The 66,992-nt window shown below is 35.4% G+C and overlaps 2 protein-coding genes, 1 non-coding gene and 3 pseudogenes across 5 annotated transcripts; 1 reads left to right on the top strand and 5 right to left on the bottom strand.

Moving 5' to 3' along the window:
- Positions 1 to 14,887: 14,887 nt before the first annotated feature.
- On the bottom strand, positions 14,888 to 16,294 carry LOC143572738 (protein CAJ1-like). The gene is made up of 5 exons (XM_077057814.1): positions 16,169 to 16,294; positions 16,015 to 16,107; positions 15,888 to 15,918; positions 15,182 to 15,332; positions 14,888 to 15,078 (listed from the first exon to the last, which is right to left on the bottom strand). The coding sequence occupies exons 1-5, from the start codon at positions 16,232 to 16,234 to the stop codon at positions 15,024 to 15,026; spliced, it is 396 nt and encodes a 131-aa protein (XP_076913929.1). The 5' UTR covers positions 16,235 to 16,294; the 3' UTR covers positions 14,888 to 15,023.
- Positions 16,295 to 30,750: 14,456 nt separating this feature from the next.
- On the bottom strand, positions 30,751 to 30,823 carry TRNAF-GAA (transfer RNA phenylalanine (anticodon GAA)). Its single transcript has one exon. It is a non-coding gene; the product is annotated as a tRNA-Phe (tRNA).
- A 227-nt stretch (positions 30,824 to 31,050) lies between these two features.
- Positions 31,051 to 33,844, bottom strand: LOC143572739 (uncharacterized; annotated as a pseudogene). Its single transcript, XR_013142313.1, has 8 exons — positions 33,771 to 33,844; positions 33,611 to 33,676; positions 33,195 to 33,494; positions 32,059 to 32,299; positions 31,914 to 31,971; positions 31,753 to 31,839; positions 31,547 to 31,654; positions 31,051 to 31,463 (listed from the first exon to the last, which is right to left on the bottom strand). The product of XR_013142313.1 is annotated as an uncharacterized LOC143572739 (transcript).
- Positions 33,845 to 38,247: 4,403 nt separating this feature from the next.
- On the bottom strand, positions 38,248 to 39,274 carry LOC143572747 (cyclin-dependent kinase F-4 pseudogene; annotated as a pseudogene).
- A 10,217-nt stretch (positions 39,275 to 49,491) lies between these two features.
- Positions 49,492 to 51,390, top strand: LOC143572748 (pectinesterase pseudogene; annotated as a pseudogene).
- A 2,180-nt stretch (positions 51,391 to 53,570) lies between these two features.
- LOC143572741 (uncharacterized) lies at positions 53,571 to 56,087 on the bottom strand. Of its 2 annotated transcripts, XM_077057816.1 has the most exons (9): positions 55,748 to 56,087; positions 55,635 to 55,668; positions 54,566 to 54,778; positions 54,393 to 54,482; positions 54,237 to 54,302; positions 54,051 to 54,142; positions 53,929 to 53,976; positions 53,746 to 53,841; positions 53,571 to 53,616 (listed from the first exon to the last, which is right to left on the bottom strand). In XM_077057816.1, the coding sequence occupies exons 1-9, from the start codon at positions 56,029 to 56,031 to the stop codon at positions 53,589 to 53,591; spliced, it is 951 nt and encodes a 316-aa protein (XP_076913931.1). In that variant the 5' UTR covers positions 56,032 to 56,087; the 3' UTR covers positions 53,571 to 53,588. The 2 variants fall into 2 exon arrangements, with proteins under 2 accessions (XP_076913931.1, XP_076913930.1); XM_077057815.1 differs by lacking the exons at positions 53,571 to 53,616; positions 55,635 to 55,668 and having other exon boundaries at positions 53,671 to 53,841; positions 55,714 to 56,087.
- Positions 56,088 to 66,992: the final 10,905 nt, after the last annotated feature.

Below are 66,992 nucleotides of genomic sequence, written 5' to 3' on the forward strand. Positions count from 1 at the left end.
TTAGATGTTCTTTCAATCATTCTCCTGTTCATGTATGCTGTTAATATAAAAATATAATTAAGTTTTTTTTATAGAATGCAATTTAGCTTATTCTATTTATTTATTAAATTACTAGCTTTTGAACCCGTGTATTACACGGGATTTGTCAAATAATAAAAATAAAAAGATCCATTATTTGAAAGAAATGAACAAAATTAAAGGTAAAAATAAAATATATAATACAAACAATAAAAAGTCTAGAATCTCAAATTTACAAAATCGATTTTATATATACAATACTTGCATAAATTGTTTTGACCAATTACCTGTGGATAACTATGATGAATGAGATGAAAGATTAGAAAATTAGAATGAAAATTATAACTCATTTATCAAAATTGTTTTGTCCCATGACCTATGGATTGTTAGAATAAATAAGATGAGAAATTAGATAATTAGAAATGAAATTATAACTGATTTGCCAAAATTATCTTGACCAATGACCCATGGATTGTTAGGTAGAATTAAATGAGAGATTAGAGAATTAGAAAGGAAATTATAACATATTTGTCAATATGGTTTTGCTCCATAACCCATGGATAAGTCAAATGAATGAGAAGAAAGATTAGACCAAAAATGAATGTAGGATTACCACATCATCTTCATTATTTTCTTTTATTAGTATACTTAGATTAGTAAGTTAAATCATAGCTATTTCCATTTCATGACAAGTTGAAAACAATAGTAACATGTTTATTTCTATTATATTAAAAGTAATTTCATTTATTATAGTTATTGTATCACATCATATTATATTATGTTAAAGATCCTTGATTAGCAAAACAAATAGTTTATTTACAAAATATTAGTGTAAAACATTTTATTCATTAGAAAAACAGAAAGAAGTACTCGGATAGTTGTGACACATTTCTTTATTGGGGTGTACGTTTTCTTTTATATGGTTTAATTATTTAACAGATGCGTGCACCTATTTCTACTAATACATAAAAGAATTGACATGCAGACAAATACTTAGCGGTTGGAATAAAAAATGAGTGTGATTAAAATTTAAATAGACGATAATGATTAAAATCAATACTTCATGGTTTCATTACTTACTTCAATGCTTGTTAGTCACAGGTTATTAAATTTTAAAAATCCCAACTTTTATCCATTGGCAATGGCCGGGATTAATCACTCGTTAACTTTTATTTTGTTAGTATAAGATTGTCGGAGGAAAATAGGTTGAAAAATGCGACTGTCAAAAAAACATTTATTTAGTTAGCCGACCAATAACTCAAAGTTCAGATGATTAAAACCCAAAAACCCTTGATTTTTAATGCGGTGGGATATGACAAGTAAGAAGCGATGCATTAAGCCCTACCGTTTTCTTTTTTTAATTGAACTTTCTTTTTTCTTTTTTTTTTTTTTTTTAACTAAGAGAACCATGATATATCGCTACATCATAACTATTCTGTATATGTCATCATCAAAAAAATCACAAGATCATGATAGAAATCCGAGTGGATGTTATAGAAATTTAAAGTTTGTTGATGATTTCTATAATAAACACAAAAATAATTCAACCTATTTATGCCCTACCATCATTTCTCTTTTGAAAATCACCAAGCTGCATTATAGTTAATGGCATTGGAAAACTTAGATAACATGACTATACGAGTGTTGACTTAAATTGCCACACGAAATTGTAAATGGCACAAGGAAAGTCATCTTTGATGGCTTTTTATTCCTTTAAGCGGACAAAGTGATTAAAATCATTTACTCCAATTATAGATGTTTTAACTTTTGCTTGTTGGTTAAGAGCACATCTAACTAACGGAATATTTACCATCACTTCAGTTTTTCCCTTTTTTTATTATGGCACTCCAAAATAATTGAAAACTAACTCCGTTATTTTTTCTTACTGAGGTAACATTTTTTTAATGGTGTAGCATTTTTTTTAAACCTATGGGTCACACTCACACATCACCGCCTTCATCTTGCTTCTCCATAAAACCCTAAGATACATACAAAACCAACACCACCACCCACCTAGTCACCTCCACCAATTATCCACCACATGTTCACGAATTGCCAAGAACCATCAGCGGATCTTTTTACGCGTGTGGAGTTGATGAAGCGAAATCGTGGCTTGCTTCTCAGTTCGACGCGACTGGGAAATATCACGTCCCATTAAGGGTGACAATCTTGACCCATGAGTTGAATGAGTTGTATCAAAATGTATAAGATTGGACAGAATGGGTCAAACTAAAAAAAGAAAATGATTGAAATGGGTCAAAACGGGTTGACATTTCTCGAGGTTTTTTTAATGGAACGAGAAAAACGAAGGAAATTTTTTGATATTTTTGCTTTTTAAGTTTTTGATTTATATTTCGAGTTATAATTTTTTAATTATTTTTGTTGAATTTTTTGATGAGAGGTTTTGAAATGGGTTTTGAAATCTCAACCCATTTCAAACCCCTCACCAAAAAATTCAAAAATTAATAAGTAAAAAATTATAACTCGAAATATAAATCAAAAACTTAAAAAAGTAAAAATATCAAAAAGTTTCCTTCGTTTTTCTCGTTCCATTAAAAAAACCCGAGAAATGTCAACCCGTTTTGACCCGTTTCAATCATTTTCTTTTTTTAGTTTGACACATTCTGACCCATCTTATACATTTTGATACAACTCATTCAACCCATGGGTCAAGATGGCCACCCCTATGTCCCATATGTCGAAAACACCTCTCTTAGAATTCCGCATTTGCACAATTTGGCCACAAAATCTGTGTTTAATTTGACATTAGTTACTTAATCATGCTTGTTCCATGCTTTCCATTTCATATATTAAGCTTGACATGAATTTTGCTCTAATTTATGATAATTGGTTTGATTAATTTGGGGAAGATGGAATTAGTCAATTTTAACATGCAACAGGGTGGCATCGACAGTAAGTGTGGTGGTCGGTGGTGGCAGATGGTGGTGCGACGATGCTGGGTTCGATCTGTTGAGGTGGAGGTGGGTGGGCGGGCGGTGGTTATGGGTAAGGGTTTTATGGGGGAAAATATGAACTAATGGTATAGACCCACAATTTAAAAAATAAATGTCACATAAACATGTCTCATCATTGGGTCCTACTAAGGATACCTCACACCCCCCTATACGTCTTGCCCCGTGTAGGGCTATACGGGGCATATATGGGGGAACATATACCCGTATAACCATATACTATACGTATTGATGGGTGTTTTAGCTAAATTGGGTGGTGTCTCTAGAAAACCCCTTAGAAAATGCACATCAGCAAGAAAACTAACAGAGTTAATGTCCCTCCCGTTAATTTAAGAGTGATAGAAGAAAATAAAGTGAAAGTTGAGAATGATGGTAAACATATCGTTAGTTGGGACAAAAAAATGAAAGTTGAGGGTATTTAAATCCAATACTCCTAAATATTTAGGGTAATAAATTATATAAAAATTTAATAGATTTTAATATTTTAAAATAATCGATGTTCCTATGTCGGATTGGTTCCTTTGTTCTTTTTATGTTGAATTGTACCAATGAACCGAATTTTAACAAGATGAGTGTTTATTAGTTTAAGTTTTGAGTTCTTCGATTTGTTTTCCTCGATTTTGTAATGGGTATGTGTCTTGCTTGCCATTTCCACGTTTCTATGAAGCTTCACAACGTGGGGCATTGCCTTAAAAAAAGTAATTGATTTGAAAATGAAATATGAGAAAATTGCTCCTAAGTTATATATTGTCTCCAAATTTCTAATACCCAAAAAGGGTACCTATCACAAATTTGACTACATTCTTTTCTATGCATGTGATGGTTAGGTTACTTTTTTTTATTTTCCTTTAATTTTGTACCATGGTAGTGATTTGGATGAAATTATCTAACCTAAGATAATAATAATAATAATAATAATAATAATAATAATAATAATAATAATAACGACAACGATAATAGCATTAATAGTAATGTCATGTTATATCGTTAGCTAATTTTAAGTTTTGCATCATATTCTCGAGGCATTGCTATGTTCATATTACACGATTGTCATCTTTTCTTGGCATCATGTTATACTATTTTATTTGTTATAATGGTGTCATGTTATATTGTTAGCTACTTTTAAACCACAGATATGCATTACTAAGTGTTGGCATTTCATCTAAGACGCAATGCTTTATAAGACTTTATAGAACGTCTACCGATCACCCCTGTAACTGGAAATTTTCAGAAAGAATTTATATATCTATATTATAAAATATATATTCTTAATGTTAAGACCCAATTACACAATTCATTCAAGCCCACTTTTATACCAAAAAATTTTGCACAACCCAAATCATTTCTCAATAAGCCCATTTAAAAGTTTAATTATTTAAACGTAATACAAAAATCTTGTTACTTAAGGCCCAAATTTTTTCTTGTCTTCGGCCCAAAATTTGTAACCATTCTCAGAGATGACCCTGAGTGAAGAACGTGCATTCTAGAAGAATACGAAGGCAATGTTAGTGATTATAACTCATAGCGTATACTCAATTAGATAGATTGATATATGTTTTAAGTCTACAATATTTGTATTATTAGTTTTGTTTTTTCTAATGTGATGTCATACGTTCGTTGAGACTTGAGAGTGATTGAAGGAAGATAACATGCTAGAAAAGATGGTTAGGAAAGATGTGGGAGAAAAGGAAGTGCAACAAACATGTTTTACCTAGGGATGAGTGAGTACTGGTATCGAAACGAGTATTTCGTAACTGTTACCATGATACCATTATCAAAGTTCTTTTAGAAAATTGAGATCGATACCAGTATTTACTGAACTTTTGCCTACGATACTGGGAAGCATTTTCGATACCAGTAAGTTTTTTAGAAATTCGAGATCGGTAACCATCGGTATCAAGTTGATCCCTAGTTTTAGTTGATAATATTAAAAAGGGGGAAAATTATCGACAGCCTTTATTACAAGTCTTCTTTTACATCAAACTGTAACAAACTAAACATAAAAAGTATTGTTATTACAAATCATGTGAACCCCACATTTAGTTCTATACAACATTCCTTAAAAGAAAACAAATTAGAAATTATAAACTAGTTGTTTCGAATTAATTTGCTTTATTTAATTATTTACACGTTTATTAAAAAAAATTGATCTAAAACATTGTTTTTGAAGTTAGTCATTTTAAGACACCTCCTAACATTGAAAATATAGACGTCTAGATAAAATAATATATGTTAATTAAAAATATCTTTTATGAAAAATAGTTCTTTAAGAAAATTATCATTTATAACATTCAGTAAAAAGATTTATAACAATTATCCATTTCTCGTTAAGTTAATGAAAAGACGATATGATGACAACTGCACGGTTGTTGTTCCACAACCCGTCTTTGGTGTTGTTCATCTGCCGCACCCAACTGTTGCCACTAGCCATTATTCATACCACTGTCTTATTTCTATCACACTATCAAGTTCGAACTTCTATACAAATTTACATATAAAAAATTATTATTTTGTTAATCAAATGTACGGAGTTCTAAATCAATTAACACATTTACATTCCTAACAAAACTTGTGAACCAAATCATCAATCGCCATAATCCTCCGATTGCTTTCTTAACCCCCGTCACCTTTGAAAGAGAAAAAAGAAAAAAAATGTTTTTCTCTTTATTTGATTGTTTTAATTTGTTTTATTTTAATACCAATTTGAGATTAAAATGTAAAATAAAAAAATATGCACAAATAATAGATGTTAACTATATAAAATACATATAGTTAACAAATAATAAGTAAAACAAGTTAAGAATAACGTTGCGTACGTGAAATAACTTCTTTATAATTAAATATATGTATACACTAACGTACCAACAATATGTTGGCATGACTTTAAAAAAATAAATATGAGGATATTATAAGATTGTTTTTACAAATAATATATGTATGAAACAAAAAATATAAGAGAGTGTTAACTGAACGGAGTGTTGACCTCGGATCTAAAAATGGATGAAGAGAAAGATTACAAATAAAAGTTTGGTACACATCAACATACAATACAAATAAAAATTTGGTAGAACAACCAACACTTTGTCTCCTAGCAAAGGTAGTTGTAGCCTAAACACTACAGAAAATATTGCAGGTGATAATGGTACACCAAATTATATCTTGAGTTTTGAATGTCCAATACAAGTACAAATCATGACCGTTATATATATTTTTAAATTGATGATAGATGTGATAACATTAAACAAAATCAAGTTATAGTAATAATAAGTAAACGGGTTTGGATCAAATACAAGTTAAATTAGCTTGTTAACTGTGAGAATCAAGTAGTGTAATTATATATACATGGTTAGCACATTAATTTAATTTGTACGTTAACTTTTCCACTGACTAAACATATAATGATCATACTTCAAGTTCGATCACCCAGCCTATGTACCCAGTTTTCTAACTTCTCGGTTACCAATCAATTATCCAAAATCCTCTTGTGGCTTAAGTTAATTCAGACTTTGAATTATGAATACGCGTATATGTTATGAAACAATTTGGATTAAGTTACTTCAATTTAAAAAAAGACCTCTTATTAATTGGAGCTGTATTTATAGTTATAAAAAATGGACTTAAGTTATCTTTTATTATAAAAACTGTCAAGAATAAACCATAGACAACGGCCGAGCCTTGTATCTCTTCACAGCCGGACGCAAAACACCACAAACAAAATTTCCACACTAACAACATATAATATGAGTGGTACCGAACAATATAGGTTATGTTGTGTGACGTAAGTGATGTCTAATATACATGCTATATACAACACAATATGAGTTATATGCTTTTTAAAAAAAATAATAATAAGTACATTTTATAACTTTTTTCCGTTAAAGGGAAAAAAACAATCGAAAGTTTTTTTTTAATAAAACCAAACCACGTTATTTACAAAATATTTTTTATAGTAATCAAACTTTATCTTTTTATTAAGTACCTTTTTTGATAAAACCAACAAACAGTATGATACTTTTTCATATAAATAATCAAATTTTATAACACTTTATTACTACAATTTAAATAATCCAAACAACTGTATGATACTATTTTATAACAGTAATAAAATTTTGTAACTTTCTAAACACAACTAAGCGTATTGCATGATATCTCGAGGAAAACAAATTGGTTCCTTTGTTTGCCTCGGAAAATAAATATTTACGGATGGAGGGTTATGGGAAATCATTTGCCAACTAGGAGAAATTTGGTTACTAAGGGGATAGATGTCCCTTCTACTATTTGCCCCTTGGGTAGCGATGGGTTAGATTACGTTATTCATGTTTTTGGAGAGTGCGTCTTGGTTAAGAAGATTTAGGATTTGGTTGAAATGTGGCTTGATGTGAAGTTGCTAGCTTTAAGATTCCCAACTGATCTCATGGAGTGGGTTGAGAACTCATCTTTAAGCGTGCTCTAGAAAGAAATTGTGGATGCGATTATATATGTAGTCTGGTGGGCAATTTGGAAGCTTCGAAATGATACCGTTTTTTTTTGAAAATACGTGTGAAGTATGTGGTTTTGTTTGATGATGTTACTTACTTCTCCTTCCTTTGGTATTCGAGTAGAAAGAGTAAGTGTAAAATTAATTGTTAGAGTGCTTGAAGAACCCTCTATTATTTATGTAATTTTCCTTTTTTGTTTGTGCCCGGCTAGTTTCTTGCTAGTCGATGCATTATATAATACATCCATTGTTCACAAAAATATATAAGAATAATCAAATTTTATCGTATTTTCTAATTACCTTTTTATATAGAACCATACGGACCATATTGTAATTTCTTTTAGATATTTTAACAAATATAATAAAGTTTTAATTAAAAATTGAAGATTAATTTTTATTTGGAGTTTGTATGTCAAAATATCAAAAAGTACAAATTTCATATTTCGTGGGTTCTTCTTTTAGTTGTTATACTGATTATCGAATGCCAGAACTGTAATGAATCGAATTAATACCGATCTAACTCTCACTACGTAACAAACCAATTATATGTAATCCCAAATTACATATATGTAGACTAGTAATCGGTATGATTACATATTCGTAATATGTGATTACATAGTTAATCATAACAATCACATCTATGTAATAATCATTTACAATACACATAAGTTTTTTTTTTTTCAAAAACAATAATATACTCAAATAATATACTCAAATTAAAAATAAAAGATGTTTTAATTTTTTCAAAAAATAGTAACATGTTTAAAATGTTATTAATAATGTTTATAAAAGCGAACTTCATAAAAGTAGGAAAAAAAAGTGACACTTCTCACTCTACCCCTATAAATAATAAAAATAAATAAATTATGTAGTTGGTGTATGAGGTATTTTTTTCAATTTTCTCGTTTAAGTGGAGTTTTCTCTGTGTTAGTTTTTTTTAACTAAATTATGTAGTTGGTTTATGAGGCATTTTTCAATTTTCTCGTTTAAGTGAAGTTTTCTCTGTATTAGTTTTTCTTTTAACGACTAATCCGTAACGCCCTTAAAGCATTCGCTATCCAAGAAGGTTAAAGGAAAAAAAAAGCCACCTCAGTGGACTATACATGTGCAAGAGAAAAAAAAAGGTAGAAATGATTGGCAAAGACAGAATAAAAAAGAAAACAAAAGGCAACTAATTCGCTAATATCGTTTTGTTCCGCTCAATCCCATTGATTTTTGGAAAAAAAATATAAAGGAAGTGATAGAGATTTGGCACTTCAAATATGACTATATCAAGCCAAACATATAAGCATAACTGTTTTAAGGCTTTTATTTACCGACTCATGCAATTTAGTGTCCATTTTAATTTAGTAATAGAAAATGAGTCTTAGCACAACTGATATAAGATTAGTGATGATTTGAGTTGAAGACTACAAGGTTTTAAGTTTGAATTGAATCTTAATCGGGTTTTACTGCAGTGTCTTTGGGCGGCGGGTTTTTCATGTAGCAGGTGATGAGTTGTGTAGATTTGGGCTGGAGACAACAATGTCTCAAGTTCGAATCTGATCTCAAGCGGGTTTACAGCAGTGGGCTTTCGGGCAACGGATTTTCCCTGGAACAAGTGATCAAAAGTGAAGATTTGGGATGTAAAGAACAAGGTTTCAAGTTTGAATCTGATCTCAACCAGGTTTTACTGTATTGGACCTTTGGGTTGTGGATTTTCCCCGAAACAGGTGGTAAGTGCTTTATGCATACGCGAGCGTATCGGATCGCCTTTTGCCATTGGGTTATCCTTGATAGTCAGGCTTTAATCGTCGGTCGTTCAAAAAAAATTTTATGACATGTTTTGTGTATACACAAATTCAGATAAAACATCATTGAAGATTTAAATTGTGTTTGGTTCATTAAAAAGATAACTCTTAAGGTTCATGAGTGGCCACGAGCGTATCGGGTCACCTTTTGCCATTGGGTTACCCTTGATAGTCGGGCTTTAATCGTTTGTCGTTCAAAAATAAATAAATTTACTGACATATTTTATGTAGTATTTATACACAAATTTATATAAAATGTCATTGAAGATTTAAATTATGTTTGGTTCATTAAAAAGATAACTCTTAATGATTCATGGAGCCTCTTATATGCTGAATGTTTCAGATACTACCTCTCAATTAGTCAGATATTTTACTAATTCATCACAAGATTGCCAAATAGCCACTTAGTATCCTTATTTGTGAAAGTCGCAACTCAAAAGTAAACATTACTACCAATTTACGGTATTTTGCCTATCTATTAGGCTATGTGTAGTGGAGGGCTACAAAATGGGACGCTTTGCGCAATGTGACGCTCAGTCAGCAAAGAGTGTGTTTTTGTTTTTTGGGTGTAATGATGTTGTAGCCCAATATATATATATATATATATATATATATATAGGGTGAGTATCAATTAAGAACCTATAATTTCATAAAGAACTCTAAGAACTAATCTAGACCCTAGATCAATTGATCAATGGTTCTAATTAATATGGAAAATTGGATTTTAATAATCCCAACTTAATGCAGTTGCCTGATAATAATCGCAACTTTGAAAGTAGCTGTCACTGGTCCCAACTTTCACACTATTTATTTTCATTGGACCCCCGTTAAAAAAAACTTAACGACGTTATGTTTTTTTTCCAAATTTCAAACTGATATTTTAGGGCTTTTGATCGGAATGAGAATACGAGTCGATTGATGTAAAACTTAACTCGAAACGACGCTTCAAACAGCTTGATTTTTGTTAATTAAAAGTTTAAACACCGAAATTGAAGCTTCCTTTAGTCGTTTGGACCACCGTTTGGAAGTAAGTTTTACATCAATCGACTCGTATTATCATTCCGATCAAAAGCCCTAAAATATCAGTTTGAAATTTGGAAAAAAAACATAATGTCATTAAGTTTTTTTTAACGGAGGTCCAATGAAAATAAATAGTGTGAAAGTTGGGACCAGTGACAGCTACTTTCAAAGTTGGGATTATTATCAGCCAACTGCATTAAGTTGAGATTATTAAAATCCAATTTTCCAATTAATAATGGCATTTGGGTAATTAATTAAAAGACTATGGATTATTGCTAAATAAGAAAAGGGCATTATGGAGATGAAAATTATTTTCTTTGTTAACTTTTCCTATAATCTCTCATGCATCTCTCTCATCTAATTAGAGTTATTTTCTCTCCCTAATTAAATCATCGAGATGAACAACAAAGTATTGAACTTTTAATTAATGTACGCTGTATTAGTAATAAATATTTTCCTTCATAAGGTAGATGACAATTCTCCATTATAGGTTTGTGTTCAATGATGATGTTAATATATTTATTAGAAAATAGCAGTTATTATGAAAAGTCAGAACGCAGATTACTTATTAGCATTTTTTTGACTTTTTTTCCATATTATTTCATATTAATTGGTTACTCAAAACGCATGTTAGTGTAATTATGCTTGGACACTTGGACGTCACAATTTCAATTTATGCAATTTTTAATTTTCTGCAATTAAATACACATGCTTTAGGAAATTTGTATTTGTTTCATATTGAAAAATGACAAAAAATAAAAAAATCTCACCTCCTTAATTATTAACCAACAGTTTTACTTACCATTGAAAAATTGAGTAATTCACAACACACCTTCGTCGAACCAACGATTTGAAGATTTATATATATGTAGATAGTATAGTTACGTATATGTAAAGCAACAAAATATGTGTAAATAAACCATCGTTGAAGATTTACGTATATGTAAACGAACTATTAGTTTGAAAAATGGATTATGTGTATGGATATTTACATATACGTAAACAGTACACTTACATTTATGTAAATATATGTAAACGAACTATTAGTTTGAAAAATGGATGATGTGTATGAATATCTACATATACGTAAATAGTACACTTACATTACGTAAATAGTACACTTACATTTATGTAAATACACACAAATATGTTTTTACTTACAGAAATGTGAAGATCTACACATTATGTTGATGATCACTTTTAAAAAACATATGATTAATTTGAAGATTTACGTTTATGTAAAAAAAATGATTAATATGAAGCCCTATATTTATGTAAAGAGGCGTAAATTTTAAAAATATTGGTGTGCATGAGTATTTTTATTTGTACGTAAATATATGATAGAAAGTGAAATAAATATAGTATGAAGATAAGGTGAAGAATTAAATTATTAGTATGAGATTGTTGTAAATAGGATCCGTAATAATTAGAAAAACAAGAGAGAAAATAGGAGATAAAATAATTATAGTTAATTAACAAGAGAGATAAAACTATTGGTAAGTTACAATTATACCCTTATATTTTATTATTAAAATTTAAAGCCTAAATAAAAGTGAGTGGTTGATATTGGTTTTTAGAGTTCTTAATCAAATTAGAGTTCTTAAAGGAAGCCAACCATATATATATATACCACACACAATCCATTGTAATAATAATAAAATCAAAACGGGAAGAGGCGATAAATAGATGCCTCCCCCTTTATCGCCCCACAATTCGCCGGGTGGGGGGGGGGGGGGGGGGTTGTTCTCGCCGGACTTCGCACAAAATCGCCCCAAGACCACGCCCACTACGGGTGGCCATAAGGTTGAACATGCCATTCATACATAGATAGAGGTATAACAAAAAGTTATTATCATCACCATCATCATTAACACAAATATAGGTGAATTTTATAAATATAACAAGAGTAGATCTGCTTTCAAAGCACGAATTGGGTCAGGTTTAAATGAACCTAAGGGGCTATTTGTTTACATCTGAATAGAACCATTTAGATGTAAACATCTGATTCATTCAGACTTCAAAATGTTTGGTTCCAAACAGAAAAACATCTGAATGGTTAAAATTAGGTCTGAATCATTCAGACTTATTGTTATTGCTGAATGGGACAGAGACTCATTCAAATCTGACTTATTCATATCTGAATGAACCAAATAGCCCCTAAGCCTAAATGAAAACCATTTGATAAAATAAGTGCAAGCTCCACAAAAAGAAGCCAACCAAACTCCACCCACACCCGAGTTACCCGAACACGAAACCGTTCCCTAAACAAACGGTTACCAGTTTACCACAAAAAGAAAACATAATAGGAAACAAGCAATGACTGTCCCGATTTGACCATACGCAATAATAACAACCAGTAGAAACATAGAAAGAAGCTGCACTTCCATGCATTTGGGTCGACGTGTCCAGGGACCCAAAGATTCAGTGGCGAAGATTACTCAGGGCCCGAGTTGGCCCCGATCCCCCCTGTGTTTTTACGCAGTAGTGTAAATTTACACGTTTTCGTCCGGAATTTTTTATACGTAGTGTAAATTTAGCCATTTTCGGCCCAAATTTTTATACGTAGTGTAAAATTTAGCCGTTTCGACCGAAATTTCGTATACGTAGTGTAAAATTTAGACATTTTTGGCAGAAATTTCTTGTACGTGGTGTAAAATTTAGCCGTTTTCGGCCAATGTCTTATATGTAATGTAAAATTTAGCCGTTTTCGGCCGAAAATTTTTATACGTAATGTAATTTAGCCCTTTTTGGCCGAAAATTTGAGCCCGGCCACCTTCGTTTGTGAAATTTTGTATACATTTTGCATCCGCCCCCCCGGTGTCTTATCGCAAGCTTCGCCACTGCAAAGATTGATAACAATTTTTGTTTTTGTTAATTTTTTATGTTTTATTCATCATTGCTATATTATTTTTGCGTAATGTTTGTTTTTTGTTGCAATTTTCATTATTGTTTACATAGTAGAGATGTTGGTCTATTAACCTTTATTTTATTTTTTTTAAACCATCCATAGTCGATGGCGTTTTGAAGATTTTTGAGGCCAAATCACCGGGCCACACCCCCTCCCCCCTTCGTTTTGGGTTTGGCGTTTTGAAGAAAGCGTTTCCAACAAAACGATAAGAAGACATGGATTTTGAGGGTTTTGTGAGATAGGCGTTTTGGAGTCTTTTTTCCCACTACACCCAAAATGCTCAAAAGCTGACTTTGCGTCACATGGCGTAAAATGTCCGGGGTATACCTAGTTTTGAATACGCATGGTCTTATTATCTACTAACGTTTATTTGGTATGGGGCCTAATCAAATAGGCTCAATATTTTGGAAATGGAAAGACAATAAGGTTGGAATATTTAATGCAATACATAGTAAATATTTGAACAACATACGAGACGAAGTGATAAAAGACTATGCATAGTGGGAGAGTTTTGGTAGGCGTTTTGGGGCCAAAATGCCACCACACTGCCCCCCCCCCCCCCCTCCTAATATTTGCTGGCATTTTGGGTGTCGAAGTTATATACATAACTTTGAAGATGAGGCGTTTTGTGAGAGAGGGAGAGAGAGAAGGGTTATGATTATAAGATAGTTGTGAACATTTTCACACGACTCCATCTCAATTTAGTTTGGATCCCGTTAAAATATCTCAACAATACTTATGGCAAGCTTGAAACAAGAGGAAGCCAGCCCAGTATGTATATCAAAGGGATACAAACATCTTGTAGCGAACCTAAATGCAAATAAAGTCGGATAATATATTGTCGTCTCGGCTGTTTTGGAGGCATAAAGCAAAATAAAAATTTGGAGCCTTTATCCAAACTTAATTAGCTTAAATCTTCCTTTATTCTGCTTGTTTATAAGACTTTAAATTTCCGACTAAAGCATTCGGTTTATATCTTCCTCAATTGAACAATTTTCTTCTCTAGTTTCGTAATTCTTGATCTCAAATAAGCAAATGCTTGAGAAACGATATATGTTTGAAACTCTGAAACTATTTAATCACTACCGGCTGACCTTTGGGGGCTTTTAGAAACAATCTGCTTTCGTTTTGTTGAAACGTTTACGGTATATAGGTTCAGAAACGATTTTCATTTAAAAGTAGGCATGATTTCTGATTCTTTGCAAGACTTGATTCTCCAATCGACATTTCGATTCTCTATTCTCCAACCGGCCATTTGATTTCTGCATTCAGCCCTAAGCCCCTAACTAACACTCAATGGAAACCAGATAACATAGATCACACCCTTCACAAGACAACTCGAGACGCCAACATGCCCAAACTAATATTAAAAAAATGGGGCCTAAAAGTCATGCTTTAGTTGACCGACCCTTCAACTGCACTTTTGAACCACCTTTCACGTGACCATAACACGTAGTCTAATATAGCTTACATAAAATAATGTCTAAAAGTTGAACTTCATTTGATCTTAATGAGCGGACAAATCCCACATTGAAGTTCAATTTAGTGATGAATGGATAGGAAGATTAACTAACCGCCTGGCATATTAACCAGTCGATTTTAACCTTTTCTACCATAATAAGCATTCGTGTTATCCATTCAACAAAGTTGTCACTGTAGGGTTGGGATAAATTTACAACTGTAAAGTATAAACAGAATATGATCCAACACATATATCACTGATGATCACTGAACCCAATCTAGACAGGGGCACCAGCCTGTTGCAGCCATGGCAACAAAGAACATACAACAAAATGAATGTGACTTGCATGATCAATAGCGCGCAAATGTTTGTAACCTCAAGGAAGAAAAGGATTATGTGACGGGCATGCCTCTCTCTGCTTCCTGTAAGCCCTGATTAAACATATTATCATATCATTATTAATATTAGTATTTGCTTCTAGCAAGCCAAGTATTGGATCAAACACTAGCATAGATAATGAATCATTCTATTCACCTAGTGGCACTAGATCCGCCGAGTGCAACCATTCCTAAAACAATGAAGAGGAATGGAATTCGAATCAATGCTTTGCTCTTAGTTCCTCCTTGACTCCTTGGGACCCCGGTTCTCACCACTCTTGAATATGTACCTCTTGTTGAATATTTGCCTGTTGTCGCGTATAATCAATATTATTTATGGAATGAGCAATATCAGAAACCAATAACCTAAACCGAACCAAAAACCAATGTTGCAAAAGTTGCTAGGCGGTCCCTAGGCGGCCGACCCACTTGGAGGGAGTACTCGGGGAGTACTTGGACATGATAAATATAAAGAAAATTAATTTTTGGGTAATATATTAATACCCCAAGTTTGGTTTTGGCTATTAACCGAATCGAAAACTGACAAACTAACCGAATAAACCTAACTGAATAACCGAATAAACCTAACTGATTAACCGAATAAATCGAACAAATTAACCGGAAACGGATTGGTTAATAAAATAAATTAACAATGACTTCGGTTTCAGTTTAGCCTAATAACCGAACGAAACTAAACCGTGCACTTAAAACAACTTATTCCACCCTAATCATAAGATATGAGTCCACTAATTATAATCAGTTTGACCATAACTTCTCTTATAGTTCCTAATTGCTTGATGTTTGACCACAATTCCATATCAACATATTAATAATTTAATTTAATATGATCGATGTAAACCTACCGGACTGTAAGCATGCGTAAGCTTCAGAAATCTGTACAAAATGATAACATTAACATTAACATTAACATTAACATTAACATAAATATAATAATAAATTGAAAGCAGTGAATGAATAAATTAAAAGTACTAGTTTGAAATTGGATTCAGCGATGGGTTTTTGGGAAACGGGGACCCGATCCGGATGAGTTTCCCATGCCTTTTGCTTGTAAGCTGCTTTCAGCTGAATATGGTAGTGAAATTAGGGTTTAGTGTGTGTAATAATAATAATAATAAGATTGTACCTGTGATGATGAAGGTGATGAATTGGGAGGAAAGCCTAATAATACTCTGGCTTCGTCTCCAAGCATCTTCTTCTTCTACGGTTACGGTTGGTTGTTTCTAGCGCTCTGTAATTTAACTGTCGTGTCGTCATAACCACCAAATTTTCAAACATAGGGGGTGTTTGGGATTCTAACGCCATGTTGTTTTTTTTAAGGGTAGAAAGGAAATAAACCTGATTATAGTTTATGAAGTGATTAAATTGATGTTTTTTCTTAATAAATTATCTTTTAAAAAATGGGCTAATTACTAAGAATAAAAAGCCAAATTACAATATTACTCACTTAAGAACATAGTTATCATTTTCTTTCCTCTAATTTCCTTTCAACTTAAAAACACACCTAATTAAAAAAAATTGCATTTCCTTCCCTTCCCTTTCTTATCCTTCCGTCTCATTTCCTATTCTTTCCTTGGTTAAAAAACTCAAGAACAAGGCATTATTTTCCTCTCCATATAACTTATGAAGACGAATAAGTCATTTTTTCTCCATTTTAGTGTTTGAGAACTAATAAGTTCTTATAAGTTTCTCCTTATTAATAAGACTAAAAAAATATGTTTTGAATAAGTTTGGATATCATAACTTATCTTCTTATAGTTTTAAAATATTATTTCCACCCTTATTCCACCATCTCCTTAACACATCCAAACACCTTTTTTTAAAACTTATTGACTTATGTTAATCCAAACATTTTTTTAAAACTCCTTATCAAATAGTCACAAGAACTTTTCAACTTATCACAAAAGTTCTTTTCACCTTAAATAAGGAATCCCAAACACACCCATAAATGTGAGTCGGTATTTAATTTATATTGGATTTTTTATATTCAAATCGATATAATTTAACTTTCTTTGTGTTTTTTTTTTTCAGCCACAAGTAAAAAATTTTATTAACTACCAAACGGTATTGCAAGAAACTAATCATCCGGGATCGTATAACCACCCGATGGTATTTACAAACAACACTAGTTACACTACATACAATCGAAAATGTGTTCATCATAACACTTACAAAATAAAATATTTGTCACTTCAAGCATCGTCTCCTTTCAATTTAAGGTTTACAACAAATTTAACACTGATCTAATTCGTAAAGTATGGACTAGCACTACGGACTAATACTCATGTCTCGTTCAAATATACATGAATTAACTTTGTATATTGAAGAGGTATGTACCCGCCTCAACACCGAGCGAGGCGGGTCAACCCACAAGATATGGACAAGAGGCTTGAAATCAAGACATTATGAAGGCACAAAGCCAAAACCTACGTGCATGGCGCATATCACATATGCTCACGCATATCACATATGCTCACGCATATCACATATGCTCAGGCATCATATGCTCAGGCACCACAGATGCTCAGGCATCACACATGCTCAGGCATCACATGCTCAGGCATCATATGCTCAGGCACCACAGATGCTCAGACATCACATATGCTCACGCATCACATATGCTCAAGCATATCACATATGCGTATGTCGCATCCGCGCGTGGCGCATACCACATGCTCGTGCATATCACATCTGCGCATAAAACATCTGCGCGTGAGAATAAAGAGAAGACCTCGCGCATCCTCAGGATAGGCGCGTATCACACATGCACATGATCAACCTCGTCCTTATCCGAATCAGGATTAGGGCAACCTTGATTGTACACGTCAGACAACCTTCCAGAAGGTATCTTTTTAAGGAATAAGAATATGCTGATGTTGACAGCTGCCAATGAAAGGTGGACAACTCAGCAAAACCCATGTGCTACCACGTGGTTATAACCAATGAAAAAGCACCAGGTGTCCCAAAGGACACGTGGCGCAAAGCAACTGGAAGAGGCCAACAAAGCCCTAATTGGGTCTGAGCCCAATCATTGGAAACCCTAGCACTATAAATACCATATCAACTCCACAAGGAGGGGACACACAATACCATCCAATTACAGACAATTACACAGTATTCAGCTATTAAGCAATACATTCCAAATTCCTTACTCTCATATTATTATCTTCTCCTACAAACACTTATTCTCACACCGGAGGGTTACCCCAAAGAGGACCCCTCTGTCCCTTTCTGAGGGGTAAGTTTACGGTGCTGTTCATTTTGTAGGTGGAAGAACCCAGATCCAAGAGAACCATCGGTGAAATAGCATAATCACACCCGAGGAAAGTAGATCGTCTACCAGTGAGTCGATTCACGTTTCTTCATTGGCGCCATCCACTGTTACAACGGCTACAAGATCTCATCAGATCTCTACAAAAACAAATTTTCACCATGGTTTCTGGCGTTCGTAACGTTGATCAAGTTCTGGAGGATATTGAACGTGAGGATGTTAATGAGGGACAGCAGTTTCTGAGGGTGTCGCGTGATTCTACGCGCGCCACCAGTAACCGTCCCTTCATCACAACTCCTCATGACCAGACTGAAACTCCTCCAGACGATCTCACGTTACAAAATCTTGCCGGCGCGAAACAAAAAGGGCCAATGGGTCCAGAAGATGAAACCAATGATCCCAAAGAATGGCTCATAAACGAGCAACGACGTCTAATGGACAAGTACAATGAGATGGTCAAACACAAAAAGACAGCCGACTTAACACAAAGGCTAGCGTTTGACAAGCAAAACGTTCATGGAACAAAAAGGGCGCGCGCGCCGGAAGATGGTCATTCTGTTCACACTGCACACACTGAGTTCAGTGATGAAGAAGTGCACAGCATGAGGAAGACGCGAGATACTCATGCAGGAGGCTCACAGCTCCGCGCGCACGTAAACATGGCGCCTGGAGCCAAAGCCGATCTGGATCTGCACATACCATACAGTCCACCAGTTAGAGGGCAGGTGGACGTAACCACACCGTACAGACCAGCCATCTTGGTGAAACATTCAAAGTTCACCGAGCGCATCGCGAAGGCCCCTATTCAGCACAAAACCAAGATGCCAAGTGGTTTGGGCAAATATGACGGCACAACAGATCCAGAAGATTTCTTACAAGGGTTTTACAACACTGGAAACCTAGAAAGCTGGACGATGCCAACATGGTGTCACATGTTTGCTCGCTGCCTCACGGGCGCGGCGCGTGTCTGGTTCGAGAGCTTGCCGACCGGGCATATTGATGGGTTCGAGGAACTATTGGAAAAGTTCCAAGCCCACTTCGTACAGCAGCGCAGACACACGCGCGACCCTGATGACATCATGCACTGCGTGCGCAAGAATGATGAAACGATTGAAGACTACATAACTCGTTTCAATCAGGAGTCTCTGGCAATCGGAGGTATCACTGAGCAACTCTTGCGCGTGGCCTTTATACAAGGCGCGCGCAGTGATCAACTCCGCCGAGCTCTCGTAAGCAGAGATGGCATGCCAACCACTTGGGCCAAACTAATGGAAGCATCGCGAGTCTTCGCGAGAAATGAAAAACAAATTGCCCAAGATAGGGCAAGAGAAAGAGCGCATCAAGCTGAGACACCGCGCAGCAACGAAAGAAGGGGCAAACAGAACTCTGTATGGTCCAGGTTGCAACCAACCATTTTTTCTTCCGCAGAAAAGCAGGCGCAACCAAGCTCACCCCAGCCCCAAAAAGACGTTCGTAATCGCGGGGAGGGTGACAAGAGGGAAGGCGGCAGAGATCCTAACAGACCTCTGCCAAGAATATGGACTCCCCTCACTAAAACGCCTTCACAGGTGTTAAGCACTGAGAATGTCCAATTCAAAAGCCCCAAGCCACTACACTATAAGGGACCATCAGACAGTGGCAAGTACTGTGAGTTTCACAAGTCCACAGGACACAACATTGATGCATGCCACCATTTAAAGGATGCAATTGAAAAAGATGTGAAATCAGGCAAGCTGGCTCACCTGGTAAAAAACTCAAGACCAGAAAATGAACAACCAGGAGCCTCAGCCAGCAAAAAGTACAAAAGAATCTGTTTAGCCGAGGGAGGAAGGCAAGGGAAAATATCAAGAAAGAGAAGCGCGCAAATCCAAGGAGATTGGCGCGAGCAACAAGTCATCTTCCCAAGAATCAGGGGAGGCCCTTCCATCAGCAGCCCTCTTGTCATCACTACACACATTGCTCATTATGAAGTGTCAAAAGTCCTGGTGGACACTGGCAGCGAATCAGACATAATGTATGAGCAGTGTTTCAGGAAACTGGATCCGGCAGACCAAGCAAGGCTTGAAATTGTGAATGCACCGATCTCTGGTGTTTCAAATGAAATCATTCATCCCCTAGGTCAAATACAATTTGAACTAACCATGGGGGATGAGAAACACAAGCGAGCCGAAGTTGTCAACTTCTTGGTCTTGCCCACCACTTCTTGCCACAATATGATCTTGGGTAGGGGAACGATTGCCCAATTCAACGCCATACCGTCGCCAGCGCACGGCGCGTTGGGGTTCCCAACACCAATAGGTGTAACTTTTGTATACCGAGATCATTTGTGTGCAGTGACAAGTACTCCGCGGGAAGGGAGAATGAAACTTCCAATGGCAGACAACGCGCCAGAGGAATGGATTCTCAACCCAAAATTCCCGGAGCAGACAATCACAATTGGCGCTACTATATCAGACGACACGAGGTTGAGAATGAAAAGATTGCTCACAGCATATATGTCGGTCTTCGCGTGGCAACACTCTGATATGACTGGGGTTCCGCTAGACCTGGCGCAACATTCTCTCAACACGTTCAAGTCTGTAGAGCCAATTGTTCAGAAGAAGAGAGTCATGGGGGATGAGAAGGCGAGGGCCATGAATGAGCAGGTTGAGGATCTATTGCGCGCAAACATCATCCGCCCGATACGATACCAGACATGGGTAGCCAATCCTGTGATGGTAAAGAAAAGTAACGGGTCATGGAGGATGTGCATTGACTTCAAGGACCTCAACAAAGCATGCCCAAAAGATTGTTACCCCCCTCCCAAACATCGACGCAAAGGTGGACTCTGTGGCTCCATTCAAGCTCAAATGTTTCCTGGATGCCTACAAGGGCTATCACCAGATTCAAATGGCACCACAAGACGAGGACAAGACCGCATTCAGAACCGACAAGGGTGTTTTTTGTTACACAAAAATACCCTTTGGTTTGAAGAATGCGGGAGCCACCTATCAAAGACTTATGGATGCCGTTTTCAGCGAGCAAATTGGAAGAAACCTAGAAGTCTATGTGGATGATTTGGTGATCAAAAGTAGGGAGGAAAAGCAAATGCTCAAAGACATCGAAGAAACCCTTGGGCGCCTAAAGGAAGTTAACATGAAGCTCAATCCGAGCAAATGCACTTTCGGCGTACTAGAGGGAAAATTTGTAGGTGTAATGGTCACCAAGGATGGTTTCAAGGTGAACCCTGAGAAGGTGGAGGCCATCCTTGACATGCCCTCGCCATCCACCATGAAAGAAGTCCAGAAGCTGAATGGTAGATTGGTTTCAATCAACAGGTTCCTAGCGAACCATGCAAGCAAATCTACCCCATTTGTCAACACATTGAGGAATTGCTTAAAGAAAAGCCAATTCAAATGGACTCCTGAGGCCGAGCAAGCTTTCAGTGAGATAAAAGAATGTTTGATAAATCTGCCCGCGCTCACAGCTCCACTTCCTGGTGAAACTTTGACATTGTACTTATCAGCAGGAGAGCGCGCCATCGGCGCAGGATTGTTGGTGGATCGCAAGGGAATCCAAACGCCAATATACTATGTGAGTCGGGTGCTGACAGATCCTGAGACGCGCTACTCCATCATGGAAAAGTTAGTTTTGTCACTAACACACGCGTCGCGCAAGCTTCATAGATATTTCAATGGTCATCCCATTGAAGTTCTGACTGGCTACAACATCCAGCAAGCTTGCGGCGTCCCGCGCTCTCAGGAAGGCTGACAAAATGGGCGCTGGAATTAGGAGAGCACACGATCGCCTATAAGCCCCGTCCAGCAATAAAGGGACAAGTCTTGGCTGATTTCGTTGCCGAAGTCCCCGAAGGAAAATTTGAAGAGGCTCAGCGCGAGGTAGACCCTCCGCGAGCCAATGATGAAGAAAATGTGTGGAGATTATTCACCGACGGAGCTTCAAACAACGAAGGATCCGGCGCAGGCCTCAAGCTGGTGGATCCAGAGAATCAGGAATATACTTACGCCATCAGGTTGGACTTCAAGAGCACCAACAATGAAGCTGAGTATGAAGCCCTGCTGGCTGGCCTGCGCATCGCGCACAAATTCGGAGTTAAAAAGCTAGAGGCCCATGTTGATTCATACTTGGTAGCAGCACAGGTCAATGGCCTTTATGATGCCAAGGAGAACACAATGCCTCTGTATCTAGAGCAGGCGAAAAAGCTCATCGAGCAATTTGACTGCTTCAGAATCATTCATATTCCGCGCAGTGAAAACAAATCTGCTGACGCGCTGAGCAAGATGGCATCAACCAGCTTCGATCACTTTGGCAAAGATGCCAGGGTAGAAGTAATGAGCAACCCGTCGGTGGGAGCGAAGTCTGTCCTTGTAACTCATACAACCCCTTCATCATGGATAACTCCAGTAATGGAATTCTTGAGGGAGGGAAAAGTACCGGACGATCGCGCACAGGCGAGGAAGATAAGACACAAGTCGCAGAACTATGAACTGCTTGATGGTACATTATATCGACGCTCTTATCTTGGACCACTCATGAAATGCCTAGATGCTGAGGAAGCAAGCTATGTGATCAGAGAGATACACGAAGGAATCTGTGGAATACATGCTGGCCCGCGCATGGTGGTTGCCAAGGCAATGAGCGCAGGTTACTATTGGCCAGGCATGTACTTGGACGCTTTAAAAGAGATCCAAAAATGCAAAGCATGTCAGAGCTATGCGCCAAACACCATGCGGCCAAAGAACAACTTGATTCCGGTGACCTCCGCATGGCCTTTCCACAAATGGGCAATCGATATTGTGGGTCCCCTACCGCAAGCGCAAGGGCGAGTAAAATTTTTGGTAGTGGCAGTAGACTATTTTACAAAATGGGTTGAAGCCAAGCCACTAGCAAAAATAACAGCCGAAGCGATGAAGCAGTTTATTTGGAGCCACATCATATGCCGTTTTGGCTTGCCCATGGAAATTGTGAGCGATAATGGCAAACAATTCACTGACAAGAAGATATCAAACTGGCTCAAGGAATTGCGTATCAACCAAATCTTCACTTCGGTATACCACCCTCAGGGGAATGGCCAAGTGGAGCGCGCGAATCAAAGCTTGTTAAATGGGCTGAAGAAAAGGTTGGAGGGAGAATCCCATTCTTGGGTCGAAGAGCTACCTAATGTCCTGTGGGCACACAGGAAATTAAGCAAAACCAGCAACGGCGAATCCCCGTTCAGCTTAACCTATGGAACGGAGGCAATGATTCCAGCAGAAATTGGATGCCCATCCCATAGAGTGCTCATGATGAGCAAGATTGATAACGAGCGCGAAAGAAGGTTGAATCTAAACTTACTTGAAGGGCGCAGAGAGGCGGCTATCATCAGTGAAGCCAAATACAAGAAAAAACTGGAAAAATATTACAACCAGCGTGTGAAAGAATGCCACTTCAAGAAAAATGATTTTGTCCTTCGAAACAATGAAGCTAGCCGCGCGATACCCCCGGGAAAAATGTCCCCCAATTGGGAGGGACCTTATCAAGTTGCGGAAGAATTGGGAAAAGGCGCATACGCTTTAAAAGATTTGAATGGAAAGAAGATCCCGCGCGCATGGAACGCGGCACAGCTTAGAAAATGTTTCATGTAAAAAATGTCAAGTTTGTAATCAAGGCTTTTTAAGCCATTATGAATAATGATAAGCGCTATCTTCTCTTAATGTGGATTCTATTACCTTTTGCATATATGTTTCACACTTCCCTTTATTAATTTTGAGCAATATGACAACATTGTATTGACATCAAAACGAAATAAAAACGAAGTAAAACATACATGCGCGAGCTTCAAGCTCAAACGCGTTAACGAGTCTTAACTCTAAAACGTCAGGGCCTTAGCCCAATTCTATTACCTTTTACATACATGTTTCACACTTCCCTTTATTAATTTTGAGCAATATGACAACATTGTATTGACATCAAAACGAAATAAAACGAAGTAAAACATACATGCGCGAGCTTCAAGCTCAAACGCATTAACGAGTCTTAACTCTAAAACGTCAGGGCCTTAGCCCAATAATGTGAGCCTTAGCTCAAATCACTCACAACATCCATCCTACATACTGCGCAGCCTGACCATAAAAATACCTAAACACGACTAAGGCAAAACAAATGCCAAAACATAGTTGTTAAGGTCTCAGGTCGAGGTCGCGCTTGCAATTGTAATGGATATCTGAGCAACACATATTGATACGTAAAGGCTAAAAAAATCATAATTCCATATAATAAATGCGCGATAACGTCGCGCAAAAGAGGAATAATGAAAACGCCTAGGCACGTGTCAACATAAACAAGATATGGCAAAATCACTTACAATATGACAAGGATTAAGTATAATAATTTCCTTACAACCTTGTTCTTATTTCAACGTGCAAGCATATCTTATATTCAACAAGCAAACATGCAATATAAAGAGATGAATGGGGAATGCGCAAGATGCGAAGAAGGGAAAAACAAAATTTCATTCCAAAGCATTGAAATTTACAAGTTTACAAGATGATAAGATACAAACTACAAATAAAAATAAAAAACATGAAGGGCTTCTCAAGTCTCCACGTCGACGTCAGCCTCTTCATAGTCATCATCATCGCCCTCAGCACCTGGCGCAGCCCGCTCCTCGTCATCTCCAAACTGACCATAGTCAAGTTCTTCGTCTTGAATGGATTCTTCTATCACAATAGTGTCAGGAGCGGATCCTTTGGCCACGCCAGAGCCGCTAGCAACGCCAGCATTCCCCGCGCCATCATCGCCGCCACCAGCCCCTTCGCACTCGTCAAGTAATTTCTTTAGCGCGCCGAGATCGGGCTGGTCAGCAAGCGCGGATATCTGCAAATCATAAGGAAAAATATGAGTACAAAAAGACTTGGAAAATAAGTCAAGGTAATCTCATTAAGGTTAAAATACCTGCGCAAGGATAGGAATGGGAGTATTCATATACTTCTCCCCCATCGCGGCCATGTCCGCGCAGGCAACGTCGCTCTGATAAGGGTACTCGGATGGGTTCTTCTTTAACATTCCATATTCATAGCCTTCCGTAAACCCTTCAGCTCGACCCACCAAGCGCGCGGCAGCATTGCAGTCCATCACAAGCGCCTGAAACTCGTCTGAGTATTTCATCGCGTAAGCGCAACGAGTCATGCCCTGTGAGATTAGCCATTGGCGATCCTGCGCGAGGGAAGCAACAGACGTCTCGAGAGCAGGAATCTGAGAGTTTAATAACTCAACAGTTTCCTTAGTCTGTTTCAGCTCCTCTTTGTCGGACGCTGCTGCCGCCAGGACTTCTTCTTTTTCCGCTCGCGCAAGATCGAGTGCTTCCTGGCTAGACGCTGCCGTCGCCAAGGCTTCGTCTTTCTCGGCCTGCGCGGCCGCCAGCTCCTTCTTCAGGCGCGCAACCTCACTCTCCAGCGATGATTTGTCAGTTATAGACTGGACAAGAGCTTGGTCACGCGCCTCCGCGTCCAGCTCCAAGTCGCGCACTCTACGCGCGTACTTGGCAGCGTCCGCCTCGGCCGCCTGCAGCTTCTCCCGCGCAGCCTGTAGCTCATGCCCGCGCTTAACGAACGCGGTGTTGGCACTTGCTCTGTTCTCACTGAGCTCTGCTTGGAGCTTCTCAGCTCTCTCTCGAGCATCAGAAAGATGCCAAGCAGATACTTTAGCCTCTTGCTTGGCTTCCACAAGAGCATCACGTACCTTTACGTAATCATAGCGAAGCTCTTGGGAGGCAGCAAAGAAAGCCGACCCAGCAAACAGATGGTCTTTGAGCAAGTCATCGCGAGCGCGGGCCTCCTAAAACCTCCTTTCAGCTGGAGGCACAGAATGAGCCCAGAAGTCCTCACACACACCCATGGACTGAAATGAGCTGTCCTCAGTAATGTTCCATCTCGGGCGGTAGATGTGATCGGCTTCCTGCAAACACAAAGTAATGATCTAAGTCATCAAAACACTAATATGAAAGTCCGCGCAGCGGAGCAAAAACGAACTTATACCTGCGGGGACGAATCAGAAAAGTTAGCGGCAGGCCCACGAGAAGACGGCACCGCGAAATCTTGTGGAGCTGCAGGGCTGGCGCGGCCGCTGTCGGAGCCTTCAGCTTGAACCTCCTCATCCTCCTCTGAAACAGGCCTTTTCTCCTGCGACCTAGAATCAAAATCAGTCTCGCGAGGAGAGCTGTGCGCAGGAGGAGGTGAGGGAGGTCTCGACGCCGCCAGATCGGCGCGTAAAACGGCCTCCTGCTCCTTAGTAATCCCGATGAGGGGAGATTCATCGCTTGCAGGAGCAGGAGCAGAGCCAACGGCGCTGGCACCAGCGCCAGGAGTGCCGCCAGCAGCTTGTACGCCAGCTACGACTTCTATGAAAAATCAACAAAAAGAAATGGTTCATGACTTGATCTCAAAGAAAAAAGTCAGAAAATAAAAGCACAATACGTACCTTGGCGCAACTCCGTTCGCGAGGCAAACATCGCCATGAAGTCCATTCTACCCTTTTTCGAGGGTAAAACAGGGGACTTCGAAGCGACCTCCGGCGCAGCCTCGTCATCTTGTTGCGCTTGAGGTTGATCCACCAAGGTCGCCGGCTCTACAAACATTTGAGTGAGCGAAGATTCATCAATAATTCTATCAGAATCGCGCTCAAAGAACAGTAAAAGATAAGCAAAGGATAAGCAAAGTATACCTGTCGAAGGCGCAACGCCGCTTCCCTTTTCCACCGCGCGAAGGGAGGAGGTAGTAGCACCATACCTCGTGTGGACAGGAGGTCTGCCCACTTTTTGAGGCAAGGAAGACAAGGAAAACTTGGGGGGAAATTCCTGGGTTTTCTCAAATCCCCTCGCCTGAGTAGGAGGATCCTGAGCAACAGGGGCAACATCTTTCTTCTGTTTCTTACTGGCCCCTGCGCCAGTTTTCCCCTTAGCTTTACGCTTTAGTTGGGGCGCCTCCTCCTCCTCCTCCTCTTCCGCGAGCTCCAGCTCGTAGTTTTCGAGCGCATCTACAATACACGCAACAGAAGTGTTAGCAAAATTTGGTATTATAAAGGCAAATGCATAAGTACAAAGGCTTACCAGGCGCATCGCTGTCAAAGAGAAATCCCAGATCAACAGGGATGAACATGTCATCGAAGCGATCGGGGAAGCCAACCTCCCCAGCGCCCAGCGCGACGGAGCCACCCTCCATATGCTCATCATAGGCGGCGTGGACATACTCCTTGCTGACTGCACAAAACAAGTCAAATGATATCAGCAAAAAGAATTATATTCGCGCAGAAGTAATGCAACGAGATTAACATACACAGGCCGTCAACTTGGATAACGGGCTCAGTCGCGCTGTCAGCCCACCTCCTGCTCATACCGACCCCCACCAGCGCCTCCTCACAAATTTTCTTGGCGGGGGATGGTTCGGCAGTCAACTTTTTAACCCAGGCGCCAGTTGGGTTCTTGAAGACACCCACATCCGCAGGAGCAGAAGAGATCGCGCGCATGGTCATGCGGATGGGGATTACACCAGCCCTGATGTAAAAAAACCTCTCAGACCAGTCATGAAGGCTCTTGAATGAAACAGTGGAGCACTTGACCTTCTGACTGCGAGGAATAAATGAGAACCAAGAATCTTGGATCTTGGGCTTATAAAAAAACTGAAAGCGCCGAGGGGTGGGCTCCTCGCGCTGAGATTTGCACATGAACTCAAAATGAGTCATGCGCACGAGTCCAAACGGATGGACTTGGGATATATGAATCCCATAAAACCTAAGCACCGCACCCACAAACCTTGTCATCGGGAGACGAAGGTTGCAGTGGGTGAAAAAATGGCAGTAAAGGGATATATAGCCGGTAGGCGGGTCCGCCGCCGTTTGCCCGGCCCCAGGCAACATGCAGCCAAACTCAGGGAGAAAACCCTGAGAGGCGATAAGGCTGTCAAAATCGGACTGCCTAAGTTTGCAGGGGATCTCATCCCACTTCTTCACGGCCTTGGTCCTCCCTACCTCCTCCGATGAGGCCTCAGCAACCCTCTTCCCCTTGCCGGTCTTCTTCAATGTAGACATCACTAACGATTTAACACGGCGATTGATGGGGGAGATTATGTTGTCTGAGCTATCAGACATACAACTGTGACAACGAACAAAGGATGCTTCTGAAGAACAGGTATCTGGAAGCAGAACAAAGGTAATCGGAATACAAGGAAAGAAAGGAAAGCTTTGAATAAAACAGCAAAGAAGATGAAGAAATAAAACTCTAAGGGCTGGCTTTTATAGGCCCAGGAGAGAGAAAAATTGGTGCTGATCGGACTTCACGCGCCCCCACTCGCAGGTGTAAACCAACGCGAGCGCGACACGTGTCCCTGACACTGTGCGAGGGGACACGAAAAGAAACGATACAGCTGCTGCCAGAGTTCACGCGCCACCACTCGCAGGAACGGACCAACGCGAGCGCGACACGTGTCCCTGACACTATGTGAGGGGACACGAAAGGCAACTGTAGCACCTCGAGCACACGAAAGGTCTGACACGTCTCCATCACTGACGCATGTCAGCAACAACCAACCACGTACAGGGACGATTCATTTTCAAACAAAAGGATAGAAGTTCGCGCAACGAGGAATAATAAGAAGAAAAAGACAAACCCCTACTAAAAGAGCAAACTATTAAGTCTAATATCTATCTTACCTCGCTCGCGCGAGACAAGACACACATTAGACTGGGGGGCTTGAAGAGGTATGTACCCGCCTCAACACCGAGCGAGGCGGGTCAACCCACAAGATATGGACAAGAGGCTTGAAATCAAGACATTATGAATGCACAAAGCCAAAACCTACGCGCATGGCGCATATCACATATGCTCACGCATATCACATATGCTCATGCTCACATGCTCAGGCATCATATGCTCAGGCACCACAGATGCTCAGGCATCACACATGCTCAGGCATCACATGCTCAGGCATCATATGCTCAGGCACCACAGATGCTCAGACATCACATATGCTCACGCATCACATATGCTCAAGCATATCACATATGCGTATGTCGCATCCGCGCGTGGCGCATACCACATGCTCGTGCATATCACATCTGCGCATAAAACATCTGCGCGTGAGAATAAAGAGAAGACCTCGCGCATCCTCAGGATAGGCGCGTATCACACATGCACATGATCAACCTCGTCCTTATCCGAATCAGGATTAGGGCAACCTTGATTGTACACGTCAGACAACCTTCCAGAAGGTATCTTTTTAAGGAATAAGAATATGCTGATGTTGACAGCTGCCAATGAAAGGTGGACAACTCAGCAAAACCCATGTGCTACCACGTGGTTATAACCAATGAAAAAGCACCAGGTGTCCCAAAGGACACGTGGCGCAAAGCAACTGGAAGAGGCCAACAAAGCCCTAATTGGGTCTGAGCCCAATCATTGGAAACCCTAGCACTATAAATACCATATCAACTCCACAAGGAGGGGACACACAATACCATCCAATTACAGACAATTACACAGTATTCAGCTATTAAGCAATACATTCCAAATTCCTTACTCTCATATTATTTTCTCCTACAAACACTTATTCTCACACCGGAGGGTTACCCCAAAGAGGACCCCTCTGTCCCTTTCTGAGGGGTAAGTTTACGGTGCTGTTCATTTTGTAGGTGGAAGAACCCAGATCCAAGAGAACCATCGGTGAAATAGCATAATCACACCCGAGGAAAGTAGATCGTCTACCAGTGAGTCGATTCACGTTTCTTCATATATGAAAGAAAAAGAAAAGTTCAATATAAAAAAAGATAAGACAAATATAAATTGATTGAATAGATATATAACTGAAGAATGAATTTTGGAGAGTTTTTAAAGGACGAAGAATTTTTAAAGGTATAAATAATTTTTTGTAATCGTTTGAACATTTTTTTTATTAATGAGACGTAAGGTATAAATGAATTTTTGTTATATTACGCTATTACAATCTTACAGGAATAACTGTAAAAATAAATTTTAAAAATTAAGATTAAGAGGGTTTTAAAAATGAATTCTAGATTTAAGTAATTTATGTGTAACACATTGTCCGGCATCTTCGGTGAGATAGGCACGTTACATGTAAATAACTAGATAAATCTGGATAAGCTTAGTTTGAAATACGCCTATACTTTACCATGCTTAGGCAACACTACTTTTACCTTGACCGACTCAGGTAATGTAGGCTCATGCACGTTAACCTCAGGTAAATCAAACGTAGGTAATCGCCTGTTAATAGTTATAGACACACTTACTTTAATCTAAATGAATGAAAGCAACAATTTTAAATATATGCCATGAAATTAAAATAGCAACAGCATCACAAACATAAATACAAAGCGACTATCTATATATTAACTAGACGAGTAGAGTGTAGATTGACCCACATAAAAAACCGTCACATAAAAATGTATAATGCGGTGAAGGTGGATCGAACACGTGACCTTCAGATCTTCAGTCTGATGCTCTCCCAACTGAGCCATCCCCGCAACTGTGATATAGCTTTCTGCAAATAAAAGGTATTATTTTCAGTTAGATTTATGTATCAAATTACAAAACAAGAAAATTAAAAAAAAAATCTAATTTCATCTTAAAATAGTATCAAAATGGTTCAAATTCTAAATTAACTTTAAATCATAAATGGTGTGTTTGTATCTCTATTTCTCAAATCATAGCAACTAAAATACAAAATTTTGTTTGGTGAAAAACAGAAACCAAATCAAGATCCTCAACGCTTTGCGATGAGCAAATGGTTTTCGGGAGAGATGTTAGATGGAACATATTTGACAAGCTTGGATTCCAGTCCACATTCCCTCATCCACGTTAACCTCCCTGCGTCAATAATATCTTTGCACATAAACCCCAGCTCAGCCCGCTCTCTAGCCAACATATTAATACCTCCACCAATATCCTTAACAGTACCCTGCCAAACACAAACAAAACACATTCATCACTTCAAATAAAGTAACGAGTCATTTCACAATTTCATAATTAGAAAAATGACTGACGCCTACATGTTTGTATCAGCAACGTCTGAACTGTGGTCTGCATCTACTGCCCAGCTGGTAAACCATGTAATTGCATGGAAATCATCTTTTGTAAGTTCCAAATTTAAGAAAAACTCCTTATCTGCAACCCGAGAAACAATTATTGTTACTTTCATGAGACTTGCAACAAACGTAATTTAAAAAACGTTGGGATTCGGATTTTAATGATAAAATGTTTCCATTGGCAGAGATGGTGGCAACAAGTTGCTATAGAAAGTCCTCTCAAACTAGATTTGGCTACACCTTCCCCAACACAACATCTTATCGTCACATCTGCCAATTAAAAGAACACAAAGTGATGACTAAATTAACTAATAAAACATTTGATACAATTTTAGGACCACCCAAAAGTAAGCAAAAACAGCCATTACCGGTCGCAGGTCCACACAGATGTTTTCCAATCGCCAAATAAGGAAGTCCTTTTAATGCCTCGATTGCATTCAAATTTAAGTCCTCAACTACAACACACAATAAGAAAAGATAAAACAATGGTCTATAAGATCAACAATACAAGTTTGGATTAAATCCTTACTATCAATTCTCAACCGCTCTAATATCAAGCTCTCGTTCTGTCGCAAGCTTCGATCAGCCTAAAAATTGATCTTTATGAGTTGTCTGATTTTAACATGTAATAATGAAAACAAAGAAAATGATGTCTGAATAGCAACTTCACTGACCTTAAGTTTATATGATTTGCGTTCAATTAAAAAGACTTTTGAGACCCCATAACAGTCTGCCAGCATTTGTGTCAAGTAACCTCTTCCGGCTCCAAACTCAACAACTGCAGGAGAATCTGCAGATGGACTGTTACAATGAAGTTGTTCCCCGATACTAGAAGAATTCAATGCTCCAAGCTTCTCCAAGTTTCCAAGAATTGATGCCTGCTGGATAACATGTTTTTCTTGAAATGGTATTTTCCTGTAACTCCATTAATTAAGAAACAACAACAAAAAAAAAACACGCATACACACAAATGGATTCCTATTTCCTACACAGAAAAACCATAGCAAAACAGCACTTCTATGTTTCATCGGATAAATCATGACAAGGAATGCCATGTAGACACATAAATCAGGTATATAAATTCTGTGAAAGCAGTTAAAAGAATAACATGGTTACAGAGTTTCATGAAAGGGAACATATTTTTTAGCATTCTGTCATGAAATTGACCCTGAAATAGGTAAGCGTCCCTCAAAGTATTGATATACAGGCACTAGTATGCGTCATTACAAATGTATAAGTAATTAACATAGTTGTCAAAGTGCACATACTTTGCAGCATACTTTCATGAAATTGACCCTGAAATAGGCGCACCAAAGGCGCAAATGGTGACCCTTGGGCCTACCCACAAGACACTTAAAAGAGGGGGCCCGAGATAAGCAAAGTGCATAGCATAAAATTAACATGTTTGGGGGTTTTATACATATTTTAGGCTTGCCTAGCGCTAGTTTTGGTTAGTTCTAGGTCATATTTGGATGTATAAGAAGAGTTTGCCGGAATTTGCATAATCTAGCCAGGATTTTGGCTGGAATGATGGAATCTCGCCCGATCACCTGGATGGCAGCGAGGCGCTTTCCCTGCACCTTGCCTAGAGGGCCTAAGCACGCACCCAAAGGACTTTTGACAACATACATTATTAATCAATCAAATGTGTAAGCTAATATAAAACTACAGTAGTCATTTAATATGTCTTCTACAGGTTAATTTGGCTCGAGATCAACAGACAGTATTCAAGATTTCTAACGTAAAGCACAATTCCAATAGCAATGCATACACTACAAATAAAAGAAAAGCTGCATTTCACGTGCCATACCAGTCAATGGCGCGGTCAATCCAACTCCTACAAGCATCCGGGACAATGTACGAATCCAGAATGTCCTTACACACCGAATCATGAACAGATTTTATCTTTTCAATCAACTTAATAAGTTGAGGCTCAGTCATGGACTGCACAGCCATCCTCTTCGACTCGGAAGTAACACCTTCATGATCGTCTTCTTCACCGCCTCCATTAATACCTTTTCGATAAAAAGGTTGGAGAGACAGCGAGTTCTTATGCTTAAGCAACGGGCAACGTTTAAGGTGAGACTCAAGGTTCGATTCCAGTACAGAGCTGATCCATAATTCATATACACATAATAATAATAATAATAATAATAATAATAATAATAGTAATAGTAAAATAGGGAATTAGGTTATTGATAATAATTAATAAGAAGTGAGAGTTACTGTGAGGGATCAATTGAGCATAGAATCCATACGTCATCGGACCGTTTGGAATGATTACCGCAAAACCTGAAATTAGATAACAGAGATGATTAAGGAGGTAAAGTTGCGGTTAGTTAATGGTTAATTAATAATTAATAATAATTGTTAATGTTTAGATTACTCGGAATTAGCGATAGGAGGAATTGCACAGAATCTCTTCTTCTTCGGTAGCCAGAACTTGCAGCGGCTCGACATTCGCCTGAACCCTAAAACTGTCGCCGGTGGGATATACCAAGCTGGAGACTAGGAAAAAGCTTGTTCGATATGGCTCAAGCCTCGAGCAAAATCAAACCGCTCGGTTCCAAATCAAGCGAAGTTCAAGCATAAAAATATCGTTCGTTTCTTTAAGTTTAATCAAATCAAATCGAGTATGAGCATGCATGCGTTTGATTCAACTTGATTCGTCTCAAACAACCCTAATTAAAATAGGTTGACGGTATTAAAAACTAATTTGATCTCATTAAAAAGTAAAAATGTTCGGTTATATGCTTTGGATACAAAAAATGGTGATGACCCATGGGTGGCATTGAATTTTATTTTTTGCTTTTTAAACTTCTTTCAAGTTAATAAGTTTAATGTATTTATCCGTTTTTAACATGCTAAGTCTGTTAATTAATTTGTGGTGTTCAAAATGAACTCATTTACAAATGTTTGTCCAAATGAACCCGTTATTATTTAAATAATTATTTAATGAATGTTTTATACATAAGGTTTACCTTTTAATCTTGCAAGAAATTCACATTATGTTAGGGCTTTTTTGGTTTGTTGCTGATAATAAAATTGTTAGTTATAATAAGCTCAGAACAACATTACTACAAAAAGAAAAATAGAATGTTCACCGGCTATTAGAACCAGTTGGGTTTTCATGGAAAGAAAAATGTGTGACTATTGTGAGTGATGGTTGGAGTGATCCTACAGGCTACAAGAAAGCCTCTAATCAATTTCATGGCTACCTCAGGCAGTGGTCCTATGTTTTTAAAGACAGTGAATTGTTTTGGGATGTAAAAGATAGTTTTTTATTGCTGATTTGATGAAAGAAGTCATCAATGAAATTGGTCACCAAAATGTTGCATATCATTAATAACAATGCAACAAATTGTAAGGCGGCTGGAGAGATTATAGAGAGTCAGTTTCCTCACATCTATTAGACACCATGTGTTGTTCATACGCTTAATTTTGTTTTGAAGACATTTGTTCACCAAGGTGTGTGGAAACAAATACAACATCATATGACGAGTGCAAATGGATAAAAGAAGTTCACACAGGCGCTTGCAATATAAATTTTTATCATGAACCATAACATGAGACTCGATTTTCAACAAGTTTTCTCCTATTAGACTATTTTCGGTTGTCGATACTCGCTTTGTCTCCATCATTGTGATGCTAAAGAGATTGAAACTTATCAAAAGAGGTCTTCAAGCTATGGTTATAAGCGAATGGTCTTCTTATTGAGAAGATGACAATGTGAAAGCAAACTTTGTTAAAGAAAAGATTGTGGACGATGAATGGTGGGAAAAAGTATTTATATTCTTAGTTTCATTTGACCTATATATGAGATGATTAGAGTTTTTGACACCAACAACCAAGTATACATTTTGTGTATGAGATGTGGGATTCGCTGATTGAGAAAGTGAAGATTGAAATCTACAAGAAAGAAAAACGTTGGATGTCTGAATTAAGTCCCTTTTATGATGTTGTGCATGATATTTTACAGGGTCGATGGGCGAAGAATAACACCCCCTACATTGTTTAGCTTACTCTTTAAATCCCATGTATATGATTTTAAACTATATGCTTGATTTCTATTCTTTACTTACGTTTTGACTTTTGAATGTTGTAGATATTATAGTGATACATGGCTAATTGAGGATTCTAAAAGACTTGCTCCACATAGGGACGAAGAAATTTCACAAGAAAGGATGAAATGTTTTCGAAGATTATTTCCTAATGATGATGAGTATAACAAAGTTCTTGATGAGTATGCAAAGTTTTCAATGAAGAGTGGTCTTTTTAAGGATTTAACATGCATTACACATATGGGTATTATGGAACCCAATAACTGGTGGGCTAACTTTGGTGCTCAAACTCCTTTTCTCCAGACTATGGCTTTTAAATTACTTGGACAACCTAGTTCTTCTTCTTGTGCCGAGCGTAATTGGAGTACTTATGCATTCATTCACTCGCTTAGGAGGAACAAATTGATCAACTACAATTCGTGCTGAAGACTTGGTGTATGTCCACAATAATCTTTGTCTTTTGTCAAGGAACCTGAATGATGATGTAAAGATGTGGGATATGGGTAGAGATGCTTTTGATTCAATGGAAGATGTTGGGTTTTTGGAGGTTGCCGATCTCTCGCTAGATGAACCAGAGTTTGAAAACGATTTGATTATTGATAAATGATAATTAATATAAACCTATGGTTGATATAGTGTTTTTTTGGAGTTTGAACTTTTTATCAATATAAATCTATTTTGGACTTTATTTAATATATTTGTATTTTTTTAATATTTTTTTTGTAGTGCCCTTCCTGTACCCGTATCTTGGATTTTTGATTTTTGTCGTTTTTCATACCCGTAACGTCCCGTATCCTGGTCTCGTACCCGTTTCCGTGCTACTTAGCTCCTACGTCATTAATTTTTATAATAGATATGCAAAATGATTAAATCTATAATAAGGGTGGGCATGTCTAAGATTACATGGTTGAGATTGAGCAGTTGAGCGACCTGCAAGGTATTGGCGATTGGAGTCAATATACAGCCCATTAGAAAGAGGTATATATATTTTAATCTTACACAATGTTACCAAAATGTACACTATTTAACCACAAATTGGAAAGTTATTATTTACTGAAAGAGTAGTCATTGTAAGAATGAGTTAATATTTTTTGATTTATTTTAAACGTTTGATTTGAAAACTGTGATACTTTTTATGTCTTAATTGTACATTTTATGTTACTTTTGTACAAGATTGAAAACTTTGTATTACTTTTATCATTTTATAAAGTCATATCAAAATCGAGAAGATTTTATTGGCTCTCGATCACCAAAATCCGAACTTTGTTTATGGTTTCGTAACCCCCCACGACGCAGGGGGTCGAAATACTAGTTTAAATTATTTGAAGTTTATAAATTGTATTTAGTAATATTAGTTTGTTAAAGTATGCAACTGAACACATGATCATGACTAATAGTTTATCAAGTAGTACGTCGATTGTTTTTTTACACTACTTATTGCGAATTTTCTTACACGGTATATTAGGGTTTTGGGCGTAAGAGTTTTTTCAATTACAAATCATCAAAATATAAGTGATTTGAGTTAGTAAAAAAACTCTTTATTTGAATAACGACTTCAATTCATTAAACACTACTATAGTTTGTTTTGCCTTTTTACAAAATTAGAACCAATAAAACCAACCAAGATGTTGCCTTCTATTAATAATTTTTTGTTCGAACGGCAACTTTCAATATAAAACGACCAAACTAGTCAAACGCCAGGGCCAAAAAATTACAAAAACAACTTAAAATGAGAAATTACACCAATCAATCCACTTTAACATTTTAAATGAAAAACTTATTCTTTTATCCAAAAGAATGCCAAATATTTAATGTCCTCAACCACCTTAGATTCCATTATGACTCTTTGTTAAAAAAATTTGTCCCGTTTCTTGACTTCCAATTTTCAAATGCACTAACATGTTATCAATATAATTCCTTATAATCTTCTTCTTTTATAGCATAGCGAGGCTGATTTGTGAATCGTGAATTAGTCACCAACACCGAATGCAAATGTTGTAGGAATTTTGCACCATGGAACTAATTAACAAGATACCAAATCCGATTAGCGAACTGACAAGAGGTTAGTAAATTGTTTGCATTTTCAACTCCTTCATCACAAATTTTATAGTTCATTAATTGTTAAGAGTTGATTACCATACGGTCCATACCACATATAAGAAACATTTTGGATTCAATTTTTTTTTTTTTGAATTACAAAAGAAATTTATTAGAAAAAGAAAGCAACACAACAAGTGACCGGACAAAATACACCAGCAACAAAACACAACAAACCACTCAATTACATATTGAACCCCCTCCGATCATCCCAAGACAAAGACAAAGATCTCGACCTTTTCCGGATCCAATGGAATCCTATCACCTTTATCTTATCAACCAAATTTGTCAAGACATCCGGCTTCCCATCAAAGACCAAAGCCTTCCGAGCCTTCCATAAACACCATATTATATTAAACTAATAGCATGTAGAGCCCTTAGCCGCCTTCTTCTCCAAACCACTGTATATGTGTAGGTCCAAGATATCCTTGATACTAAAAGCAGAAATGCTCGGGATTTTATACCATTGCGAGATTACTTGCCATGTAATTTGGCCAAACCACAAGAGAGAAATAAATGATCAGCCGTGTCCTCTCCTCCGCATATCGGCTCTAATCTGTAATTTCTAGAAATCTCTAACCTGAAAAATACTGATTAACCAAAACAAATTAAGTACGTACAAGCAAATTCACAAAATTCACAGTTTGATCCGAGTTAAACCCTAAACTAAAAACAATACAAAAGTGGCGTTCAAATTGCAACTAATTATTCACACTTCTTCTCCATCATAAATTCGAAGGGATTTTCGGGAAGCATACAAATCAGATCATCATCACACGCATCCGCAACGTCTTCAAAACTTCTCAAACTTGATCTCTTCTCCATCAACTTTTCAAACACAGGTGGTGAGCAAGGCTCGGTGTCCTGAAGGTAACAACCACCAAAGAAAGGATGTTGAAGTGCCTCCATAGCCGTGGGCCGCGCATGTGGAGACCATGAAATAAGTGAACCGGTCAGATCAACCGCTTCAGAGCTTGCCATCGGTAACAATTCAGAAAACCGCACTCCAGGAAAGTCTGGAAACTCATACTTCATGTTTCTTTCCGGTTCAAGTCCTTCGAACCAGGAACTTTTCGTCGGGGCGCCTAACACATAGCAGATTCTATGGAATACGTGTGGATCGGAAGAACCTTGAAACAATGGTCGAAAGGTGAATAGCTCAAACATTATTGCGCCCATCGCCCACATATCAACAGCCGAATTGTAAGTCTCTCTCCGAATGCAGAAACACCTCAGGGGCACGATACCAACTTGTTGTAACGATATCTGTGTACGGCCCATCATCTATCTCGCATGCAGCACCAAAATCACTTATCTTAACTACATCATTGGAAACTAGAACATTTTCCGGCTTTAGGTCACGGTGCATGTAGCCATTGCGGTGCAAGCATGCAAGACCTCTAAAGATTTGAAAGCAGACGTGTCTAACCTCGGCTTCTGAGAACGGCGTTGATCGATAAACCATAAGATCGTAGAGACTGCCTTGCATGCATTCAAATACGAGGAAGATGGTGTTATCATCATTGATTAAATCCTTGAGTTTGACGATGTTTTCATGGTTGTTGAATATGAGTGCTTTCACTTCTCTTTGCATCATGATATTGTTCGATGATTCGTACTTTGTTAACAGTTTCTTGATCGCCATGGTTTAATAAGTCTGCTTATTGAAGGCCTTCCAAACAACACCGAATGAACCACTACCAAGTTTTGAGATTATTTGATACTTGTCCATAGTACTACTGCAGTACTGCCTATACGTACAAAAGTTTTAAAGATTATAATAAAGAAAGAAAGAAACGCTGCAAATAAATGATTATTACTTACGGAACAAGGAATCAACAAAGGGATTGAAGAGAACTGAAATTGATTATTGTTATATTTGTGAAGTAGTGCTTGCTTATTTATACAACTCCTTGAGGATTTTTCTCACTTGCCCATATATTTCCGTATAAAATTAATTAATTGCTCTTTAAAAGTATCTTATTCAAATATCGTAATATTTTATGTTAGTGATTATTTTTATTTTAAGCAATGATATTACCCTAGATATTTAAATTATTTGAAATTTATAAATTATATATTATAGTTATAATAATATACGTTTATCAAGGTATGCAACTGACACACCCCCATTTAATATTGATAGTTATACCCTTAAGTATTTAAAAACTAGACGGGTGTCCGCATGATGCGACGGGAAACAAATATCACAGTGATTATGTAATAATTGTGGATGTTTAAGGTTTGTTTGAAACCTTGAAAACGTTTGAATCAATCATTACTTTTGGTCAGCCGGTTTTCGAATGTTCAAACCATAGCAAACGGTTTGGTTTATGGTTTATACGAAAATTAGTCATATAAAACTAGACCAGGCGGTAAACTTATTATTGAAGTTCAATGTGTGTAACCAAACCATTGCTAACGATTCAGTTTAAAGTTTCAACAGTACAATTTCGGTTCTCAATAACAACAAATCGAACCAACGATTTGGCTGACCGCTCACGGCATAAAATAGGATCCGTTAAAACCGAATTGTGAACACCCATACGTAATATGTTGATTTTTTTTATTTGAAAAATTATAGCAATACCATACCTAAATTAAAGACAATAAAATTCTCTTTTTTATGATGCAATTTTTAATAAAAAAATATCAACGCATGAAAAAGTTATGGCCATTGGAAAATCGTTGATGGGAAGTTATTTACAATTAAAATTAAAAAGGAACATATGAGTAAATATAAAAGTACAAAGTAGTAATTATTTTCAAAATTTACAAAAGTTGAGTATAGTTGAGGGGACAATGTTGTAACTATTTCAAGACATATTTTCTAATGGACTAGTTTGTCCCTATCTTACATTCTATATATTTTTTGAAACGACCAACTAAGTAACACCGGGTACTCCGTACGCGACCCCCATTGGCTAAAGGTAGCTCGAGCCGGCCACGAGTCTGGACGGACGGAGCCCCTAGCGGTCCACCTATTGAGGGATTCCCCGGATAAAACCCGACCCCCACGCCCCCCCAAACGGCACGACAACGAGGAGCCGGTAAAACCGGGAGAGATCAGGACTTGACCTTGGCAAGCCAGGGTCATCCCTCATATCTTTCATATAAATTGGTGATAGTAAGATTTAAACCTCATATCTCTCACTAGTAAAGTGAATGCTATACCACTGTGCCACATCCAATTTTATCTTACATGGTAGATAAGGTGTACCTTAAGCATTAAAAGTTGTAAATTACTTAAAAATATGGTGTCTTAATTTGCATATGTCTCATGTATTATATATGATATAAATAAGATGTTTGAGAATGTTAGGCTTTATAAGTGTATAAGGTATAAGTTACAACTCTGTAACTTATAACTTATGCCTTAAATAAGTTATAAGGAGGTAAAATAAGGAATCCTAAACATCCCCTTAGCTCGGAAAAAGCTTGTTTCAAATCAAACGAAGTTCAAGCATAAAAATATCGTTCGTTTCTTTAAATTCAATCAAGCCGAACCGAGTATGAGCATGCATGCATTTGGTTCGGCTCAGTTCGTGAATAGTCCTGTCTCAAACAACCCTAGTTGAGATAAGTTGACGGTATTAAAAGCTAAAAATGTTTGTATACATTTTATTCGGCCTATATGCTTCGGATACAAAAAATGGCGATGTATGGGTGGTATTGAATTTTATTTATTTGCCTTTTACTCTTTTCAAGTTAACAAGTTTAATGTATATATCCGTTTTTAACATGTTATTCTGTTAATTAATTTGAAGTGCTTAAAATGAACTCATTTACAAATGTTTGTCCAAATAAACCCGTTATTATTTAAAGAATAGGTCAAGTTTGTTATTGTTATTCATAATGCAAGTAGAAGGGGATTTCAATTCATTTGATTCGCTTTCTTCACTAACATGAATGAACGATAAATATGGTTAGTTTTAGTTCGAGTAAATTCATTTGAATCTCTATATTATTCAATCAATCATATTATCCTTTTAATTTACATATTAAAACCAATAAATTATGCGAATAAAACGGATAAAAACGTAATTTAATTCATTTTCATTGAATTTCAACGAACTGAACAAACGCGCATCCTTAAGAAGTCAACTTAGGATTTAAAGGCCAGCGATATTTAAATATCAAACACACACGTAAAACAAACAAACATATATAGTAGAATCCTACTAATAGCAACCGTAACCTATTAGTAAAATCTAGAAGAGAATAAGGTGAAAACAAGCATTTTTCATTTTTTCCTTATTTGAAAAAAGTGATAAAAACGAGTATAGGGTAAATAAACCGACCCCCCCTGGACTGACTTAGATTTTGATTAAGTGGTAACAATTATGTTTTAGGTTTAGCTAAGTATGTAGGTGAACATCTAACTATACTATTAAAGCAATAGACTTTAAGTCCATATCCCCCCTTCCTATTGGTTGATTCTCATACTTTCCATGTATATCAATGCTTTCTCTAATTTTTAACTTAATAAAATAAATCAATAATATATTAAAATAAGATTCATCAATGCTATTAAAGTATTATCTTTCCTCTTTCATTTAATGTCTAATTTTTCATTTTGAATATTCTAATTAATGTAATATTTTAAAATCGTAGCTATAGTTTCGAAACCCAAATATTCAAAATTTTATTTTGAATATTTTATTATTTTTGGTTGATTTCATTCACCACCTTTGTTAATTTTTTAGATAATATATAATATATAATTTAGATAATTATTTGATATTTCATCAAGAGATTACGGATTTAATATAGAGATTACAGATAATATATATAATATAGAGAGATTACCGATTTAAAATATTATATTTAATTAAATTTATCAAATTCATAAAGTTGTAAAGGTTTGTATCATTTATGTTAAATTTAGGAAATGATGACCTATTTGATTAAGGAAATGGTTTAATTACGGAATTTGTAAATTTGAATTAATTGAATTAATTATTATATATTCTTTGAATGTAATTAATTTGTAAATTTGAATTAATTATTGTACAAATTATGGTGTAAATTTGAATTAATTAACAATCATTAAGTTTTACTATAATTAATTCATTTGACTCATTGACCCATTGACCCACTGACTTAATTACGATCATTAATTAAGTTTTAACAATTATAATACAAATCCATTGAATTATTATTGTTTAACAATAACAATTGAGTTACAAATCTATTGTTGACCAATTGACCCATTGACTTAGTATTGTAAACATTGACTTATAATTACGATTTACTAATTAACAATTGAGTTGTATATATATAACAAAATTAGTAACTTTTATTTTCACACCTTATATAAATTATATCTACCTATACTTTTATAACAGTAGATAAACACATGTTATCTTCTTATTGTTCCAACCCTATTACTTCCATATATATAACTACCTCTTCTTTGATTTTCTTCCCAATAAAATAATTCAAAAACAAATTTTAATTAATCACAACCAATTTATACAATTTATGATTACCATAATAAATAAATATTAAATTGCCAAAACAGAAAGTTTTAAATATATAAATTATGATCATTAAAAATATCTTGATTTAAGGAAATAGTTATGAGAATATCATTTAAAGAAGTTTGACCACTATTTATTTTTCCAACTATTTTACTTGGTAGTCAAATGATTTAATGGTCACATCAATTGGGATCATTTAGTTTCAATTATTCAAGGGCATATATATAACTCACCAATCATCTCTCTCAAGTAAAGTTAACCCTAATTTCAGTATGGTCGCTCAAAATCCAATTGATTCTATAGTCGTTCCACCTAGGGTATTAGGTTTGTGAATATTGTCTCTTTTGTTTGTTAATCTAACTTTTTATTTATTTATGGCTTTAATCAGTTGATTATGTTTCATGCAGGATTTTGATTCCGATCTTTCTATTCACTGTTTGATAATCATGGTAAGGTTCGATTTTTATTTGTTTATTGATGTTCTCTGTCTAAATATTGTATTTTTAAGGTTTTAGAATTTATTTACAAGGGTGTTAAAACTGTTCTTTGTGTTGATTATATTTGTTTTTTGCAAGCCTATCGTTCCCGCAAGGTACAATTTTATTCCTATTTGGTATTGTTTGTGAAATTAATGACTGAGTGCACGTTTATTGTTTGTAAAATTAATGATTGAGTGCAAGTTTACTCAACCATGCTAAAAGTATCAAAATCTCTACCAAAATACTTTGATAGTATTGACCAAAATGAACATGTTTAGACAAAATGCTCTATTTTGATGTATTTACATAGTTTGACCTTGAGAAATCAAACATTCATAAAACAATTCAATTTATTTATTATTAAATTTTAAAAGTAAAAATTCAATGTGCAATAAAATGGAATTTAGTTATTTTATAAATATGAAAATGTATACACACAGAGTAAGCTAAATAGTTTGTTGAGAACTAAAATAATATGAAACGTTGATAAAGTTTTATCAGTGTAAGTTTTATTATTATGAACAAAACCATTTATTAGTTCATTTAATCATTGTTATTTATTTTAGTTATTTTTGCAATCGTATATAATTTAGGACTTGTAATTATGGCTGCAGTGGGAAGTTCTAGCCCATATATAAAGGTAATAGGTTTACAACATTCTCATATATCTAAAATTTAATTTCAATAATAAATTGTATTATGTTGACCAATAATTATTGATTTAACAATAGTTATACTTTCTATTTATGCGAAACTCTTTGAATTTAAGTTTTTGCATTTAATTTTGACCAATAATTATATTTTAAATGAAACTTTAATTATATAATATTTTCTTTTATAAAAAAATTAGACTTTCTATATACGTGAATATGTAAATTTGTTTAAATTTAAGTCTTTTCGAATCATTTTGAAGCTGTTAATATGTTTTTTTCATACATATTAGTCAACTTCATTTTCATATTGTTTTGTTTTGGATTATCATTTATTCATATTCTTAAATGTCAAAAAGAAACCATCACCTCATGATACAAAACTTAAAATTAATGGTTAATATTCAAGTTTTACATTCTCTATTGTTTACTAAAACAATTGCATGACATACTCTACATTGTTATATTCAAAATGCTTACTTTCAGGATGCATGTTTGACCTTTCTTAAAATGATTTTAGAAATAGTTATTTTTTTGAAAATTAGACTCTTTACCTTTCTATAATTCTTAACACAAACTTGTTACCATTTTTTATTCAAACAATTTTCTAAACAATTAATGCGATTTCCTTATTTATCAAAATCAAATATTTATTTTGTATTAATTATATTTAATTAGGTTTTGACGTTTCCTTAAAATAGGTATTCAAGTTGTTATTCTTAATTCATATTTATTTTAAGATAAGTAGTTAGGGAGTAACATTTATTCACTTTTAATTTTCCTCTTTAAATAATTACTTTGAAAATTTTGTCATGTAAATAATGTTTGTTTGCTTTGTTTATTCTTGCAGGTTATGGTATGGGTTGTTACGTATAGACATCGTTAATTTTCCTGTTAATATGTTTTTTCATACATGTTAGTCAACTTCATTTTCATATTGTTTTGTTTTGGATTATCATTTATTCATATTCTTAAATTTCAAAAAGAAACCATCACCTCATGATACAAAACCTAAAATTAATGGTTAATATTCAAGTTTTACATTCTCTATTGTTTACTAAAACAATTGCAAAACATACTCTACATTGTTATATTCAAAATGCTTACATTCAAGATGCATGTTTGATCTTTCTTAAAATGATTTTAGAAAAAGTTATTTTTTTGAAAATTAGACTCTTTACCTTTCTATAATTCTTAACACAAACTTGTTACCATTTTTTATTCAAACAATTTTCTAAACAATTAATGCGATTTCCTTATTTATCAAAATCAAATATTTATTTTGTATTAATTATATTTAATTAGGTTTTGACGTTTCCATAAAATAGGTATTCAAGTTTTTATTCTTAATTCATATTTATTTTAAGATAAGTAGTTAGTGAGTAACATTTATTCATTTTTAATTTTCCTCTTTAAATTACTTTGAAAATTTTGTCAAGTAAATAATGTTTGTTTGCTTTGTTTATTCTTGCAGGTTACGGTATGGGTTGTTACGTATAGACATCGTTTTTATATTCAATTCAGTATTGTATTCTAATATATAACGGTGAATTTTAGTAATGATTGGTAAATCGTACATGTAAACAAATTTGAATTCTTACTCTTTTAGTTTATTGAGTGATCATAACAAAAACATAAAAATGATGGCTTGTCAATTCTTTTATTTCGTCAGAGACATTGGTTCAATGTTTACTTTAGTTTAGCTTGGTCTATGTTTGAAACGTTAATAATTTTACGAACACTTGAACTGATCATGTTTATGGTTAGGATGCATCGCGCAATTCATGACATAACTTTTCTACTATGGTAAAAAAATTATTCTGACCGATTTATGTAAAACAATCCGTTACATTTCTTCAAATATAAATATGTGTGTGTTTGTGTTTAATTAACGATATTTATACTTTCGCCCGTGTAGTACACAGATTAATAACCTATATGCTATTAAACCAATAGAGTTTATTGACACATGACATCTTCTTATTGGTTCAACCATATTACTTCCATATATAACAACCACTTTTTAAAATTTATTTCCAATTGTATAATTCAAAAACAAATTCAATTAATTAGGAACTCATCTACTTAGACTATTAACACATTTCTATTGGTTCAATTGACTATTTTCCAAAATTATCATTCATCCATAGAATTTCTATCTATTATAATAAATCAAAAAAAATTACAATGTTGAAAGTGATATAAACTCTCTTCACCCGTTTCAATTGGAAGAGCAATTTCAAAATTAATTTACACAAAACCTTAACTACTTCTTCTCTATTTCGTCTAATACACTCCGTCGTCTTCCACCATTCAATCATCATAGAGTTTCTACAATTAATGTTATATATATTCATTCTTTTTCTATTTTGATTGGATGTGAAATCTCACCCATATTTCAGGTATTATCATATCTAAACGATATACATTTATTCTATTGTTGGATAATCAATATCTTCATCGATTTGTGTTTAATCCACAGTGGGTTTAAAATAATTTAGAGTTATAATATGGAGAAGTTGGATATTTCTACAAGTTTGATTTAGTGCTCTAAAATGGACTGCCGGTTTTAAATGATTTAGGGTCTAGGATTTAATCGACTAATTGTGATTGGCGTCTTCCCTATGAAATTGTTACAAGTTAGATATTTTTCCATATAAAATGAATATTTTTAATCTATATAGTGAAATTGCAACTTGGAATCTAACATTACTGGATTAATTGAATTTGATTTCTTTTAATATATATATAAATTGTATTTTTTTTCTAAAATCTGTAGTTTCAACACTTCATACCACTTGGGTAGTTTTTATTTTTTATTTTTTGCAGGATAACAGAATCTGTAACTTGAGTTGGTTTATATGTGAAGGCATATAGGATTTTTTTTTGCTAACAATGTAACTTGCAAGTTCACATCGCATATTCAATTTCACATCATTGAAGATATTTTTTATGCATTATGGGTGTCAATTTACCTAATGTCTTGATCTCCTATAATTTATTCAACAAGTTTGTAACATATCATTTTTTATTATCTTAATACTTGTTTGTATTAGTAAAAGCCAATTTTGCAGGCCACGGTAACTGGTGCAAGTAGTTAAGCGGAAGCAACAAAGATTTCACCAGGTACAATGCATATTTTTTTTAAGATAAGGTATCGAAATCAAGTTGTAAGTCCTTAGGTTTCTATTTAGTTTTGGTGGATTATAATGAAATGACAAAGTTACATTACATCAAATGGGTCTAAAGTAAGGCTGACAAAACGGGAGGGTCAGTTGAGGGTGGACGATGGGTTAAGATGAGTTTGGGTCAACTGATTCTAGGGTTCAGTGGTGGTTTTGGTTTTTTCACATTCTAGAAAAAAAATTGAATTCGATTCAGCATTTGAATACGTTTGTTTAAATGGATTATGGTTTCGTGTTTCTTAGTTGCTTGGTTTGATGGTGAAACGTTTGTTTATTTCTCTCTTGATATTATTATTTAAACTTAAATTATATTATTAGTGTCTGACCTTTTCCCTTTAATAATATATATTCATTATAAGGGTGACGTCAAGGGATTTGTAAATAGCCAGGAAGGATTGTCTAGGTAATACATGATGAACCTAACCATGAAATTATTTTTAGTGCACTTTGAGGCTAACAATGGAAAAAGTTATAAAGAATTGTTCATCAGAATGTACGTATTTGTTTGATTTCATATATCTAAATATTGTATCATTTTTTGCAGGAGTCATATGAGTTTCTCAAAAGATCATTTGACTAAGTTTCTCAAACGATCATTAGAAGCAGCCATTGGTTCAATTAAAACTATTGCAACCAGCCATTTTTGGCAGGTTGAGTTTTGGCGTGCTTTTGTTTATGTAATTAAACCAATAATTATATATGTTTCTTTTTTTTTCTTTTGCGTATACTTTAATTTAATTAACTATTTAATATAATTTGATTTAATAAATTTCCGTTGTATTAATTTTCTAATTTAATTTGATTTGATTTGTTTTTTCTAAATTTTGAAATAAGTTTCCCTATTTTTCTTGCTCAAAATATATTATGTTGACTTAATAATTAAAATTTAGAAAATTAAATTATCATATTATTATGAGTAACAAGGTAGCTCATTATGATCATAAATATTAGATAATTAATTAAGCACAATCACATTTTATTAGCGTTTTAATTTTAATTGTTGTTTCTTAATTTTGAGTTGAGTTTCTTAATTTTTTTTAATCACAATTTATTACGTTGACTTAGTAATTCAAATCTCGGAAGTTTGAAATTTGTTAACTCCTAAATTTGAGTTATATGTTTAATGACATGTTTTTCCAAACATTAATTTTCTCAATGCGAATTCTTTTTACAAACATTCTTTTTCTTTGTTTTGAAAGTCAAATATACGGGTCATAATTTATTTTTGACTCATCACCAGTGTATACGCGACCCTCTGATTTTTATTATATTCTTATTATAATCGACTGTTGGCGCAGACGAACATATTTACGCGAGCTATGTGGATTCAATGTAGTGGTTGGAAAGTACAAATGCGTTGGAGACTTGAAGATAATTGTTGATAAATTTAGTTCCAAGGTAAGTATTATCTATCCAATTGATAAGTCAAACATTGATGTTAAAGTCATATTTTGTTACTTTAAAAATTTAAACAAAAAAAAATGCCTAATATATATGCTCTTACAATATGAAACTTTTCATTTAATGGTGATACCATATATTCCTCACTTACAATAGTTTTGTTACAAATTACTTTTCTATTTTTTGGGAGTTTAGTTTTATAAACTAATAACTAAATTTAATACGGGCAAGGTCGTTTCAAAAGACTTTTTGATTTAAAAATAGTTAACTTATATATAGTTTATAAAGAAATATATATTTCAGAAATATTGTGTATAGCATATGTTGTGGTTTTAAATTACATGTGTTTGTTATACGATTTTTTTTATTTCCACCCGTGTCGTACACGGGTTAATAACCTAGTAACCTTATAAATGTTTACATCGAAAATGGTAGGACAAAATCGAGTACCTACTTCATAACACCACAAAGACCCTATGTAAATATTAATTACTTTAGGCTTGAAAAGTAATTTTTAAAATTTGATCATAGTTGACATAGATATATATAGTTAGTTATCCCGAAAATAATTAGCTTAAAACTAGCAAATCATGATGGGCTAAAACAAATCCTTAAAAAACATGCGATGTATCTTAAATCCTAAATTATAGGATTAACGTTAACTCATGATACATACATACATCCACCCTCCAAACATTTCCATTTCTCCCTCTAATCAAGGATATAGGGAGAAGTAACAAACAAACACGCCATGGCTGCAAGTAAGATCGTCATATCCATTATATCCTTACTCTTGGTGGTCGGTTGCGTCCTTGGTGTCGTTCTGTTAATCGTCAATAGCGAGAAGTCTGATGAAAGCATCAGCACGAGCACGAAAACAGCCGAAAGCATATGCAAACCAACCGAGTACAAAGAGGCTTGCAACAAGGCGGTGGCAGAGGTGGCCAAAAACTCCTCCGCCACCCATGAGGACTACATCTTGGCCACCATTCGTGCCACCGCGGATGAGTTGCAAAAGTCCCTTGAAAAGGCCAAGGCCCATAAGAAAGATTTGGGTGATGATAAAAAGGAATCCCATGGTGATATGGAGACTTGTGAGAAAATGATTGGGTATGCATCAGATGAGCTCCAACAGGTTCTTAAAGTTGTCTCCGAGACCGCGGTCTCGTTAGCCGAACAGATTGACCCTATTTTGGTCTGGTTGACCGCCATCCGGTCGTACCAGACGACATGTGTGGAAGAGATTCAAGACGAGAAACTGAAAAAAGACATGCAACAAGGGTTGGAAACTTCTAATGAGCTAACATTCAATGCACAAAAGATTGTGTATAATGTGCTTGATATCCTTAAGGATATCGGAGTCGATATGGGTGATTTAAATATCTCGCTCCCACCTACCGGACAACGCAGGCTATTGTATGAGCTCGATGAGATGAACAACTACGGTTTCCCGTCGTGGGTACCGAGCGTTGACCGTAAGCTTCTAGGAGCCAAAAAGGGTGGTGGTGGCAAGAAAGGAGGAGGAAAAGCGAAAGGCCAAGGATTGTTTAGAACTCCACCACCGCCACCTCTCCCGCCAAACCCCGTACCCAACGCCATCACGGCTCAAGACGGTAGCGGAAAGTTTAAAAGCATCAAACAAGCTTTAGCGGCGTACCCTGCAAATCATCAAGGACGATACATAATTCATATAAAAGCCGGAACATACAACGAAGGACAAATCATCATCGACAAAAAACAAAACAATGTGTATATGTATGGTGATGGCCGAGATAAGACTATTATAACCGGGTCGTTAAACTTTGCAATCGCGAAAATAGGAACGTCACAAACCGCAACCGTCATTGCTCTCAGAGAACGATTTATGGCTAAGGGAATAGGGTTCAGAAACACGATCGGGCCGGCGGGTCATCAAGCAGTTGCGTTCCGGTCACAGTCTCCGCACACGGTTATGATGGATTGCAGTTTCGAGGGTTACCAGGACACATTATACTACCACGCACACGAACAGTTTTACAAGAATTGCCTCATCTCAGGAACTGTGGACTTTATATTCGGGCCGGGCTTTTATCCAGGACTCGGATATCCTTGTTAGAAAACCCGAATAGAATCAAGCGAACATGGTGACAGCCGACGGAAGGATGAAAATGGAAGAAACCGGAGGGGTGGTGCTTCATAATTGCAAGATCATGGCGGCACCAGAGTTGGCTCCGGTGAAGGCGCAATTCCCAACCTACCTAGGACGCCCGTGGAAACCAGCAGCGACGTCAGTGATAATGATGTGTGATATTGGAGATTTGATCAAGCCAGAAGGGTGGACCACATGGGAATCGCCGGAAGGGAAGAACAATCACTTGTCGTGTATGTTTAGAGTATGGAAACAGGCGTCCGGGTGCCAACATGGTAGGTAGGGTCAAATGGTCGGGTTTTAAGCCGATCACAAATGAGAAAGATGCACTTGGTTTTACAGCCGGCACGTTCTTATTGGGAGGAACTTGGTTACCTCAATCCGGTGTACCGGCTAGACTCGGGTTATGATTCATTAGTCTTCTTCCATGCATGTAACATCAGTGTAAAAAGTACAAATGTAACCAAATCCATGTGTCAAAGGTTAGTGTTGTAATTTGTAATAGTTTGGTGTACCCCTAAGTTATTTACTTAAAGAAGACCATTTTCCGGGGTTTAATTTTTTAGAGACGTTCTGTATTGATCGCGTCCTGATAAACATAATCAATGTCACTATACCTATACACAAGCTAGTTTAAGTTTAACTTTCCTTATAAGTAAAAAGATGCTTCAATTACAAGAGGAACCAACATAATATGCATAGATAGAAATGACTCGAGGCCAAAGGCTTACACTGACTCGCAGGGCCGGCTCTGAAAAGACGAAAAAATTTTTGGGCCAAAGTTGAAAATTTTTTAGGCCTAAAGTAAAAGAAACATTTTTTTTTTTGTTTAAACAATTTCATTTTAAGTGAGTTTACTTGCTACTTAGTTATGATTTGAGTTGTGTAAAAAACTTGTGTATAAAAAGACCCAATTACAAATTTTGTCCTTTAAAAAAAGCCAAATTACGGTTCGTGTCCTTTCCTTGCAGGCGGTGTCCTTTAAACTTTTTTTTTCTACACGTTATGTCCTTTACGCTAACTGGGTTAGAAAAAGTCAGTTAAATGCCCTCACGTGAGACGCATGTGAGGGCATTTTTGTCTTTTTGCCTACCCTTCTTCTTCTTCTTCTTCTTCTTCTTCTGTATCTATTAACACACACACACATTTCATCACCATACCTCCCACTCTTCTTCTCCATCACCTTAATCGATGCCTCCACCATCGCCGGTTCTACTATCGCATGGTTTTAACATACAAACCCTAATCGATTTCGATTCTACTGATGCCGGGTTACAACTGTATTTGTCCCCCGTACCGTCATCTTGCACCTCTAGCCACCACTGTTATCTTGCCTGGCTATTATCGCCTATTTTCCATCTGATCTACTGTTGCCGGGTATCTTTGGGAAACCCTAGGCGGCGGTGTGACGGTGGCAGTAGTCCGATTGTGGTTCTGATTTCGATTGTTGCGGTTACAAGACGGTTGTGATTTTAGGGTTTTCTTCTTTCTTTCTTTTTTCCAGGTCAAAACAGGTTTCAGGTTGAAATTGAATCGGAGGGTTTCTTGACGGATTCGGAGCGATTAAGGGTGGAATTAGGTGAGGGTTTTAGTGGGTAATCGATGGCTGAGGTTGAATTGATGGTGTAAGATCGGTTGTAGATTGAGGGTTGTTGTTTGTGGTGATCGGAACCGATCATTTTTAGGGTTTTCGATTGAATTGAAATGAATTTGGATTGGGATGATGATGGTTTGATTTTGTGGGTGAGATTGAAGGTGATGGTGGCGGCGGTAGGTGGTGGGTAGTGGTGGCAGTCGGCAACAAGCCGCGGCGGTAGCGACCTAGACCAAAGCTCACAGATTCATCGATTTTTTTTGGTTGATGAAATCCTTTAGATGGTGGTCGATGTTGTGGTGGTGATAGATTGGATGACGATGATGAAGATGATGTGGAGCAATGGTGGGGATGGGTGGATGAACAAGGTAGGTGATATAGGTGTGTGTTTTCCAGCGGCCAGTTTCATCAATCCGGCCATGGTTATGGAGGTTGCAGCTAGAGTAGAGAGAGAATAGAGATGGAGATTGAATGTCCGGTGGTGTGGGTGGTCGCCGGATGCTGTGATGGCGGTGGACCTGGTGGTGGCCAGAGAGAGAGAAAGAAGTGTGAGAGAGAGTGAAGATGGCGGTGGCTGCCGGAGTGTAACAGGGGGAGAGGGAGAGAGAGGAGAGAGAGAGAGTTTATATCAATGTGTTAATAGATACAGAAGAAGAAGAAGAAGAAGGGTAGGCAAAAAGACAAAAATGCCCTCACATGCGTCTCACGTGAGGGCATTTAACTGACTTTTTCTAACCCAGTTAGCGTAAAGGACAAAACTTGTAGGAAAAAAAAGTTTAAAGTACACCGCCTGCAAGGAAACTTAGAAAAGGACACGAACCGGTTTTTGGCTATTTTTAAAGGACAAAATTTGTAATTCTGTCGTATAAAAATAAACATAAAAATATCTCAACTAAGACTAGATAGAACTCACAACATCTTAGTTAGATGTCATGCCTTTTTGTCACTAGACCAAGCTAGTGGTTATGAAATTATGTTGAAACATTGATTATACATATTTTTTTTTATGAAAATACATAAAAAAAAAATTCTAATTTTTTTTCGGGCCTAGCGGTATGTCGGGCCTGTGGCCATCGACTACCCGGCCACACCCTTAGGCCGGCCATGCTGACTCGAGGCCAAAGGCTTACAACCGCTTCTCATTGGCGACCACCCTATCATGAAAGTATCAATCAATCCAAGAACCAAATGACGCACGTGGCATACAAAAATTAGTTAACTTTTCTTTGTGTTTCAGAAATATAATCTTCATGCTTTAAAAGAAAGGATAGGGGGGCAACCACCTTATAAATGCGCGAGGAAACATCGACACCTTAGCTTTGAAAAGCAAAAGATATAGCCCGTAACACGGAAGGTGAAACAAAGCAATGCCCAAATACCTAAAGGTTGTATAAAGTCTATTAAGCTATGAAATATAGCAAACAATATCCAGAATAAAAATCATTAGATGCAAGTATGCAGCATACCACGCGGGAGCCCATGGAGTGGCAAGATCAAGGAAAGGATAAGGCCACCTGAAATCGCCATATTATTATTTTATAAACGAAAACATAAACGGGCTCTTGTTAGCACGGGAAGTGAAACTCACCATGAAAAGCAACACACATGCATAATCCACTGGAAGACTATATAGACTGAGCTCCATAAGACAAAGTATGTTAACCCGTGCCAAGAAAAATGCTGCACATGAAACGGAAATGGGCAATAACAGAACGAAAAAACAATAATATTGGAATGAAATGAAAATAAAAGGTTCACGAAACCGATTACTTACTAAACTGTTGAGAGCAGAATCTATGATGAGAAAAACAGCATTAAAGAAATGCATGCAACCAATCAACTGCCATAACCATTAGAAATTAATCTCAGATATTAACATAAAACGAAACATACATCAATAATTAGCCATCATTGAAAAGTGAAAACTAACCAAGGTAAGCTTGAAATTATCACCAGTTTGAAACGGGAGTAACAAGCACCAAAATACAATGTCAGTAAGCAGAACCGCACCTGCACAAGTCTGATGTCATACACTAAGTATCAGCTTCAACAGTTAACAAATAAGAACCGCGCTCAGTTAAATGAATGTGATGTGAAGAATACCTGATAAATATTCTGCATAAGATTTCCCCAAAATCCAGCTTCTTGGTTAAATTGCATTTGCAGCTTAATGGAAGCCTCGTTATCTTTCGCCATGGAATCTTCAACCGGGATGGAATCTTTTTTCAAAAACTTATCTTTCTCTTCATTTGGAATTGAAAGAGAATGATCATTATAGAGCATCCAGCAGCCATGAGCAGATATGACAGTCCCGAGCTACATAAAATAAGCAATAACAAAAAAACTGGTATAGATTAGCTAAATAAACAGCATGCCCATTCATAATTTGCACAAAGATGCAGTATAAAAAATATAACTCTAAATATTTCAATTTGAAACAGATTGATTTGAACAAGTTTTTATATAATTGGCATCTTGTTTGGTAAGCCAATCAGCTAATCAAGTTTTTTCTGATTCCTAAAGGCAAGCATTGTAATTGAGGTATCTTCTTAACTGCTTAAATTTGAATTCAATATCCCTAACCTTACTAGGGGTGTAAGCGAGCCGAGCTGAGCGCAAGCTCGGCTTGTTTTGACTTACGAGTTCATTTTGAGCTCTTTTTCACCAAAGCCCAAGCTCGGCTCATGAGTCGGTTTTTCAAGCTTGGGCTCGGCTCATTTATCATTTATTAATTAATTTATATACCTATTTTATTATTTTGTAACATTTGAGAAAAACCTTAAACGAGCTCGGCTTGTTTAGACTTACAAGAGCTCAAGCTAGTTTGATTTCGAGCTCGACTCGTGAGTCAGTTTTTCATGCTTGGGCCCGGATTGTGAATTATCTATTAACTAACTTACATACATTTTTAATTATTTTTATAATTTTGAGAAAAGCAACAAGCCAAAGCTGTGCAGTGTGAAATTAATACACAAGAAAAGGGTAAAACTTAATAATAAACAAGGCTCGTTAGCACTCAACGAGCCTAAATAACTGAACGATTTTCAATTAAGGCTCTGGCATCTGATCTCAAGTAGCTGGCAAGCTCGTTTGCACCCGAAAAAGTAACCTAATATCTAGAACTCCAATTATAAACATTACAAACTCAAATTCAGTGATCAGATTGACTTACTGCAAAGTAGATCGTGACCAGTAAGAAAGTCCACCTGCAAATTCAATTATAAAAATCAGTACACAACTAATTACAAAACTGAAATTAAAATGAAAATTGAATAGCATGCTGACTGTGTATAGAAAAAGAATACGAAGAAGCCGAATTGAGTAACGGTCTGATACAACAAATAGGCCATGGAAACGAAGGCGAATATTCGGTAAATAAGAAGCCAGATTGGATGGAGGTTCTTCCAGTACGGCATCCATAGATGATGATAATTAATGGTAGGTGTGTTGTTGTTTTTGGTGGTGGTGATGAGTCGGATGGAGATGATGGCGGGAATGAGGAAGATGAGAGCACAGATGAGTACTTGCCATTGGAGCCAGTATTCTAAACCGAAGCCTCCGGTAGCCATGGCCGGCTGTGAGGTGGTGACGGTGGAGAAAGTACAGGCTGTGTTTGTGAAGGACACGTCACGGTAAATTAAGTTATGGCTTGTTCTAGAGTCAACTATTGTTGGAAGTTAGTGTTTGGTTGGTTAAATTTAGTGAAGTTTAACTAGGGTACGGAAGAACATGTCATTACAAATAATAAATTTAAACATACGGTTAAATTTTCATAATATTTGTTCATAGTTTGTTACAAAACTATTATAAAATTACATTGTCTATAGATTCAAACTTCAAAATTACAATAACTTAAATTAAACCGTACCACCAAAAGACATTAACAAAAACACTAAACATGTTCTTTGATATTAAAACATCATCAAAGTCTTCAAAATTTATACCAACACAACCTCCAATTTCCTAAACACCTGAAAATTTTTAAAAACAAAACAATATTCCATTAAAATAAACTTAACATAACAAAATGTTTAATAATTAATAACATCTAAGCATTACAAAGTTGTTATGTACAAAATACAAAGCTAAAGTTCATAAATATCATTGTTAGTAAGTCTAAAAAGATGTTGTCAATATACTTCTTTTATTAAATCTATCAACAATATATAATCTAAAGTATTAATATATTACCATCTACTTTATCATCGGACAACAAACTTTCGGGATAACAATCATAATCACTTTCATAGTTGCCACATTGGGCTAATCATTTAACCTTAAAACAAACCTCGCTTTCCAACTCAAGATGTGCAATTTATTTTCTATGATTAGATATCTTCAACATATCTAACATGACACGCAGGTGGAATAACATGTCACTAAACAGATTACACTTAAACATAAATTCAGAGAAAAATAATATCTTTAGCTATTAAAAGTTGATAGATTTAAATTGTCACCAAACACATAACCATATAAACAAAAGGTTAATATATATACATTGTCTTAATATTATACTCCGTAACTTCCAAAACAAAACAACAATTAACTAATAATGTTCTTTTCTACTAAACCATCATCAACATCTTGAAAACTTCAACCAACACAAAATCACTTTTCCTAACACACCTGAAAATTGTTAAAAAACAATAGCAGATTATATACACTATAAACCAAACAAAACAACCTGTATAAGAATTACTAACATATAAACATTAATAAAGCTGTTATATGTAACCGATAAATCTTAACTTCCAAAATACAGTATAGTTATTAGAAAGTGTAAAGAGGTGTTTAACATCTACTCCTTGTATTAAATCTAAGAACAATATGAAAAGAGTTATATTTTACCTTAATGTTCGTCATCAGACTCAAAATTGTCTGGAAAATCTTCATAATCACTCTCATAGTTAGAACATTCTTTTAACCATTTGACCTTCGACTAACCTCAGCTTCCAACTCAAGATGCGCAAGTTCTTTTCTTGCATTCGCTAACTTTAACAGGTCAAGCTCTCTCAACATCACCAAATCATCACACGACAGTAGTTGTTTCGACTTAAAATTCTTATACTCTCTATTCTCAAACCAGATAACAACCTTGTTTTGATAATAGTAAAAGAACCACTCACTTACATGTTCATAAGGTAAATCCTCTTGATAAAGATCATGAAGGAAATCATGTAAAACATTTATTAGATTTCTTTCTTGTTGACATGGCAAATTCTTCCTAAGACCAATCTGATGTATTTGATGTTTCAACTGGTTATCGAACAACATGACTAATTCAATATTATCTTTTTCTATCGTTACTAAATCGCTAAATACAAATTGATACTTACTGAATACTTTCCAAAACTTTACAAAACCTCCAGTTCATAATCGTAGCCATTATCGGAGTTTAGTTATCTTGACAAAGTTAGGATTTTTAAAGAAGAAGAAGAAGAAGATGATGATTAAAATGGAAAATTATAAAATAGATATAAGAAGTGACAGCTTGATTTTTCCAAGAAACTTAAGATTTAAATCTATCTAGTAATTATAATGTATAGTTAGCCTATAGTTCATAATATTTAATTAGATAGTATGATATATATCTTAAATATTTAAATTAAAAAGTAAATATAAAAAGGTTATAGTAAATTAAAGTATGTTTCGATTATAAAACATATTTGTTTCACCTTAAAAGATTACTTGCATGGCATATTAAAAATTAATAGATTATATATAGACCAAACAAACAAACGGATTACATTAACAACATTTCCAAAATAACCATATATTAACTCAAATTAAGTTTATACATAAATACAGATTTCAAAAATCAAATGTAACATTAATATAGGTAAATAAAGTACCAGTTTACACAATGGTTGACATTAGATAAGCAAGAAATCTATATCAACAACCATACAATATCATAAATATATAACCATATGAACATTAAGGTGGCCCAAATAAAAAAGTAGAAGCAGTAAATAACATTGTCTAGATAATAAGTTAATAGAGACACAAACTTGAATGTCTTATCAAAAACATTAAAACATTATATATTAACATGAATTCAGAACGATTATCTTGAAAATTTTCCTCCATGTAAATCATCCGCCCATACCACCTGAAAATAGAAACAAACAATGGAAAGTCTTTATTTATAAAACATTCTTATAAATGTAAACTTATATCACAATGAATGTATGATAATTAATAATATCAACCTAAGTTTGTTAAAGTATATAAGACCACTTGTTAATGTAGCACAACCTAAATATAAACATATAAAGAATATTCAAAAATAATATATAAACATATGCAAGTTTTGTTTACCAAGTTGAGTCTTGAACACAATATGAGCCAAAAAAACCTATTTCAAATAAACATAAACAAACAAAACAAAGTCAAAAATAAAGTGAATCTTTGGACTAATCAAATAAATAAATAACATATTTCATGTGTGTTACCTTAAACTTACGAATCAGAATCCAAATAGCTTTCAATATCATCAAATTCTGATTCATAGGTTTGACACTCTAACAACCATTTAACCTTCCTCACCGACCTCAATCTCCAAATTCAAATGTGCCTTTTGTTTCCTCACATTAGAAAGCTTCAACTCATCCAAATCTCTTAAAAGATAAAGATCAGTGGATTGCAATATTGATTTAGGTTGAAGAGTTACTTTGTTGCCCATTCACATACTTTATGACAACATTATTTTGCAAGGGATAATAAAACCACTCACTGACATTAACCATCGGAAGTAGTTGTAGTTCATGTTGTTGAATATTTTGATGAATAACATTCATTAGAGCTTTCTCTTCATCGGTTAGAACTTGTTTTTGAGTACCGATGTTATGTATTTGGTACTTAAACAGAGTGCTAAAAGACATAACAGACTCAACAGAATCCTTGTGGATTATTGAGAGATCGCTAAGAAGAAAGTGATAGTTATTAAAATCGGATGAAAATTTCAGTTAACAATTGTACCCATGGTTGAAGAGATTGAATACAAGATAGGTATTGATGGAAGAAGTTATGATGTGTATGTTGATATTGAAAACTGAATTTTGTTAATGATAATGGAGAATGGCGGTTTACAACAATCAATGAAACTCATCATTTACCCTATAAGTTTTAAACTATTTATGAACATTAAACCTATTTTTGTTTTTACTTTTTAATATAGTCAATTGATAAGTTATATAATGCATAGGAAACATATGAGTAGATAAAATCAACTATAATATATTAGGATATAACTAAAAGGTTTGAAATATAAATTTGTTTTAGATTAAATGTATACAAGAAAATAAAATTAAACTAATATGCACTTAACTTGTTTTCACACTCAGACCTAAAACAACTAAACATTAATTTAATAAAATTAAATAAATACATAAATATAACCAAACAACCAAAGAAGAATAAATTGTTCAAAACAACCAACATTCAAGAATAGTCGTTAAAAAACAAAGAGAAAAACCAAACATAAAATATCCAAATATCTCAAAAAGGCTTAAAATAACTGTAAAACCGAAAAAAATGAAATTGTTCACTTAGAATCCTTCTCCACTTTAGGAGTTAAAAGTGTTGCACCTTCGCATGATTCACTGGTGGTCCCCATCTCTTCGATAGTCTTAGATTTCAACTTAGTGGCCGACATGCTAGCATCGTCGTCTACTTCAAAAACTTCCACAAGTTTTCTCTTAAGTTTATCGTCAGAAGACGTTGACATTCCTTTTGTATCGGTTGCCACATCCTGAGCATCAACATTTGAACTTGGAGTTTGATTATCTCCAATATCAGAAAGCTGTTATTAAAAATTAAGAGCCAATACACAATCATGTTACACATCTTTCTGTTAACTATATTTATAAGTTTGAATTATTATATTAAACAAAATATTCATACCTTAATAGAAACAGAACCTGATGACCGGAATTCAGAAATAGATGCTCCCAATGTAACAGAATTAGAATCTGATTGCTGATAAGACAAAAATGGAAAATCGACATATGTTAGTTGAAATAATTATAAAATTAAATTTAGTAATAAAATAATATTCAGATTATATTATTACCAAACGACCATTCTGCCTTTTCTGTAATTCCGTGATAATATTATTGTCATCAGTAAGCTTGTTTATACCATAGTCCTCGACATTGTTTCTGAAGTTGAAATATGCCACATCGACCTTAAAAACGAATATCTTTTCCAAAAGACAATCCAATTCAGCAGGGAATCCACCATTTTCAACCTTATTCTGTAATAAAATTAGATGACAACGAAACAAATAAATATTAATGATTGTTAAACTTACCATCTCTTATATAGATGACAATTTATAAATAATAAATTATTTGAATCGAAAACAAACCTCATTTTGAGAATCAATCAATTCTTTTGCTGTTTTGTTAGTCATCATTTTAGCATCTCTATCAAACAGAGTCAAAGACACTTACTCCAGTGGAATCCTGCACCCTTATCTTGATCTTGAACCTAAAAAAGTTTATAAATAGGTAAATATCAAGAAAAACATATACTTTTACAATGCACAAATTACACATTTGAATTTGAATTAAATAAATACCTAGCTGTAGGGATAACACCTAAAACATTGCATCTTACTGTTTTGCATTCATACTCCTTTACACCTTCACCATTATTTTCCATAAACTTACAGGTATTACAACCAATGTAATACCATTCCGTATCTGGACAGATGGCCTTAATTGTACCAAGGATAATGATACTTTAGGCTGCATTAAAGTACAAAATCAGTTACTAAATATTCAATTAGGATTGAAAGATAATTAGGATAACATAAAGAGTGTAATAATTAACTTACAAATATAATGACACAAATATCACCGATGTTTAAAAAAATCTGTTTCTCTCAAAAACTCATCATCAACAAACGACAACATCTTCACCGGAATCGGTTTAAGAACAGAAATATCATTGCCATTTAGCAAAGCCAACAAACTACAAAATTTTAAATTTAATGAATTTAGGAATCATTAAAATAATATGAAATTTAAATAACTAAATACCTGTTTTTGTATTCTTCTATTTCAAATAAAAAGTCATTTAGAAAGAACCGGCTAACATTAGACCCAAAAGAATTCGACACATACACTTTCTCTAACAAAAATGAAAATTATTCCACGACACATTAGTTTAAGTTAGTGACATGCTAAAACTCAAGAAACTTCAAAACAGTAGACATAGTTACCTTTACCATCAGAACCGGTATAGTACTTAACCCTACCAAACTGCAGTACAATAATGGCCTGGTCTTCATCAAAATGTTCAATTGCATATTTAGAGAGCTCAGACGCATAATGATCCCATAATGTGAGATATACACAATTTCCACTGAAATGGGAGAAATTTTAAATACAGTGTAAAATATAAAGTATATTAATAAAATTATGTCACCAAATATTAGGTTTAATAGTAATACCTTAAATCACTTATCTCCATTGTACGCTTGTTTTTGTCCTTGACGTTTGAAGCATTGCTCTTGAACACATGAACCACGTGACCAATAATATGTAAGACAAAGAAAAATAAATTAAATAACTAATTAACAGATTTAATGGAAATCTACCGCTAAAATTATAATCAATTTATTTGAATTAAAATTTTTTTATACCAACAGTGGATTTCAAAGAAACATCTTTATTGATTAGTGATTCAAATGAAATCATCATGAAACCAAACATGCGACCACCAAAATCTTGACATGGATTGACATGTGTGTTTGGTCCCGAACACCAATTTGTTGGAACAGTCAATCACACGATAGTTCGATCCATTTAGACCAACGCTAGGATTAACAATAGTCAGAGTAGAGCTTTCCTTCAAGAATCTTTTGAAACGAAAGATATCCTGTTTGTAAACGGTGGCTTGGATCCGATTCTCCTGTCATCAAAGAACAGAATATATATGAGAATTACAATTACAAGTCAATCAATAATTAAGATATAAAAAATGTAGAATCTGTAACATATATACAGATTCATAATAATATACTTACATCTTCATCCATTAACACCATCTCGATCAAAAAATCCTCGTTCACATTTTTGTTGTCTTTGATGCTCCAAAGTCTTAGAACTCTAACCTTTAGAGTTGATGGTGATGTTTTGAGAACATCGATTTCATTTAGCATGGTAAATTTTTGAGCTTCCATTGTCCTTGTGAATAAAATTAAAATATAAAAGATTAGACTAAATTATTTGAAACATAAAAACAATTATTAAAAGGGTAGAAGCTTACATTGTTGCAGAAATTATAATTATGAAAAGTATGATAAAAGCTTATGTGATTAGTTAGATATTATATAGTATGATGTAAAGAATATAAATTTTGGTAATCGTATTATGTTTAGAAACTTTCTAAATAAAGTTTGAACATAATTTAAGCGGTTTATTGTAATTCATTATTCCAAAAATAACCGATTAATTATAGTCAGAATTTATATTTAGAATGTATATTATACAATAAAAATTATTTAAATATTTAAGGTAACTGAAAACAGTTATTAATATAATTAAACTGGTTTATTGTAGATGTTTTTTTTTCAAAAAATAACGATTGAATATATTCAAAATGTAAATTTAGAATGTTTATTATACAATAAATATTTGATTTCATTATTTAGGGTTAATGAAATCAGTTAATATATTCAAAAATATATTGCTTAAGTTAGGAATTAAAGATAATAACAATAATAAAAAAAATCATAAATTCTTTACTTAATTACTGTTTTTAGTGTCAATTTTAAAATTATTTGTTTGTTTTAAAAAATCACAATTATGATTTAGAAAGCTTAATAAATTTATAATCTTAACAAAATTAAAAGTTTCCATTTTTAGTTTAAACTAAAATTAAATTGGCCGGAAAAATAAATTGAACGGAAATAGCCGAAAATCAAAATATAAAGATTTCCGAACAAAACTATAATAACAGGTTAGCTGGAAAAAATCAATAATTGGACAAAGAAAACATTATAAATTTAACAGAAATATATACTAAAATTGGTCGGATATAAAATAATTAAAATTCAATAAAAAAACAATAAAAAAATGGCGGAAAAATAAATTGAACGGAAATTAGCTGGAAATTAAAATATAAAGATTTGAGGAACAAAACAATAAGAACAGGTTAGCCGGAAAATTTTAATACTTGGACAAAGAAAACAATTATAAATTTAACTTAAATATATCCAGAAATCGGTCGGATATAAAGTACTTAAAATTCAATATACAAAACAATAAAAAAATGGCCAGAAAAAAAATACTTACAGAACAAAACTAGAAAAAAGTTAGCCGGAAGTAGTTATGAATTGGAGAAAAAAAACAATAAAAAATGGAAGGATTGATAGTTACCTTGAATATAATCATCGGAGAATCAATTACAATGATTCTAATGTCTCCAATCGGTTCGAATCCGAACTGCGGAATTAGGGCTCGTATTGTTGGTAAACACTGTAGAGGTTCGATGGTGGATCTGAACGACGGATGTAGGATTCGTATATTCATCGGGAAGTTACACCGAAAATCAATGGTGGAATTGATTGTAGATCTCACCGGTGGAATTAGGGTTCGTATAATCATCAGGATATTAGAGAGAGAATCAGTGGTGGTAAAGAATATTTTTTGTGAAAATAAATCGAGTTTTGTTATTTTGGGTGTTTGGAGACCAGGACACGTGTCACAATATTAGACCTTCTGAGAATGGTAACTTGATGACTGGATGCACATGTGGACAGCCTAGATGAAGGTCATGTGTCCACATTGTATTGATTTAATAGTATTTAAAGATTTCGAGAAATTAGTGTGCTTATTAATAGGCTGAAAAAAGTGGTTAATATTTATGAAACAATAGGTTTTTATCTCATTTATTCCGATAGTTGTTTTCATTTTTTGTTTTTTTTTTTCGAATGGTAAACTTTTATAAACAACCAAAAAAACACCGAAAACCACTTCCCCCACACTCGGAGGAAGTTACCAACAACAAGGAAAATTACATTAACGAGAACTTACACCAATTCGTCCAATCTATATGTCTATTTTTTGTTCTATGCTTATACCAAAGAAAACCCTTCGACTTTGTTTCCCCTATAATCTCTTCGATTTTTACATGTTTGCCTTCAAAGACCTTTTCATTTCTCGCCTTCCAAATATTCCAACAAGTAATAATAACGATCCCATGAAAAACTTCCTTCTCAAATTTGCCCAAATCAATAGACTTATGAAGGTCTAACAAATCTCTAACGTGAACCCGAATATAGGAGGAACTTTGCACCAACGACTTATATGATCCCACACCACCGCTGCCTACAATACAGCCCGTAGTGATATGATCAGCCGACTCGCGTCCCGAATCGCATAGAGGGCATCAGTCATCTACCACTGAAATGTTTCTTCTTTTGAGCGCCGTCTTCGTCGAAATTCTATCCATCTCTGCTCTCCAAGCATGTATATTGCACTTAGCCGGAACCCACTTACTCCATCTCATGATGTAATTGAGGCTATAAACTTTATTTTTGTTTAACAACTTCTTGACCGAACTCACTGAAAAAACCTCCTCTTATTTCCCATCCATCGCCAACCATCTACACCCCCCTTCCAATTTGCAGCACACAATAGTTGAAAGCATTTCTTCCATTCCTTTCTTTCTTGCTCTGAGTTAGGATTTCTTGACCACATCCCAAGCCCAGCTGAAGGTCCACCCGTTCCGCCAAAACCGATCACTCACCTTGCAGAATTTGTTCTTCTCCAGTTTATAAAGGTTGGGGAAAACATCCTTTAAGCTAGAATTTCCAACCCATATATCTGTCCAAAAACAAAGCCATTTTCCATCTCCTAAAGTTCCTTTTATTAAATCTCCCATTTTACTTCCTTCAAACTTTAGATTGTTCACCACTTTTGCTATATTCTTCCAAACACTTGCATAGCTGCTTCTAAATGGTATCGTTTCCCATCCTGAATCATGTGAGTGGACTGCCAATATGATTTGTTTACAAAGGATGTCACCTTCAGTTTTAAACCTCCAACACCATTTTGCAATAAGGAATTATTTATGTCCCTTAGACGCGAGATACCGAGCCCACCTTCTTCTTTCGTAGTTGTCACCCGCTCCCAAGCCACCCAATTTATCTTGTTTGTATTGTTCGAACCACCCATAAGAACCTTTTCATAATCCTTTCTAAATTCTCCACCACTTTACCCGGAACTTTAAATAAGGAAAAATAGTAAACCGGTAAACTTTCGAGAACCGATTTAATCAACACCACCCTACCACCTATAGACAAGGAATTAGCTTTCCAAGTAGCCAATCTTTTTTCAAAAACTTCAACAATCCCATTCCAATTGTTTATTTTGTTCATGTTCGCTCCCACTAACATACCAAGGTGTAAAAATGGCATTTTTCCACTCATACATCCTATAACCCCTGACATCATGCTAACATCCCCATCTGATACATTGCAACCAAACATAACAGATTTCTTCATGTTTATTTTTAAACCAGAACATATATTAAAACACCTCAGAAGTCTCGCAACATTTTCCACATTAACCTTTGACCATTCCCCAACTATCATTGCATCATCGGCATAAAGCAAATGGGACACAAGAGGACCGCGATTTGGAGTCCTGAAACCAACAATGATCCCATCCTCCACCACTTTATTTATCATACTTGACAGCGCCTCCATCACGATCAAGAATAAAAACGGGGAGATTGGGTCTCCTTGTCTCATTCCTTTAAAACATTGAAACTCAAAAGTAGGGGATCCGTTAACTATAACCGACGACCACGCCGAATTGAGAATGCCCAAGATCCATCTACACCACCTTTCCGGAAAGCCCATTTGCTCCATCACCGAAAGTAAAAACTTCCAGTTAACATTATCGTAGGCTTTCTCAAAATCTATCTTCAAGAAAAAGGCTTTATGTTTCGACTTATTAGCCCAACATATGAGCTCGTTAACAATAAGCGGCCCATCTAGAATTGCCTTCCCTTTTAGAAAGGCCGACTGAGATTCAGAAATAACCGAGCCCAAAACCTTTTTAATTCGATTAGCTAACACCTTTGAAACCACTTTACTAATCATCCCGACTAAATTGATAGGACGATACTCATTGAGATTCACCGGGTCTCTACATTTAGGAATAAGGGTGATGAAGGAAGTGCCAACACCTCTGTTGAGTTTCCCAGTAACAAAAAACTCCTCCATTAATTTGTAAAAGTCTTCCTCAAACAAGTCCCAAAATTTTTTAATGAATTTGAAATTGAACCCATCCGGGCCAGGAGCTCTGTCACTGTTACAGCTGAACACCGCATCTTTTATTTCCTCTTTAGTGAATCTTTCTATAAGCATCTCGGTATCCTCAATCGAAAGCTTTTTGAGATTGTGGCAATTCAGTTTAGGTCTAAACTCCAAATCCTCTTGAATCTATCTTTAAAGAAGCCATAAACCTCTTTTTTTAAGACTTTTGGTTTAACGCACCACTCGCCA

This window comes from Bidens hawaiensis, unplaced genomic scaffold (genome assembly GCF_021521415.1).
Source record: "Bidens hawaiensis isolate Kalapana, Puna unplaced genomic scaffold, B.hawaiensis_p1.1 tig00026004_1, whole genome shotgun sequence".
NCBI lineage: Eukaryota > Viridiplantae > Streptophyta > Magnoliopsida > Asterales > Asteraceae > Bidens > Bidens hawaiensis.

What these genes read in the sequence shown, in the direction of transcription:
- LOC143572741 (XM_077057816.1), bottom strand. Translation starts at nt 56,031, where the DNA reads ATGGCTACCGGAGGCTTCGGTTTAGAATACTGGCTCCAATGGCAAGTA. An exon ending in CATGTGTGTTGCTTTTCATG is followed by an intron (nt 53,977 to 54,050) that starts GTGAGTTTCACT and finishes TGGCGATTTCAG; the next exon opens with GTGGCCTTATCCTTTCCTTG. An exon ending in ACTCCATGGGCTCCCGCGTG is followed by an intron (nt 53,842 to 53,928) that starts GTATGCTGCATA and finishes TACAACCTTTAG; the next exon opens with GTATTTGGGCATTGCTTTGT.
- LOC143572738 (XM_077057814.1), bottom strand. Translation starts at nt 16,234, where the DNA reads ATGCTTGGAGACGAAGCCAGAGTATTATTAGGCTTTCCTCCCAATTCA. An exon ending in TTACGCATGCTTACAGTCCG is followed by an intron (nt 15,333 to 15,887) that starts GTAGGTTTACAT and finishes ACGCGACAACAG; the next exon opens with GCAAATATTCAACAAGAGGT. An exon ending in GGCGGATCTAGTGCCACTAG is followed by an intron (nt 15,079 to 15,181) that starts GTGAATAGAATG and finishes ATGTTTAATCAG; the next exon opens with GGCTTACAGGAAGCAGAGAG.